The following is a 57,742-nucleotide window of genomic DNA, read 5'->3' as shown; positions in this document are numbered from 1 at the left end:
CTGTGACAAAATCATTTTAATCAAGACTATGAGATATGTAAGTTAAAGTTAGTTACATCTTCCAATGACTCTGCCTCTAAGCGAGACTCATGCTTCGTTTCAGTGAGTTTAGAGAGAAGATCTTTCTCTTTCAGAGATGGGCTGCTCTTTCATCAGGATGTCACTTATGATTTGGCCAAACTTATTGTCTCGGGAAACTGCTGACATTTGCAGTGTGATAGAGAAAGCTTCCTGAAAGTAGACCTTCAGCCTCTGCTCAAGGAAGATAGGGGGTGTGCAGATCAGCAGGGCTTAAATGGGGCTTGAGGTTTATCAACCCCAGTTGTCCTCACCATGAACTATTATCATTAGCAATTCTGGCAAGGTTTATTTACCAGCAATTAAATAAATATCCACAGGAAGCTGTGGTGCCCTTCTCATGGAAAGATTGCTTCTCTCAAGAACTCTTACAGAGTGGTGCATGCATTTTGTCATACGCCACAGGAAATTTTATCAGGAAAATCCTCTTGCGGGCCATGCGTGGAACCACAGACCACCAGTGGGACTTCACTAGATTTGCAATGCTGCAAAGCTTAAAGCATTTATTATCCTGGGGAATCAGGTCCAAGACACAGAGATAGAGAAGCAAAACGCCCTGTGTATGTTATAAATACCTTGTAAAACAACCTCAGAAAGGCGGGGTTGGAGTCGTGGTGGAGGTCCTCGGTGGCGATGTGGGCCAGGCAGTGGATCAGCAGCAGAATGAAGCTTCCTACAGATGCCAAACTCTGTCTCCCCACAAACAATCTGTTTTCAGAACTCTGAATGGAGAAAATTCCCAAATGCAGAGATGTGAACCCCAGGGAACATTTCCACCGCCTTGTTTTTTCCCTAGTTTTATATGATTTAAAATAATTTTTGGAATCATGAAGTCAGAGACTCCCAGAGCCTAATGGAAATTTACTGAAGGGAAGATGTGGATGATGAGGGAAAACTTAATGTTCTAGTTCAACTCTCCAAATAAATGATTTCCTCCACCATCTCACAATTTTTCTTCTGCCCTCATCTAATATCAAACAAACTATTAGAAATTTGGAGCAAATTTACTTATATCTCTCTGTGTTTGATCCATCTCCTCCAATCACTGTTTCCTTAAGTGGCTGGTTCTCTGACTTAAGTGTGAATAAGAATCATGAGGGAGTGATTCTATTCTTGGGGCCCAACCCAGAAGCTCTGATTCCATTGATCTTGGGTGGGACCTAGGTATTTCCATTTTTACCAAGCTCCCCAGTAGATGCATGTGGTCCAAGGACCACAGTTTGAGAATCACTGCCTTAAAGGGCTCTCAGGCTTTGTCTTTCTTGCCTTTATTGTAATCAAGTTATCAAATTTCCTGTCTTGCCTAATTGGTTTGAAACAGCGCCTTTATTCATTCTCTTAAGAGACAGCAGATTGGCAAGGAAAAGCCTTAGGTGATTTGGAGTCAGATAACCCTAACTGAGTCCTCTTGAGTCCTTTGAATCAGCTGTGGATGGCAGCACAGACAAGTGGTTTGATGTCATATACCCCTGGACCTGATCACCTCTTGCTGACTGTGTGGTCTTGGACAAGTTACTTCACCTCTCTCAATTTTCTCATCCATAAAATGAGGATAACAGGGCCACCTACCCCACAGGATTGGGGCTGCTGCAAGTTGCAAATGAGAATGTATGTGAGGTGCATGGCCTGGCACCTGGGACCCAGGCCTCAGTGAAGCCTGAAGTTGATTCCCCATCAGTAAAACGGGGATATATTCTTGCCTACTTCATAGAGTTGCTTTGGGGACCAAGTGAGTACCAATAACCTGTAAAGCATTATACAATACGAGTAATTTTTGGTCTCATTCAATTCCCTAACAACCTACTAGTCAGGAATAAACCATTTTTAGTCCCCTATATCGATTAGCAGTTCCTCCTCTCATAATCACTGTTTACTGGTGAACTCTCACCAGTGTTAAGGTCTTTATTCACTGGCTGAGAGTTACCAGCAAGGCACTTCCAATCTACGTATTTGAGGAACTGCCAGGGCAACACGATTCAGATCCCTTTCTGTAGAAAGATGCTGTTCGTGCAGGATTTCCTGAAGCTGGGCTCCTGAACCTTACGGGAAATACCAGTCTGGAACCATCTGCCTTGAGAGTGACAGAGATTCATTAACGGGCACAAGGCCATTATGATTCTCTGGGCACAAGCCAGGACATATTCATTTTACTGATTAGAGAAAGCTCTTACACGGCAAAATTTATTATTCCTCTGTTAAACGAATTATCTCCAATGGGGAATAAAATGTGTCAGGAGTTGAGAGAGAAAAATGTTTTACAACATTTGTTCTTTTTCTGCTTCTCTTTCTTAGATCCCAGAATTCTATAATCCATGTCTGGGAATGAAGTTGCAGCACCTGATAGAAGAAGGAAACTTGGAAGGCGTTGTCTGAGGTTTGTGTGGCAGGAAGATGAGAAGCAACCTGCAAGGTGATTTCTGGAGACTGAAAGGGATGAAATACAAAAACAAAAACAAGAAAACAAAAAAACATCCTTTTGCTAAGAAATTTTCAAGCAGCTCAACCACATAGCATCCACAAAATTAACGGAAAACAAATGCATTGGGACATAAATTTAAATTGTAATAGGGTGAGTAGATTCAGGAAAACGGAAAGAGTATTCTGGTAACTATGACAATCAATTTACTGCTTTTCTAAGTAGAGGTGGACTAGAGTAGTGGTCAGGCCTGAGGGCTCCCAAGCCATAATTCCTGGATGCATCTCTGGCTCTACCCTTTGGGCTGTGTGATCTTGGGTAAGTTTACTCAATCACTCTGTGTCTTGAATCCTCCATTTTAAAATGGGGACATATAATTGTATCTGCATGATAGGTTTTTTGTGGCAATTAAATGAGTTAATTCATGTAAATTCTTAGAATGTTTTCTGGCATTTAGAAAGTGCTTAATTTATTCTACTTATTATTAATATCTTTCAAAAAATTATGCTCAAGTTTGGTGAAATGACTTCCATTAGACCCTTAAAGGTGAGACTAGAGAAGTTCCCTGTTCCAGGAACTCAGTCCTAAGGAATATCCGTGGCTTCAAAACCTCCTGGGCTGCCATGGTTTACCACTCCCCAGAGGCTAGAAACCAGACTTACGTGCAGCTGGGGGCTGAGGAGGTGCAGGATGGAGAGGCCACACTGATACACCACAAACTTGCTGGGAGAAAGGTCTGCTGACTGCACAGTTATCAGCTCTTCTTTCTGTATTGTCAGAGGTTTTGGGAGATCCTGCCAAGAGCTTTTTGGGTCTGCAGAGATCAACAGAAACTGGTAATATTTTCACAAGTTTTCTGTAGTCACGGTATGTTAACAATAACAGCAACAAAAACATTCAACTTGGGTAAATGTTTATTTGCAACCATCCATCACCTGTCCATTCATCCATGTATCCATCCATCCATCCATCAGTCCACCCACCCACCCATCCACCCACCCATCCATCCATCCATTCTTCCATCCATCCATCCATCCATCCATCCATCCATCCATTCATCCATCCATTCATCCATCCATTCTCTTGGGCCTCAGCCTTTCTGCTTATCTTCATGGAAAAATGACCAAGTCTTAGTCCATAGGTGCAGAGCAGCCAGAAGGACAGAATGAGGGTCCAGAGAAGATGACAATTGATTTTTTTCTACTGTCTCATAGGATAATGCATTTAGAACAGCATCTGGAACACAGTGACCATGCATAAATACTAGCTATATTAAAAATCTTCCCTGCAAAATTGTCACTAATGGGCCTGACTCTAAGCATTTTCTATTGTATTTTTTTCCTTGAGAGGACAATGAAAAAGGTATAGGTAGCAGGGTATATGAAAGAATACTGAAGTAGCAGTCAGAAGTTTTGGTCTAGCCTCTGTATGAACCTGGGAAAGTCACTTAACTTCTTTATCTTAAAAAATAAGTTAATAATCATCTATAATCTCTCATAATTTCATCTATAAAAATGAGTTAAGAATCTTCCATTATCTTATAGAATTAGAGTAAGGGTTTCCAGATACAAATAGGACATTGTATATAAAATTTCTTTGAAAATTATAAAGCCAGTACAATTGTAAGACAAAGAAGGCTGAAATGGGGGGTGAAAACTGTTAAAGGATGGCGTCTCTCTCCCCATTCTCTTCTTTTTTTTTTTTTTTTTTTTTTTTTTTTTTTCATTTTTATTGAGATTGTTCAGATACCATACAATTATCCAAAGAAAAGATCCAAAGTGTACAATCACTTGCCCCTGGGTACCCTCATACAGCTGTGCATCCATCACACTTAATTTTTGTTCAATTTTTAGAAACTTTTCATTACTCCAGACAAGAAATAAAGTGAAAGATGAAAAAAGAAAAAAAGAAAAGGAAACTAATCCTCCCCTATCCCTAACCAACCCCCCTCAATTGTTGACTCCTAGTATTGATATAGTACGTTTGTTACTGTTTATGAAAAAATGTTGAAATACTACTAACTGTAGTATATAGTTTGTAATAGGTATATAGTTCTTTCCTATATGCCCCTCTATTATCAACTTCTAATTGTATTGTCATACATTTGTTCTGGTTCATGAAGTGATTTCTAGTATTTGTACAGTTGATCATGGACATTGCCCACCATAAAGAATCAGACAATACCACCAATGTCAAGTGTCTAACATGCCTCTCCTATCCTCCCCTCTTATCTGCATTCACCTTTGTATATCACCTTTGTTACATTAAAGGAAGCATAATACAATGATTCTATTAGTTACAGTCTCTAGTTTATGCTGATTGCATCCCTCCCCCAATGCCTCCCCATTTTTAACACCTTGCAGGGTTGACATTTGCTTGTTCTCCCTCGTAAAAGAACATATTTGTACATTTTATCACAATTGTTGAATACTCTAGATTTCACCAAGTTACACAGTCCCAGTCATTATCTTTCCTCCTTTCTTGTGGTGTCTCACGTGCTCCCCATCTTCCTCTCTCAACCGTATTCATAGTTACCTTTGTTCAGTGTACTTACATTGTTGTGCTACCATCTCCCAAAATTGTGTTCCAAACCACACACTCCTGTCTTCTATCACCCTGTAGTGCTCCCTTTAGTATTTCCTGTAGGGCAGGTATCTTGTTCACAAAGTCTCTCATTGTCTGTTTGTCAGAAAATATTTTGAGCTCTCCCTCATATTTGAAGGACAGCTTTGCTGGATACAGGATTCTTGGTTGGTGGTTTTTCTCTTTCAGTATCTTAAACATATCACACCACTTCCTTCTTGCCTCCATGGTTTCTACTGAGAGATCCGCACATAGTCTTATTAAGCTTCCTTTGTATGTAATGGATTGCTTTTCTCTTGCTGCTTTCAGGATTCTCTCTTTGTCTTTGACATTTGATAATCTGATTATTAAGTGTCTTGGCGTAGGCCTATTCATATCTCTTCTGTTTGGAGTACGCTGCGCTTCTTGGATCTGTAATTTTATGTCTTTCATAAGAGATGGGAAATTTTCATTAATTATTTCCTCTATTATTGCTTCTGCCCCCTTTCCCTTCTCTTCTCCTTCCGGGACACCAATGATACGTACATTATTGTACTTTGTTTCATCTTTGAGTTCCCGGAGACGTTGCTCATATTTTTTCATTCTTTTCTCCATCTGCTCCTTTGCGTGTAGGCTTTCAGGTGTTTTGTTCTCCAGTTCCTGAGTGTTTTCTTCTGCCTCTTGAGATCTGCTGTTGTATGTTTCCATTGTGTCTTTCATCTCTTGTGTTGTGCCTTTCATTTCCATAGATTCTACCAGTAGGTTTTTTGAACTTTTGATTTCTGCCGTATACATGTCCAGTGCTTCCTTTACAGCCTCTATCTCTTTTGCAATATCTTCTCTAAACTTTTTGAATTGATTTAGCATTAGTTGTTTAAATTCCTGTATCTCAGTTGAAGTGTACATTTGTACCTTTGAATGGGCCATAACTTTGTTTTCCTTAGTGTAGGTTGTAATTTTCTGTTGTCTAGGCATGGTTTCCTTGTTTATCGAAATCAGGTTTTCCCAGACCAGAACAGAGGGAAGAAATATTCAGTATCTGGTTTCCCTGCAGGTGTGTCTTAGAAAGTTGCTCCACCCTTTGATGCCTTGGGTCACTGTGCTTTTCTGCCCAGCAGGTGACGCCTGTTAGCCTATAATTCTTGACTGGTGTGGGGAGGTGTGGCGGTGTTCCCCCAGGCTCTGGGGTCTGGTTCTGAATGGAAAGGGCCCCACCCCTTTCCTTCTAGAGAAGACAGAGCCCCCAGGTGGAGGTCATTAGCATTTCAGTGGTCTCACTCTCTGCTTGTGCTGTCTCCGCCCTTCCCCGAGTCACAGCCCTGGAAACTGAAAATGACTGGGGCTTTCTCCACTGAGCCAAAAAAGAAACAGATAGTCCCCTTCAGACCCAGTCAAGGCGACCCTCCGGCTCTCCCAGGTCAGTCGTCACCCAAAGCCTCTGTCTGTTTTTTGGGGATGCGTACCTGTAGTGAGCAGTTCACACTCGCTACTTAAAACCCCAGTTGGAGCTCAGCTGAGCTGTATTCACTAGCTGGGAGAGAGCTTCTCTCTGGCACCACGAGGCTTTGCAGCTCGGGCTATGGGGGAGGGGGTCTCACGACTTGGATCTGCAGGTTTTACTTACAGATTTTATGCTGAGTTCTTGGGCATTCCTCCCAATTCAGGTTGGTGTATGATGAGTGGATGGTCTCGTTTGTCCCCCCGCAGTTATTCTGGATTATTTACTAGTTGTTTCTGGTTTTTTGTAGTTGTTCCAGGGGGACTGCTTAGCTTCCACTCCTCTCTATGCCGCCATCTTGCCCCTCCTCCCCCATTCTCTTCTTGGCTTCTCTCAAAAGGGAAGAGGACTTGATAACAAGACTGGTCAAGTTCCAGGGTCAGCAAAACTTTTTTTGTAAAGGGCCAGATAGTGAATATTTTGGCTTTTCCAGCCAAGAGAAAAATTGGGGTTCAAAGTTAATGTTTCCTAGCATCAAGGTAGAAACATGAACTTATTCTCCTACAAAGCCTTCTTTTCTTTGAAACACAGTTGTCATCCCTTCTGCAAACTCACCAGAATGTGTTCCCTACGTCTCTCTTTTGGCACTGCCCTCAAAGCATTGGATAGCTTTTCATATGGGGAAGTAGGGCAAGAGCACAGTCTCTGAGGTGAGACTGCCTGGGATTGAATTCCAGTTGAACCACTCATTAGCTCTTGTGATCTTTGACTATCTACTTGACCATCCAGAAATTCCAGTTTCCTCACCTAAAACATGAGTATTAGTACCCACTTCACTGGGTGGTTGTAAAGATTTAATGAGTTAATAGATGTAGCAATTTAGAACTGTACATGACATTGCATATAAATGTTATTCTTTTTTTGATTTTTTTCCCAATCAGATAAAACCATTCTTAGCTTGTGGCCCATATAAAACAGGTGGTAGGCTGGAGTTTGCCTGCAGGCCCATAGTTTGCTGACAGTTGGTGAAGTTCGAGGATGTTCATGGAGCTGTGCTCACTAGTGGACTGCATCATGCTCTTCTCTTCCACTTGGGAGGGTGGGTGAGTTGAAACAGACCTGGCTCTTCAGGGCAGGCCAGCCACACTCTCTCCTTGGCTTTCGCTCTGTGTAGACGTGGGATTGGTAAGGTGAGCTGGGGTCCCTTTCTCTCTCTGTCTCTTATCTCACAGTCTGCATCACACTCTTCCATTAACTCTGTGTAACATGTGGCTGACTGGTATGGAATTAAATTCCAGGATTTAGATTCAGTGTCTGGTAGGGTGGTGGCCTACACTGTATTTCTCACAGAGTTTTACCAGAGTTTCTGCTTTAGGGACTATTGGAAATTTGCCAAGTTACTACTACGATGGTACTTGGATTCCTATTTGCTATTTCTTATATGTAAAAATTCTTTGGGAACCTCAGGTTGGGAGATGGGGAGAAAAGTGTGGTTGGCAAGGCAGCTATTTTGACATTCCTAGTCCCTGAAACTTACACCATCAAATACCTTCAGTGTCCCATGATAATTCCAAATAGGGGTACCAGGAAAAGGAGGTTACCTGGTTGGTGATGCACGTCCCCTTGCAGCTCAGCTCCCTCCTTGTGGGCTTGGGACCAGATGTCTACTTTATTCAGGGCAGAGAAGAGTGGCAAGGTCCAGAGGCAGTCCGCTTTATCAGCCTCTGAAGAGAAGGGAAGAAAACAGCTGTTGGAGTTAGCAGCAGGACTGTGGGCAAAGTTCAATGAAGCCAGACGTAGCCTTTGGTTTGATAGGCAGCCTCTAAGATGCCCCCTATGATTCCCACGATGTGCAACCATGATCTTCTATAATCCCCTCTCCTTGGGTGTGGGCTAGACCTAGTGACTTGCTTCTAATTAATAGAATATAGCAAAAGTGATGGGATATCATTTCTCAAATGGGGACATGAGCAGACGGTGGCCTCTCCTTGCTCACCCTCTCTTGCTCCCTTGCTTGCTCTGAGGGAAGCCAGCCGCCATATCGTGAGATGCCCCGTGGAGAGGCCCATGTGGCAAGTGATTGACGTCTCTGGCCACAGCTAGTGAGGACCTGAGGCCTGCCAACAGCCTCGCTTGAAAGCAGATGCTCCCATAGTCAAGCCTTGAGGCGACACCTTGACTACAGCCTCCTAGTGAGACTCTGAGTCAGAGGCACCCAGCCAAGCAGCACCCAGATTCTCGACCCAAGAAACCGCGAGATAATAACTGTTTGTCATTTTAAGCCATGAAAGTCTGGGCTAATTTGTTATGCAGCATTAGATAACTAATACCTTGGGTTTCCCTATGTTCTTCCTAAAGACCCTAACCAAAGCCATGCTCCAATGGTGTTCTGAAGCCCTAATTGTAGTATCAGCCATCTGGACTTACTGAATCATGGCCAGGGTGGGCAGCAGAAGAACGTTGAACTGGCACCCATCCTCACCTGTTCCCAGCCTCTGATCCTCCGTCCCTAGGCCACGGCAGTGAGCTCGCTCCAGCACTGCAGTGAGGCTCTTTAGGAACGGGATCAACATGGGGCAGGCAGCAGCCCTGTCCCTGAGAGAAGTGGTGACTCTTCCGTAGAATCTGTCTCCGGGGTAATTCTCCAAACACACAGGGGTTCCTGAGGCGATAATCTAGGACGAAATCATCAGAACCTACACCTGTGTTTGCTTCCCACCTCTTCCAGGTGGCTGCTTTGGGAGTTTCTCTCTGAAGCCCCTATCAAACAGGAAAATACAGATCTTCTCACCCCAGTTCAGAGGTCAGTACCTGGCTGTGCAAGAGCCGGAGGCGGCTCAGCTCCCGCTGGTACTGCAGCCGACCAAAGGCACGGTCCAGGAAGCTCTGTCTCTCCCTCACCACCTCCCGAAACTCATCAGAGAGATGCTGAACCACCTAGAAAACACAGGCAACATAATGCCCAACTGAAAATGGAGCTTCTTTCTCTCTCCTCTGTGCCCCCTCCAAGCCCATCCCACTGCTTCTTGGGCCCACCTATCCCTATCAGTGCATTGCCCTGAGAGCCACGTCTGATGACATGGGAGGCTGTGCTCATCCCACTTGGGTCCTTTGCCAGCCCCTGAGACTTCCCTCCCTCTGGCGCTTCCATGTCTGTGGGCTCTGATTCCTGCTCTGCTGTAGCCACATCTCCTTCTCCTGGCCCCGCAGCCTGGCAGCTGCCTGCCTGAGCTTTTCTGCTGCCTGCCCTAGACTCTGCAGGAACTTCTGTATGCCCTCCAATACCTGTGCTTCCTGTTTCCACTCCTCTTTGTCTGCTGCAGAAGGGGAAGGAAAGGACCACGTGGCAGAGAGGAGAAGAATGGGCACAGTAGTTTATTGGAGCCAGAGGAATTGGCTTTCCTACCCTGAGAGAGCAGGCATAGCTCTGGAGTGTTCTGCATGCTCAGGGCTCTGGCTCTCCTCTGCGTCTCCTGAAGGCAGCAGGACTCCAGGGCTGTGCAGGCCTCCTCGGCGGCCCTCAGCTACACGGTTCAGGAAGCACAGGGACAGGCTGTGAAGGGAAGGCAGGTGCTCTGGGCTGGACCACCTCATGGCAGCCCCTCCGCCTCCCCATCCATACTGCTGAGATCTAGGGGTGGCCGAAATTAGGGCCTAGAGCTGGGCAGTCTGGGAACTGTGTCTGCCCTGAAATGGGCTCCATTCCTGTTGTCAGGGGGCAGACAAGGGCTCCAAATTTTCAATAAGAAACCTGTGCAGTCCTGGCAGTCAGGTGGGTGGGGGCTGTGGGGTGGAGCTGCCGGGTCTCACCTACTGTCCAGTGTCTTTGCCTGGAGTGAAGAGAAGCTCCTGGCCCAGATCCCCCAGGTGCTCGGCTAGTGGCTTCTCTTCCTGATCCTGGCGGTGCCAGTACTGCCCTTGGGCTCTCAGCTCCCGCTCCAGGAGGTCCACCTGCGGTGTCCAGCTTATTTAGGGCTTACTGGCCTTTTCTCCTCACAGCCCCATGGAGTCTGACTGTAGACCCCAAAGCTTCTCAAGATAAGTCCCCTCTGTATCCCTGGACATCCAAGACTAAGTCTGGGGAGGCAGTTGACTTGGTTGTGGATGGAAAAATAATAACTGTGTAAGTTTGAGTTCCCCAACCACTCCCATCCTCCTCCTTCTAACACCTAACTCTTCCAGAGTTATCTGTGCCTCCTCCTCCCACCCTTCCCTCGGGAGGCCAGGGGAGATGGGCAGGGGGCAGTGGGAAATTGTTCTCAGTCCCCCCTTACCCCCCATATTGTCCCTTTATGCCCTTCTGTGAAATGGTGGAGCTGGGACTAGAATTTAAATTTCTTGGCTTCTAACAGGAATCTTTTAGGACATATCCATCTTCGTTGCTGAAACTGTAACTAGACGAGAATGTATGACCCTAAATCATTTTCATTTTGGTGGAGATCTGCCAAGGGCTGAATGATTGCAACAGTCTCCTGGTCGGGCTTCCTGCTTGAATCTGGCCCTGCTCCCACCCATTCTCTGCACGGCTGCCAGAGAAACTTTCTAGAATGCTGATTTTATGGATGCATAAAAATGTCTGAAAGGAGACATGCCAACCTGTTAACGATGGCTGTGTTTGGTGGGATTGGGGGCAGAACTGGGGAGGGGTTGTTGGAGGAAGGGGAATGAGGAAGGGGGTCTTCACTTACATACTTTAAAAAATGTAGTACAATTATGAGTAATATATTTTCTTTTTTATTCCATATTTTCCAAATTTAAAAGTCTTTACAAATTCATGTCTGAGCATGTCACATGTCCACTTACAATCCTTCGGTGGCTCCACATGACTTTCATATGTCACATTTGTTGCCCTCAGCCAAGAAATCAGCTGTTCCTGATTCACTCCCTGCCTTCCTCATTGGCCTCACCTACTGCCGTTGCCCCACACCCTCCTCATCCTGGAACGTGCGTGGCCTCGCCCCTGCCTTGGCACCGGCTGTCCGCTGAGGCTGGGGTGGCTTTCTCCGACTCCTTCCTCAAGTTTCAGCTCAAGGGTTAACTCTTTGGGGAAGCCTTCCTTGAACTGTCCTCCATCTGATTTAGGTGCCCCTCTTCTGAGCTCCCTCAACCCCCTTGTGCATGGGATCTCGGTTGGAGCCTGCAGCCTGCCCTGAGCAGAGGAGCCCTGTCTTAGTTGTCTTTGTGTCTCAACACCTAACACAGAGTGTTCTCAGTGTGTAGTTGCGGCATGAATGAGTGATGATGAATGAATAGAACCAACTCCTCCCACATACCAGACCGGGGTCTCCAAGCCCCGGAGGCAAGGCCTCCAGCACCTGGACCACGGGCACCACCACCCTGGCAGCTGGGTCCGTTTGAGCATCAATGACGGGACCGGGCTCCCCAGCCAGGGGGTCTATGGCTTGAGCCCCCATGGCGATTGGGATGAGACCTGTGGGAGAGCAACCCCACCAGCAGCTTTGGTTACCAGAGATGGAGATGAGATGAAATGGGCATGGAGGGGCAGGAAATACAAGGGGAGGGGAGCCAGAAGGGGCCCCCAGACTCCCTTTTGTCCTCCAAGAGCTTCTGAGCTGGATTAGAGGGCCTCCTATGGCCCTGCACTCTTCAGGGGTGCATGTGAATTTCTCAAGCCCTGGGCTTTAACTGAGAAAGGAGCCAGCTTTCTCAGGGAGAAAGATGCTCTGTGGCCCTGGGTTCTGGAGTCTCTGAGCACCTATACTTTGGATCTCAGTAGCCTCAGCAGAAGCATCAGGTGGGACTGGGAATGACCCCCTCTTGGCTCAGGAGGACATGGACTGGGGCCACCCTTCGTGAGCTTTACAAGCTTCCTCTCCCGGGGCTGAGTCACATTCCTGGTCCCCAGCAAACTTCCAGAGGTCCCGAGGCCTGCCTACCTTTGCCGGCGGCATCTTCCATTGAGCCTGCCAGGGGTGTGGCATTATCCAAACTCCCATTGTGCTCCATGCCCAGGATGGGCACCGTGAGGCCTGAGCCTGCAGGGCCTGGGATCTCCATCCCGTACACGGCTGGGACCCACCACTCTGTCCCAGGATAGCACATCATTCTTAAAACAAGGGGGCGGGTGCAAAGAGGAGAAGTTGAGGGATAAAGTGACATGCTCAGAGCACTACATCCTCAACCAGAGAGGCATCCCTGCAAAGACTGCATATGTTTCCTTTGGGGCCCAACTTAGCATTTTAAATTCAGATGGGGACCCCTGATGGTCTGCTTTGGATGGGGCAAGTGAGGATTGACTGGCATCAGGCTCTTGGGGACAATTTCCAGGCCCCACTAAAAAGGGGGAAGAGAAAGAGGCTAACATTCTTGAGCACCTACCACACACCAGAGACTGAGCTAAGAGCTCCATATAAATTATCGTATTTGATCCTACAGCTAAACCTATGAAGTGCATGCTATTTTTATTCTCATGTTAAAGATGGTAAAACAGAGGCATGGAGAGGTTTAGTAACTTGCCCAAGGTCAAAGAATTAATACATGGTGTGGCAGGTTTTCAAACCCAAGTCAATTCTGACCCTAAACCCTGGTTCTTTTTTTTGTCACCCCTGAGGCAGAAGGAAGCTTCTGGAAAGATTTGAGTGAGATAAGTTCCAGAGAGATGCCACTCCCACTTCCTCTTCCTGCCCTTCCTTGTATAAGGGCTGTAGCAGGGAGGCGGAGGAGCGGGGTGGGCTCCTTTCCTGAGTTTATTAGTGGGAAGTTGAAGGCCATTGCTGGCGTAAAAGTGAGAGGGGAGTTAAGGACTAGGGAGCCCCAAGCTCTGGGCCTGGCTGTGCAGTATCCTGGGTGGGCAAGTCACCTAACTCCTTGAACTTCAGTTTCCCCACTGTAAAACGGGCATCCTGACACCTGAAATGGTGTTTGGGGCTCCTATGAAACAACAAGATAATGCGCACTATGAAGTGCATAAAGGGTAGGGCCCCATGGAATAGGTGAGAGATTAAAAGACACAGACAGGGAAGTCAAGCATTCATAGTGTTGGGACATGAAGCCATCAGGTTCCTTCTCTCCTCCCTTGGCCACACGTGTGCGTAGTCAATGAGCCTGAGCTTCCAGGCCGGGTGACATCGAAGCACCAGATCAACATACCTATCCTGCCACCGCTGGCTTGGCTGCTCTCTGTGCCTCCAGCTGTCTCTCCAGCCTCCTAGCCGGCTGCAGTGCGTGCTGCAGATTCAAGGCCAGTGCCTGTCTCATGTCCTTGAGGGCAGCCTCCAGAGGCCCCTGTATCCCCGGCCCTGCACTCTCTCGACACTGCTGGAGCACAGCGATCATATGTGTCTGGGCCCCCAGCACGTTGGCATCCAGCAGGGCCTGTGACCCCCCTGCATGGGGCAGCGTCCCGCCTTCATGTCGCTAAACTCCCTGGAGCCAGACTGTCTTCCCGCTGAGAGGCTCTACAAAGCTGTCACGGGGCAGCATGAGGGTTCCCGAGGCATCTCGCAGCCCTCCCAGGGCAAGCACCTCACCTAGAAGCAAGAAACCAAGAGGGTGAGGTGGGAAAGAGCAGGGATGCAGGCAGGTGAAAGACAGGGGAGAGCTAGGGCCTGAAAGTGGAAAGGAGGGACTGGCTGGGGGATTGGAAGTTAGGGAGGGAAGGAGAAAGGGGTCAGGGAGTGAGCATAGGGGTAGGAATGGTGGTGGCAGGAGAACGTTTCTTTATTTAAAAAGCATCCGTTTACTTTTTTTTTTTTTTAAACATATTTGTACCTTTATTATAATTTTTGAGCACCCTAGGTTTCCCTGAGTTACACATTCCCAGTCTTTATCATTCATCTTTTGTTCTGGTGTCCCACATGGTCCCAGCCTTCCTCTTTCAACCATATTCACAGTCATCTTTGTTCAGTGTACTTACATTGCTGTGCTACTATCTCCCAAAATTGTTTTCCAAACCTCTCACTCCTGTCTTTTCCTTTCTGTCTGCAGTGCTTCCTTTAGTGTTTCCTGTAGAGCAGGTATCTTGTTCACAACCTCTGTCATTGTCTGTTTGTCACAGAATATTTTAAGCTTTCCCTCGTATCTGAAGGATAGTTTTGCCGGATATAAGATTCTTGGTTGGTTGTTTTTCTCTTTCAGTATCTTAAATGTATATCACCCCATTTCCTTCTTGCCTCCATGGTTTCTACTGAGAAATTCACATATAGTCTTAACAAGCTTCCTTTGTATGTGATAAAGCATTTCTCTCTTGCTGCTTTCAGGATTCTCTCTTTATCTTTGATGTTGGATAATCTGATTATTAAGTGTCTTGGCATAGGCCTATTCAGATCTATTCTGTTTGGGGTTCGCCACACTTCTTGGATCCGTCATTTTATGTCTTTCGTAAGAGATGGGAAATTTTCATTGATTATTTCCTCTATTATTGCTTCTGCCCCTTTTCCCTTCTCTTCTCCTTCTGGGACACCAATGACACATAAATTCTTGCTTTTCATTTTGTCTTTAAGTTCCCGGAGACATTGCTCGTATTGTTCCATTCTTTTCTCTATCTGTTCTTTTGTGTGTAGGCTTTCAGGTGCCTTGTTCTTCAGTTCCTGAGTGTTTTCTTCTGCCTCTTGAAATCTGCTGTTGTATGTTTCCAGTGTGTCTTTCATCTCTTGTGTTGTGCCCTTCATTTCTATAGATTCTGCCAGTTGGTTTTTTGAACTTTCAATTTCTACCTTATGTACATCCTGTGTTTTCATTATATGGTTCAGCTCTTTCACCATATCTTACCTAAACTTTTTGAATTGACTTATTATTAGTTGTTTCAATTCCTGCATTTCAGTTGAAGTGTAAGTTTTTTCCTTTGACTGGGCCATAACTTCATTTTTCTTAGTGTAGATTGTAGTTTTCTGTTGTCTAGGCATGGTTTCCTTAATTAACCCAATCAGGCCTCCCCAGACCAGAATGGGCTCAGGTCCCAGAAGGAAGGAATATTCAGTATCTGGTTTCCCTGAGGGTGTGTCTTAGAAAATTAGTACACCCTGTGAGGCCTCAGGTCACTGTGCTTTTCTGCCCAGCAGGTGGTGCCTGTTAACCTATAATTCTTGACTATGTAAGGAGGTGTGGCTCTTTTTCCCCAAGTTCTGAATAAAAAAGGCAGGTAGTAGAGCTGGGCCCCACCCCTTTCCTCTTAGAGAAGATAGATGCCCTAGGGGGAGGTCATTAGCATTTCAGTGGTCTCTCTCTGCCTGTGCTGTCTCCACCTGTGTCTGGGTCACAGAACTGGGAACTGAAAATGGCTGGGGTATTCTCCACTGAGTCAAAAAAGGAACAGAGCTAGTCTGAGGTGACCCTCCGGCTCTCCAAGGTCAGTTGTCACCCAAAGCCTCTGTCTACTTGTTGGGGATTTGTACCTCATAGTGAGCAGTTCACACTCACTAATTAAAACCCCAGTTGGAGCTCAGCTGAGCTGTATTCGCTCGCTGGGAGAAAGCTTCTCTCTGGCACCATGAGGCTTTGCATCTCGGGCTATGGGGGAGGGGGTCTCGTGACTTGGACCTGCAGGTTTTACTTACAGATTTTATGCTGTGATCTCAGGCGTTCCTCCCAACTCAGGTTAGTGTATGATGAGTGGACAGTCACGTTTGTCCCCCCGCAGTTATTCTGGATTATTTACTAGTTGTTTCTGTTTTTTTTTAGTTGTTCCAGGGGGACTACTTAGCTTCCACTCCTCTCTATGACGCCATCTTAGATCCTCCCATCCGTTTACTTTTGCTGGAGAACCACCTCGTTTCCCTTCCCCCAGGGGCACTACGATGGAGATGGGGAGGGGGTGAGGGAAGCTGGGAAGGAGCAGGGAGGTTGGGGGAAAGAGGCACAGCAAGGATGAAGGATGGAAAGATGGGGGCAGGGATGGAGTTTGCAGTCTGGACCAACACATGGAGGGTCTGGGGGCTGAGAGGAGGATGGGGATCCCAGGCTGGGAGGGGAGCAGAGGGAGAAGGACAGGCCTGAGGCTGCCGGGAGACCTGCCTGTGTTTTCATCCAGTCTGACTCCCAGAATCGGCCAGATGCCTCCTGTGGTGGGATCCTCCAGGGGCTCCCCCAACTCCATGGGGGCCAAGATCTTGGTGAGAGGATTGCAGTATGTGAGTGAGCCACTGCCTATTTTGGGGGTGCAGCATCACAGCCAGCACAGGCACCTTGATCCCAGTGATGGGGTCTGTCATGAGAGCCCCCAGCGGAGATGTCTTCCTTGGCTGCAGGACGGGCAGGCGTGGGGCCAGAGGGGAACCTGGGGCAGGACAGGCTGGGTAGGGCACATAGGGGAGGACGGCACCTTCTGATGTTTGCACGCCACCTGGACAGGGAGATGGGGGTGTTGGTGCCCTCTGATGGGCCAGCCATCCTCCCTAGCACTGCAGAAGGGGGCAGAGTGGGGCCTTAGCACCTGCTTCCTTCCACCGAGCCGCTCTCTGCAACCACTGCACATCCGCATCCCGCAAGAAGGTTGAAGTGAGCGGGGAGAGAAGGCGTTTCCTATTCTGCTGGTTCCCAAGCCCTCTTGTACAAGGAGACAGCACTGCTTCCTGTGCTGTGCTCCCGGGAGGTGATTTCAAAGGTCCCCAGGAGCCCAGTCCTCAGCTCTGAGGCCCAACACAGGCTGGGTCTAGCTCGTGGGTCTGGGTCTCACTGGCGTGGGAGCTCATAGTGGGCACCAGGGCAGCTCTGAGCACATCCTATCCCAGGTTTCCACCCTTGGGCGGCACCCGCCCCGTGTCTGGGTGGACGAAGTAGCCAGGGGGTATGGACCCTGCGTGGCCACTGGCTGGAAGCATCGCGCAGCTGGGGCCAGGGACCATCAGCTTGGTGACGGGATTCACACTGATGAGCTCGGTGACCCCAGGAGGGCCAGCAGAGGCTGCAGGAAAGCAAATGGCCCTGCTCAGCCCTGGGCCTCGGGTGAATGGGATGGATTAGTTTCCCTTGGTGCTGCCTGGAAGGAGTTGGCAGGAACTCTGCCCCAACCCCGGACAGATGTAGGGCTCCCTGAGGGCAGAGATCTTGTCTTTTGCTGAGTTCAGGGAAAGGCTCCATGTTTGGGACTTGACATTGTGATATTGACCTATTGCAGGTGGGAAGAGACTGGAAGGACCTTGGGAAATGGTAGTGACAGCCTATAGGGTGTCAAGATAGGACTGGGGTCTCCCAGAACCCAGCATGCTTGCAGGGTTCTTGAGGGGTCCTTCTTTCACTGTTTCTCTCCAGGCAAGGCCCCAAACCTAGCCATCTCTGGTCATCTGTCAGGATTTTACTTTCAGGAAGCGCTACCTTACATGTAAAGCTATAATTTGCAGTGGTTTTGTTTGCTTTCCCAGTTCTTCCTATTTCTACTGCTTCCTCTGCTCTAAGCCAGACGTTTGCCCAGGGCACTGCACAGGGGAAGCCCCTCCTAACTGTGGGGGCTTCTACCTTGTTTTGCCCTCACCCTTTCCTCCTCCTTTTCATGCTGTTCTGGGGGTAGAACTTGAGCTTCTGCAGGGCCTGTACCTTGAACACAGGACCAGATTTCCTGGGGCCCCCGCTGAGGCTGGGCTGGGCTCACCTGGCTGCAGCAGCTCCGCCCCTGTGCCGGTGCCCAGGATGCCCCAGGCCTTCAGGCGGTGGCCCTCCTGCATCAAGGCCTGGGACAGGTGGCCCAGCACGACGTCCAGTTGGGGGACTGCCCTGTGGAGGGGAGGGGAGGGTTCACCAGGGTGGAGAGGAAATTAGGTGTGGGAAGGGGACACCTGGTACGGCCCCTTCTGGGACCCCAAGGAGCCACACTAGCCTCTCCACCCCTGGTCCGTGTCTCCCTCAGCCTGACCGGGCTTCACCAGGGACATACCCTTCTGGGTCCTGCCCAGCCTGGGAGGACTTCCCTGGCCTGGAGCCCATCTGTGCCTTCAGCAGCTGCTGAGCCTCCTTAAGCATGGAGTAGAAAGAGGCCCAGTGCTCCTGCCTGGTGCCAAGGTCTTGGCGAAGTAGCTTCAGCTGGTGACTGAGGCTTGCTGCATACTGGCCTGCCAGGTGTCCCCTGCACCTGGCTTCTTCCTCTGCAGCCCTAGCAGCTGCCTCAGCGGCCTGGGGTGGGAGACAAGCATGTCTGCTCACCTGCAAGGGCTGTGGCCTCTGAGGCAACCAGCACCCCTGGAATCCAGACCCTTCTGGGCAGGCATAAGAGCAGAGGCAAGGGGGGTGAAATGTTCCCAGGGATGAGGGTGTAGATGGTGGGGGGTCGCTGCAAACCCTGGGGCAGGAAGGAGTCAGGGATTCAGTGAGGGGAGAGTCACAGTTGGGCACTGGTGTGAACAAAGCCGACCTGCTGCTGCCCATTCTGGTCCGTGGAGCCTGGGACCCCGTGCTTAGCACCCCACAGCTGCCAGAGAGCACGGGCTTCACTCAGAAGTTTGAGGTAGAGGACCTTGAGCTGTGGGAGAGGGTGGGTTTAGCTTGTGAACTCGATTCCCAGACCCACCCAGCCTCTTTTCAATGCTGTGATTGCAGCACCCCCTGCTGCCAATAGCTGAAGAGATGCCGGACAGCAAAATCCCTTAGGACACCTGGAAGGAAGGGTAAAGACCAGCAGATTCAGGTCCCAGCACAGACACTTATCCTGGGGAGCCCCTGGCCCACTTTTGATACTTGGACTTCCAGTGTGTTCTTTTTGCTCCTAATCCTGTTACCTTCTTGCATGAGTTTTTTCCCCAGTTAGGCTATCGAGGATCAGGAATGGGAATCTAAGAAGAGCTTGGGTAGTCTCTGCAGCTTCCCGACCACTGATCTGCAGCCCTAGGTTTCATAAGATCAGTTCTAAATTTAATGTGCCACCTTCCATCTTCCCTGCCTGTATCCTCTCCTTTTTTTCCTGACTCTTTATTGATAGACTGAGGATATCTTCAGGCTCCATGTCCCATAACCAGCTCTTCCAGAGAGAAATCCATTTCTAGCACCACTTGCTTTCCCAGCCTTGGGTGGAAGCATTGCCTGGAGTTGCCCATTACCTCCTCCTTGGTCTGACTGAGTTTGGTTGTCACCGACAGAGACTGCCTGAGCAGGATCCCAAAGAAGGCTTCTGTGTCAAACCACTCCAGGTCTACCTGCTCTTCCGTGTCCCAGCTCCCACCTGTGAGGGAGTGGGAGGCGGGATTATCCTTCTGAAATGCAAATAGGAGCTTCCTTGCAGATCTTCAGTGCCTCCCAGTGGTCTAGACATAGTCTGGCCCCTTAAAAGCATGGCCTTTGGACTAGCAGCAATAATGTCAGTGAGGAACTTAGACATGCAGGGTCTCAGACCCCACCCTACAACTACTGAATCAGAATCTGCATTGTAACAAGATCCCCAGGTAATTCATATGCACATTAAAGTTTGAGAAGCACAAACTAATTTCAGTGCTGAGGATTTGAGAAGCATGCTTTGAGGAGCAAGGATAGACAACCTGCCTTAGCCTGATATGAAATGCCTGCTGCCACTTGCTCCTCTCGGTAGCACTGGTCATTTCTTAACTTGGACACTTCATGCATGGTTATATTACTTTTCTTCTGGAAAGTTTGTCTTTTGATGTCTCTGTCCCCCTCAATACTGTGTACTCCTGGGACCTGACAGTGTCTAGCACACAGTAGCCTCTCAATAAATGTTTATTGAATGAATGAATGGATGGATGGAGAGTAATTGAACAATGGGTAATCTTGGGAGATGAATTAAGGAAGCAGGAGCTGGCCAGTTGGGTTTGTGGGCACCCCTGGGATTCTAGCCCAGACCTGTCACTCACCACGACCTCCCTCCACCCTGGGGTTACCAGAATCCTGGTGGGATCGGCCTCTCCTCACTGCTGTCATCCCAGTTCTTGGGGAAGTGTAGACATCGAGGTTGTATCCTTGCTGATGTCTCCTGCAGGTGGGGCCGGGAGGGGCCTTCCGGGCCCAACTCAGGCTGTGACACTGCATCTATGAGGTATATAATGGGGGAGTGGGAAGGAAAGGGGAACTGAAGTCTCTGGAAGGAGGCAGCTTCCTGCTCAGCTGTGCTTTGGAAGCATCCTCATCCTCTCTCGCTTGGACCATCCCACAAGCCTATCTCTGTAGATGTACAGAGACGGGTTCATCTCTGTCCTCCACTCTGTTGCTAGAGGGATTTGTAAAAATAAGTCTCCCAGGTTTCCCACCTTGCTCAAAATTCTGAACTGATCCCAACTGCCTGTAGGATAAAGTCTTCTTAGCAGGGCCTGTTTGGTCTGCCTCCCCTTTGGCCTCACTCCTCCCTGGGCCGCATCCTCACCCCCTAAGCTCCAGGGGCAGAACCATGTTTGGTTCCCTGAGCTGATGAATGCCGTTTCATGCTTCTGTGCCTTTGCTCAAAACACGCCCTCTGCCTGGAATGCTTACTCCACCCCAGCCCTCCCCACCAACACATTCTACCCCAACACCCCCTTGTTTGTCCAGGCTCACTTCCTTACACTTCTCATATTCCAAGCCTGATTCAAGGGTCATCTCTTCTAGAAAGTCTTTCCTGACCCCCGGGGCAAACAGGCACCGTCCTCCTTTGTGTCACCAGGGCACCCTGGACACGGACTCATCATAGCTCCCTAACACTCGGGGACATTTGTCTGTTTTCTTGTCTCTTTTCTCCCCATTAGACTTTGAGCACTTGAGGCCTGAGGCTGCACCTTCATCACCTTGCAACTTGGCAACTATTCTAGTGCCTGCTGCCTACGGTTACTGGGAGGGAAGGCCCATTTACAGGGGATTGGAGAGCCAGTCCTGCCTAGCTCTCACGTTGTCACTTCTCCAGTTTCACTCACCAACAGAAGCAGGCAGAGCCCCAGGAGCAGCACAATTGCCCCTAGGATTCCTGGCCAGGCGGAGCTCTTCGCGGGCCCGAGGATCTTTGTGATGCCAGTTTGGATGAGATACCTGGGAATTGTGGAGGCAAAGAGCCCTTCCCCAAAGCACTGGCCCCCATGGGGGAGGGTGCAGATGTACTGGGTGGAAAGAGGTCAGCTCAGCCTTTGCCCCACTGTCCGCCAGACTGCCAGGGGTCTCAGTGGGGGCCCAGGCCTGTCTACACTAACTGAACAGTGCACGTCTTTGTGCAAACCTGGGGAGAGCAGAATCTAGATTTTTCCTGGAAAACTAATTCACATCAGGGTGACTTTATCTGTGTTGGGGAGAAATCTGTGCGTTTTGGGTCTAGGTCGGTACAACCGCTTAGAAGTTGTGCTAACAGGTTGAGATAAAATTCCTAAGTGCTACGTAGACGGTGTCCCTGGATCGACAAGGGCATAACATGCAGGTGCCACAGAAAAAAATCAGGTGTAGATGGGCCCGGGGTGTGCCCCTTCAGGATGAGGGAGGGGTGGGGCGGGGGATGTAGAGTGGAGGCTCGGAGACATCACCAGAGGCTTTGATTACACACAATCTTCCCTCCTGACTGATCATGGGTTGGGCTGCTATGGAGTGAACACTTGGGATCCCTAGAATCATCTCTTGGGATTGTTAGAGCCTGAAACATTGATGGGGGCACCCAGGGCATCTCTTTCCTGGAGATCTGTCTGGGGTGGTTATGAGACATATTTTTTAAAGAGGGGGAATAATGAGATCGTGTCTTAAACAAGGCAAACTATCATAGACAAACCATCTTCCGAAGCCAGTTGCTGCTCAGACGGAAGACATAGACCCCAGACCTCTGGAACTGCTGCAGAAAGAGGTAGGGGCTTTGGTGATGGAGTGGGGACCCCTCGTCCAGGGTCCAGAAGCGACCCCAGTCAAAATCCCCCGGTGTGTTATGGAAGTGAGCCCTGTGGATAGAGCAAGAAGGGAGTATGTCATCTTTTGGGAATGCACAGCAGCATTTCCTCTCCGGGTCTAGATGGCGGTGGGGCTGTGTCCTCCCGACACTCACAGATCATACTCTTGGCAGTGCTCGTGGGTCACCAGGAAGGCCAGGGTGTCAGTGGTTTGGAGAGAGACTGTGGGGTTTCGGATGCCTGGCTCGGGGGGCCACGGATCCCCGAGGAGTGTGGAGTTGAGTCTCCGCTGCCAAGGAGAAGGCAGGCACCTTCCTCTTGGCTTTCCCGGGGAAGATTCAGGATCTGAGGAAGAGCGGCCACGTCTCAGAGAGATTGGGGACCGGGGCCTGGAGGGATGAAGGAGGCACGGGAAAGGCAGCTGGCAGCAGGGTCTTACTTCCTCATTGGCGGTGATGCCCACCTGGACCCTGGCCCGGCAGCCGGGGACTCCTGAGGGGCAGGCCGAGCGAGTGCAGCAGTTCACCACCGGGGCTGGTCAGGCCCAGGAAGCAAGCCCTGGAATGAGGCAAGGATGCCACTGAACCCGCAGGCGTGGAGAGGAGAACTCCCCACTGCACGGATACGGTCAGAAGCCACCCAGCCCCGATTTGAACATGGCAGGCAATTAACCTTGTGAGGAATGGAGGGGTCAGGAGTCACATGTCCTTCTTGGGGAGTTCCCCTGGGGGGAGGTAATGCCCCATTGCCCCAGCACCTGCTCGCAATTGCAGAGCCTATGCCACGGCCAGGACATGGCACACACATGTGGTCCCGAGCTGTGGCCTCCCTGTGCCCCCTCCCTGCCCTCTTACCGTCTGTCTTGACCACACAGAGGGGCACAGGCTTGTGCATTTGGTCTAAGTTGCAGGGATGGCCCGTGGCTTGTGGTGAGGAAGGCCTGTCTGGAAGGTAAAACACCTGGAAACAGGGAGGTCCAGTGTCAGATCTCCCCTTATGACACTGCGAGAAAGGTGTCCACCGAGCAGGGAGGTGGGTGAGCATAGGGCCTTTCTCAAGTGCCCATGATGGAATGGGGATGAGATGTTGGGAATAACCCTAAGAACTCTGTGGGGTAGGGGCAACCTGGGGTCCTGACTCTTGGTGCTGCCCCATGCTCATGTGGCGTGGTCTCACGGAGAGGTCCCCTCCTGTTTAATGAATACAGTCCCCTCAGCTCCTTTAACAAGTTTGACAGGATGAAATCAAATTGACAATGGGGCCTTTTCTCTGGTTCTGGAAGCTTTGATGAACCAGAGATTGTGTCAATGATGTGGGCCAATGAGTGGTGGCTCCCAACCTTGCACACGTGCATGGGATACGTGCTCCCCAGTGCAGGCAGAGGCCTGGGTGCTGGGTACCTGTGGCCTCCAGTGCTAGGAGCTCAGGGCACTGACCTGGCTCCCGTTGCCTTCAGTGATGGAAATTTGCACGATACCCTCACGGCAGCTGAGCCGCAGGACGTATCTCTGTCCCTCTGAGCACAGGGGCCCACACATGCCACTGGAGCGTTGTCCCCAGCACAGGCAGAGCCCCAGGCCTGGGTCATAGCCACGGGCATCTCCTGGTGTGGCACACACCTGCACACAAACTTGAACTTCTCGGGTAGGCCTCCCTGGAGGAAGATCCCCCCAAATCTCCCTAACTCCAATAGGAGCAGCCCCAGAGTACAGAGCACAAGCCTCCATATTTCCAGGAAGGAACTGGTGTATTGAGACAGCAGCAAAGATGCATGTGAACTGGAGGGTGGGGGAAAGGGGGGCGACGGGCACAACACATGGGGGGGTCTCCTACCTCATGGGCACAGTGGTCATTCCACTGGCTCTTGGTCAAACACAGCCCCTCCTGGATCCAGGCAGCCCCGTCCTTGCAGCTCTTGTGTTCCCGCTGGACACAGCCCCTGGGGCCTCCACCATCCTGGTGACCTGGGAGGCAGGGGCACTGACCATCACTGGGCTGGGGGTGGGGGGGGAAGGCAGCGTCAGGGTGGCTGGTTAATACTTGGCTGTGGCGAACCACACACAAGCCTTTGGCTGTGACCCTGCCTGAGATGGACCCCGAGAAGGCAAAAGGATGAAGATAAGGGCAGGGGAGGGGGAGGGAGGGATGGACAGGGCTGGGGAAGGGTCAGATCAAAGGGCAGTTATCGGCATGTATTGGTTCGAATCCAGCTGGCACTATCAATGAAGTCAAAAAGACTTGGGAATTTTTGGAAAGGAAGAATGCCACATATGCATTTATTGGCTTATAGGGAAAGTTTGAGGTGGAAGGGCTCAGGCCAGGAGGTATTTCAGGAATGGTTATGGTGGAGAACAGGGCAAAGTCTGCCCTTTCCTCCAAGTAGGGTCATCAGATTTAGCAAACGAAACAAAACAAACCAAACCAAAAACAAAACAAAAACAAAAAGCAAAAAACAGGATGACCAGTTAAATGTAAATTTCAGATAAAAATCAAATAATTTTTTACTATAGATAGGCAGGCCCGATGCAATTTTTGAGACATGCTTATACCGAAACATTATTCATTATTTATCTGAAATTCAGATTCATCTGGGTGCCCTGTATTTTATCTGGCAACCCTAACTCCAAGTCACTTGGAAACCTGAGCTAACCCGGTTCAGGTTACACCTGAACTGAACTTGAGGGGACACCAAAACAGTGCTGGAAATGCAGCCAGTCTGTGGGTGCACCACCGGGGGACATACCTGGAACACTCGCCTGGGCCCCTGGCAGACACACGTGTCCCGGCCCCCCTCCGGCTGGGTGGCCACGGAACCGCAGGGGAAGCAGGCACCTTGGCCAGGCCAGCGGTTGAAGAACCCTGGAGGGCAGGGGTGGCAGAAGGTGGCGTTGTGGGGACCAGCTCCAGACAGGAAGGTTCCAGGGGGGCAGGGAGCAGGAGGTGAGCCAGGGCAGAGCCCAACTGTGGGCGACAGCCGAGCAGTAAGGCTGGGGCCCCCTGACTGCTCACTTCCCCCACAGGGGGTTTCTGACCCCTAGCCTCACCCAGGTATCTCATGCAGCTAGCATCTCCCCTCAGGGCTGCCTTATCTTCCCCCTCATTTCTACCCCCAACCTCTTTGGAGCAAATCCAGCACCAGCTCCTACCCTCTGGGCATCCAGGTGGGTCCAGCTCTTCTCCTTCTGCACAGGGTGTCTTGTCCCCACAGTCCGGAGGAGCCTCCCTGCTCAGGCAGCTGGTACTCTGGAGGACAAAGCAGAAGACAGCTACAAAGGCTCATGTCCCTGGGATTCCCCCATAGGGGAGAAACTTCACCTTCTGAGCAGTGGGGACAGCAGCAAGGAGAGAAGACATGGAGGTGGGGGGAGACACAGAGAGAGACACCTCTGGGGATGCAGGTAGAGAGAGAGAGAGGAGCAAGAGGCAAAGGCACAGTGCAGAACCACATGAGGAGAGGACAAGGTGGCTCAACGGGAGAGGCACAGAGACCCGGGGCCCAAGGCATCTGTGTGCAGACACAAATGCCCAGGGAGGACAGCCGCTGCCCCTTGCGGGAGCTCCAGGAAGCATTTGCTGAATATTTCATGAAAATGAAATCTGAGATATGGATCATTGGGCAGCTTGGCCTGGACGTCTTCAGTATTCCTGCCCTGTTTTTCCTCTCTCCATACTTCCTTACCTTCCTAAAATCAGCCAGTGGTATGTGTGCCTGTGTGTGTGTGTGTGTGTGTGTGTGTGTGTGTGTGTGTGTGTGTGTGTGTGTGTGTGTGTGTGCGCGCGCGCGCGCGCACCTGTGTATAGAGCTGAGCTCAGCGAGGGAAGAGGATATTCCAGCTCCTTCCTTTTGTGAAGCAAGACCAGCCAACCTCCTTTAAGTATTCTCCATATGCAAAATCCTGGAGAGATGCAAGGGGAATAAAACACAAAGCTTCTGCCTTTGGCACTGAATACAGCGTAGTCTCATAGATACATCTGATTTGGGGCACTAGAAAGGACCTAAGAGATCATTTAGTTCTATCCTCCCAATTTACAGATGAGGAGACTGAGGCCCAGAGAGACTGGAAATTTTTAGCAAACTTACACATCCAGTTAAGTGCTCTTAAAGAACATGCATACACAAAATTAAAACTCTGAAGGATTGTTGGATGCTGTTGGTGGAACTGGGGCTGGAAGGAGAATTACTGAAGTCCAGAAGTAAGGACTCCTTGTAGAGATGTATTTGAGGCGGAAGAAATCAAGATCCCTGAAGTGTATTTTCTGAAACATAGCTTATATCAGTGCTATCCAATAGAAATATAACGAGAGCCATATATATAATTTTAAATTTTCTAGCAGCCACATTATGAAAGCAAAAAGAAACAGGTGAAATTATTTTTAATAATATATTTTATGTAACCCAATTTATCTAAAATATTATTTCAACATGTAACCAATATGAAAAATTAATAATGTAATACTTTACATCCTTTTTTTTTGTACTAAGTCTTTGCAAAAAACGGTGTTCATTTTACACATGCCACACATCTTAATTTGGACTGGCCACATTTCAAGTGCTCAGTGGTCACAGGTGGCTAGTGGTTATTATATTGGAAAGCACAGGTTTACATCTTCCTGAAAGGCCCCTTTTATGCAAGGTCCCCCCCAGGCCTCCGAGTACCCCCCTGCCCTATCCTCTGTCACCTGCTTTGTTCTCATCTGAGGATTCAATCATCCTATCCTCATTTTTCCAGAAGGTGGCGCTGTGAGCTTGCAGGACATGGTGAGCTGAGGGTAGGGAGGGGAATGGAGATAGAAGAGGAAATGTTGCAGGTGTGTGTGTGTGTGTGTGTGTGTGTGTGTGTGTATAAATTAGTATTATCTTAATTATTTTGACGACAATTAAGATTAATATTTGTATAATGTTTTACTGCAATTTTCCTAAAATTTTAATGTCCCTACCAATCACCCTGGGATCTTATCAAAAGGGAGATTCTGATTCAGTGAATTAGGTCTGGGGTGAGGCCCGACATTCTGCATTCCTAACAAACTCCTTGGACCAGGCTTTAGTTTCCAAGGTTTTGCACGTAACTGTCACACTCCTACCCTTTCTAATGCATACAACAACCTGGAAAGAAATGGAGGCTCTGAGGTGAAGTCACTTGCTTAAGATCCCGCAGTTAACAGAACGTGAGGTCGGGACTAAATCTAGGTATTCCGACTCCCTATTCTGACTATAAAATCCCCAGGGGGGCAGATGCATGCTCACCTCATCTACCAGCCTTCCTCTGTAGAAGACAGGTGAGCTCCCCCCTGGTCTGAGCTTTGGGAAGGAAGTTCTTTAACCTGGTCTCTCATCTTGCATCGACTACAATCACAGCCCATAGATCTCCACATTCCCCTCCTCCCTGCTGTGAGAGTCGATCTCAGCAGTTTCTTTCTCCTGGATGAGTGGGATACTGAGGTTCTACTTGGCTTGCAGGAGGGTCCTGGGGAGTCGAAAGACCAGATCACTCCGGTGGATGTAGGGAACCAGAGCTGGAAGGGACCCAGGGGTTATGTCCTTCAACTCTCTTATTTTGCAGATGAGGAAACTGAGGCCCAGAGATAGGAAATGATGTGTCCTGGGTCAATACTAGGTTAGTCCTCTGGATAGGATTTCTAGGAATAACAAACTGGAAAGTTAACAATAACAATAAGTTGATGTTGCTCTGTAAATCAAAGTTTAAATTTAAAAACCTGGCTCTGATTGTTCTCTGCTCTGAGATGTCTGGTCCCAGAGTCTTAAGCCACTGGGAATATTCTGGGCCTGGAACGTGGCAAAGTATTTAATGAGAATCTTTCCTGGGCCTGGTCCTATGGGAACACGAAAGAAGCACAAGATACGTATGGACTGTGCCCTCAGATGGTGAAATATACAATGAGCAATGAAAGGTGAGTGCTGAGTTGTAGACAGAAGATTATCCATGCTGAAGGGGTTCACAAAAGGCAACGCTCCCTGGACTGCCTCGGCGTGACAAGTGACAGCAGCAGGGGAGTCACATGACGAAAAGCACGGCGTGGTGCCAGCTGGTCTACCACCCTGCGTTACTTCACTCACAGATCTCATCAGTGGTCAGAACCGGAGAAGGGAGCTTAAGAATTGGTGCCAACCCCTCATTTTAAAGATGAAGAAACTGAGGCTGGGAAGCTAATGGATTGTCACCAGGCCACATAACTGGGTGATGGCAGCTGGAGGGCAGCCAGCCAAGACCCCATCAGAGTTTTTTCACGTGACTATTGCCGTAGACTTTCCTTTGAGTTCCTTGTTTCTACTCATTGCCACTGCTTCTCCTTTCCCCTTCACCATTTATTTATAACAGCATGGACTCATGAATATTTATTTTATATTTTGATTTTAATCTAATAAATACTACTTTATTTACTTTGATGTTCAAATTGTTCCAGCTTTGGCCATTGGGGGCTCTTTTAGTTCGCTCCTGGGCATTTTTGACATACCTCCATCCATGTGTTTTTTCTTTCTTTTTTAAAACACTTCTTTACTTTCTTGCGCAATGAGACACTCCAGGCTCATCTTGTATATTTCCTGCCGCAGATTCAGCCATTTCTCCAAGGAGCCCTGGTTCCTTTTCTTGGAAAATGCTATAAGATCTGGGTGCTAGGTGAGTTCTGTCCTCTCATTTTTCAATCCAGTTTTCCTTTCCCTTTTTGTTGACTCTCCTTTCCCCTTCCCATTGACAGGGGGGTTTCCCAAGGATTAGCTCACATTGAGTCCTGACTCAGTGCTAGCACTTCGTGAGTGCTCAGAAGTGAATAAGGCACAGTCACTGAGTGTGCAGTCAGGTGTGAGAGACAGATGGACACCAACAGCTAAACAGAAGGCATAAATAAGTGCAGACAAGGATGGAAAAGCCATCCCCAGGGATTCCTAAGGAACCAGTGACTAATTCGCACTGTGGGATCAGGCAGTCTCTGAGCTGTGAGCTGCAGGAAGGAATGTTCTACATTCTCTATAGCCTATTCCCAGACTCCTACAAAATCTCCCTTAACTGTGACACCCAACAAGCTGTCCCTCTCTGGAGGCAGCAGCGGCTGATGTGGAGGCTTGCTTCCCTCTGGCCTCTTCCCCTCAATGCTTCTCCCCTTCCTGGGTGGAAGTGAACAGACCCTCTTCTCTCCCCACCTCTCCAGAGCCCTGAAAATACATAGAGCACAGGGAACTTCAACAGTATTGGTAACATTTTACCCCTTAAGTTAGGTGACAGTGTGTGGGTATTTGTGAAGCCTATTCATCTCTCCTTTTTGTGTGGATTAAATAGTTCATAACAAAATTCAGAGCATATCTGTGAAGAAAATGAAAAAGACCCGCCTGTGGTCCTGGCCTGTGTGACCCTGCACCCCTTTTCCTGGAGCAGGTGCTGCCCTGCCAGGCGCCTGCCCCTCCCAGCCTGGAGCCTGGAAAAGTGCAGGAGCCAGGAGGAAAAGTTTGGGCCAGGAGGGTCTGCTGGAGCCTGTCTGACCAGGCATTGCTTAGGTGTTGGTGTGATTTGACACCTAAGTGGTCTGACAGATAGAATCCTGTGTGGGCCCCCCTCAGCCTTTGTGCTGATTTGGATGTATTATGTCCCCTAAACACCATTATCTTTGATGCAGTCTTATGTGGGCAGGAAACATATCGGTGTTGATTGGGTTGGAGACTTTTGATTGGATGTTTCCATGGAGATGCTAGCACTCAACTGTGGGTGAGATCTTTCATTGGATAATTTCCCTGGAGGTGTGGCCCCGCCCCCTCAGCCTGGGCCTTGATTAGTTTACTGGAGCACTATATAAGCTCAGACAGAAGGAGCGAGCTTGCTACAGCCAAGAGGGACACTTTGAAGAATGCACAGGAGCTGAGAGAGTTGCTGCAGATGAGAGACAGTTGAAGATGGCCGTTGAAGGCAGACTCTTGCTCTGGAGAAGCTAAGAGAGGACAAACGCCCCAAGAGCAACTGAGAGTGACATTTTGAAGAGGAGCTGTGGCCTAGAGAGGAATATCCTGGGAGAAAGCCATTTTGAAACCAGAACTTGGAGCAGATGCCAGTCACGTGCCTTCCCAGCTAAACAGAGGTTTTCTGGACACCACTGGCCATCCTCCAGTGAAGGTACCCAATTGTTGATGGACACTTTATGGCCTGAAGACTATAACTTTGTAACCAAATAACCCCCCTTTTATAAAAGCCAATCCATCTCTGGTGTTTTGCATTCTGGCAGCATTAGCAAACCGGAACACCCTCTCTCTCTCTCCTCATCCCCAAGACCCACCTCTGACTCCCAGAGCTCCCATGACCATTGACATAGTGACAACCCTTCCCTGCAGCAGGGGCCTGCTCTTGAAGCCGTTCTGCAAGGGCTGAAATGGTCCTTGAAGTGCAGGCCATTAACCCCCCTATCGTGTGGTAGCATCTCTGCCTCTGCACTGACCTGCCTCCAGCCTCCTTATCTCCCATCTAAAGCTATCTGTGAGCAAAAACCTGAAAAGGGCAGCTCTAGGTTTGGCAGCATCCTAGAGAAACCAAAGGTCCTGCCAGCAGCCACAGCAGGCCAGAGGCAGGCCAAGCAATGTGTCACCTGGGGATGCTTCACTAGGCCAGGGGGAGGATGTTTGTTTGAGTCCCTGCTGGGAAGAATGAAAGTGAAGCCGGCACCTAGTATGTGCAGGCTGGTAACTGTCATGTTCTGTTTGCAAGGCTAGGCTATCTAGCCTTTGGACCCAGGAACCTCTGCTGTTCACTGGTTAAAGGGGGTGGGGGCTCCTGAGAAGATTTTTTGGGGCTTGTGTGGTAGATTAAAGATGTCTGCAACCTCCTCCTCTTGAATCTACAGGCCCAATAGGATGTGGCAGAAGTGACATTCTGGGATTTCTCAGCCTAGGTTGTATGAAGCCCTGTAGCTTCTGCCCCGTTCTATTGGAACATTCTCTCTGGGAGCCTTGATCTGCTATCTAGGAAGTCTGAGTACCCTGAGACTGCTGTGCTGGAGAGGCCACATGTAGGCCCTTTGGTCAATGGTCCCTACTGAGCCAAGCCTTCCAGCCACACCTGCCGAGGCATAAGATGTGAAAGCGAAGCCATCTGAGACCTTCTAGACTATTGGGCAGCTGAGTAATACGAGTAACCCCCATCGACACCTCAGAGATCAGAAGACTTCTCCAGCTGAGTCCCAAACTAATTTTTGACCTACAACACTGAGATATAATAAAATGATTGTTGTTTTATGCTGCTAAATTTTGGGGTTGTTTGTTACACAGCAATAGATGATCGAATCAGCCAGGGCATGCCCCCATCCAGGCCATCTGTCCTGTTATCAACTTCCAAATCCTGCATTAATTCAAGAGACAGGGAACATGGTTCATTCTCAAAATGACTTGCAGGGGGGCCAAGACTAAAAGTAAGGAGCATCTTCTAGAAATGGTGCCCTCCAGGTTCTCTGCTTGGGATAACCCTGAGTTTGGGGGTGAGGATCAACTCAGGTCATGGGTTGAAGCAAAGAGAAAAAACTAATGACAGAGTGACATCCAGATGGTGGGGAAAAGGGAGCACTACTTGAGGGGTTAGGTGAGTCTAGTGGTTATAGAGGGGGCGGAACACTGTCTAGAAGAGGGAGAGGAGCTGACTTTGGGAGGAGAGTGGGATAAGAGTTACCTGAGGAGAACTGGGGACTGTGGGGGTACAGGCAGCTGAGAGCTGGTGCCTGGCAGAGGGCTTCGAGCAGCCCCTGGGCTGGCACCTGTCCCGCCCCCTGGCTCCGCCCATGCGTTGCTTGGTTCTCTTTAAAGAGCGCTGCCGGACGCCCGGGTGAGCTCACACCAACACGGTGCAGGTGCAGGCCCGGCCCGTAAACCACAACACCCGGGCCCGTGCAGCCACAATGAGCAGGGCAGAGCCTCCAGAGGGGGATAAAGGGCGATTATTTGTTTAGCATCATTAGCAAGAGTCCCAGAACCCGCCAAAAGCAAAGCAGAAACTTTTGTATTAAGGAGATTAAACCTTAAACTCAGCTGAGAAGGCTCTGCCGTATTGAGTGGCTCTGTTGCCCCTGGCATTGTATGTGATTATATGCAAATCACTGGGGCCTCCCTGGGGCCCTGACCACAGAGGCTTAGCACAGGCCCCAGTGGGTGTGCGGGACAGGGGCTGTGTGTGCTGGTCAGGAACCCCCTCCCACCCCCAGGGCCCCAAGCAAGGGGTGCAGGGAGTTGGGATTTTTGAAAGAATGTTTAACATGTCCACCAGGGGTTTCAGATGGCTGGATAGGAGTGGAGGTGCATAAGTGCCACCAGGCTGGGTTACCTGGAAATTCAAGGCAATATCCAGTTAGGGTGGGGAGGTTCTTATATCAAGGCACCTCCTGGCCATATCACCTGTAGCCTTCCTTCTCTAGAATTCTCTTTTGAAACTTAGTGTTATGTGTGTGTGGTTGCCACGGAGATGGGAACATGTTTTAGTTTTGCTGTTTCCTTTTTCCTCAACAGCCTTAGTGGCCAATCAGAAGAAGGATTTGGGGGGGATTATTCTGGATTTACTGATCCAGGAAATGTTTAGGGTCTGCTCTGTGAAAGGTACAGTGCTTGGTGCTGGTGGGGAGTGGTGGTAGTAAATGAGAATGAAAATGGGTGAAATGTCTCTGTCCTTCAGGGGTTTACAGATAAGATGTGAACCCAGATAACTACAGCACCTGCTGGGATGTGAGAAGTGCTGGGGAAACACCCTAGGAGAGTGGTCAGCTTCTGACAGGAGTCAGGGAGGTCTTCCCAGAGGAGGTAGCATCGGAGCCAGGCCTCGAAGATCAAGACAAGGGTAGGCAGGTGGAGGGAGTGCAATGGATGAGGGATTCATGCAGAAAGTGTGGGGTGCAGGCTGGCAATGAGCATGGGCCCACACTGCGTCTCCTGGGTCTGGGGAGGGTGCTGGAGCAGATGGAGGCCTGGAGTTCTCCTTTTGTGCTAGAATCTGGCCTGCACAAAGTGGAGCCAACAGTCTAACCACGAGCATGGTCTAGGGGTCCGGGCCCTATAATGCCAGTGGGGTAGCACCAGAGACGTTGTGTCCTGCCTGCTGATGATTCTGTGGGTGCCCTGACATCCTCCCATGCCTTTTCCCCAGAGCACCATCTTCAGCTGCTTCTAGGCCCTTGACAACAGAAGGATGTCTCCAAGGCCCCACGTCCAGGTGGGCATGGAATGTTGCCCAGCAGGGATCAGGGGGTAATGGCCACCAGTCACCCCTCCCAGAGTGTGAGGCCGTGGGCCTGACTGGGGTCCTGTGCATCTGAGCAGGGCAGGTGGGTGGAGTGATATTGGCCCTCGGCTTACAGGGCGTGCTGCCCATGGAGATCACCAACGCTACGACCAGGACTGAAATGAAAACCCAGGAAGGCTGGGAAGCTGAGCCATCAATCCAAGAGAGACTGGGCAGAGTGGTAGAAACAGGTAAGAGACATAGGATGAAAACTGGGGAGTCTAGACTGGAGGTGAATGTTCAGACTGGAGAGAAGAGCCTGGAGAGGTTTCCTGAGCTGCTGGATGGTGGTGGGGGGTTGGAGGGGAGGCCACAGGCACTTGCCACTGGGGCTGTCACCTCACTCAGAGGCGCCCCGTCTCAGACTCCCTGTGGCAGCCAGTTCACTGGTATCAGCCCAGCAGTTTCCAGAGGACAAGTCACTAGTCCCCAAAGTTAGCATAGCCCTTGGGCCCAGACGGAAACATTGATATCTGAGCATGAGAAAGATGGGCTTGAAAAACAGAGGAACTCCAACTCTTTCCAGACCTGCTCCATTTCCCAGCAGGGTGGCTCCTCAGGGGCATTCAAAGGCTGATGGTCACTGTGGGCTCTTCTGCTGGATGTCTCTCTGAGCACGGGATCTCTTGGTGTAAGGGATGTAAACCAAAAAAAAAAAAAAGCTCTTTGGAGCTCTGGGTCCCTTGCCCATCAAGAGGAGCAGATGTCTTGTGTGAGGGTGAGGTGGGGGGTGTTGGGGGCTCCAGCACGGTGGAAACCAGGCAGAAAGAATCCCAGATGATGGGGAGTTGAAAGGAATTTCACAAAGATATTGTCTGGGACCCGTGTTGGATAAAAGATGCCGCCAGACGGGGCTGTTCACCTGCAAGGCTTTTGTTCTGCCCCGCAGCGTCTGCTTTCTGCATAGCCCTTGGGGTGGGGTGGTGGTGGGGAGGGCACGCTGTCTGCCATCTGCAGGAGAAATACAACAAACACCCACACGCGAGCCAACGGAAACTCTCGGCAAAACAAACAGCGAGCAGAGGGCACCCTGCCCGGAGTGTGTGGCCGGGAGGGGCAGCGAGAGGGGAGAGGCCACCTGCCGTAGGCGAGGCTCCTCTGTGCCCGGGGCCTGGGCTGGCTGTCGGGGGAGCAGGGGTCCGGTGAGGGCCCTGCTGACATCCGCCCATCCCCCTCCAGTGCCAGGTGGGCATCTTCCATTCACTCAGCAGCTGGGAGGGAAAAGCCAGGGCTTGCCAAGCTAGAGTGGGTTATAACCAATTCCATTTATCACCGATATCAATGACCGGGCTGCTGATCGAGTGTGAGATTTAGCGGTAGGTGGCTGGGGTTCAAGACCTGCCTTTGCCAATTCATTCAATATATTATTCAACCTCTCTGAGCCTCTCTCTTCCATACCTGTAAAATGGGGAGAAGTCAGTGCCCAGCTTAGGGGATTGTTATGAGGATGGAATGATAATATCTGGGTGCTTTTTTTTTTTTTATGACCCAAAACACCTTGTAGGTCTTGTCAGCCCTTAAATTATTTGTCCCTGGTTTTGTGTGGTACCAGTAAGGTATTCCTATTAATTACAGTTCCTAGTATGCAATAGACAGATTTATCCCACATGCCCTTCTGTTTTCAGCTCTCTGTGCTAGTGTCATGCCTTAGAAATATATCATGCAAGCACCTATCTAGAGTTGTAGTGCTGATCTGTGGGATATATGCCTTTAAACAACCCCTTTCAATCCTATTCACATTCAGTGCAGCTCTGATACTTGTAATCCCATTAACAAACAATTGTCACCCCTATCTATTCCTTTACATTTGAATTCACCATCATTAACATATCTGAACATATTAGAGTATCATTCCCCCTCACTAGCTTCTGTCTATCACTAGGTCCCCAACATTCTACAATCTTCTGAACTGTAAAGTACCATATGGATGTTGGTGGCTGTTAAACTTTAACTTCTGTTGCTGATAATTGGGGTCCCAGCTAGCTGTCTGGGTGCTGGCTCCTGGCTTGTGACATGCAGAACACACACACATCAGTTGAGGGAGGCCCTTGGCCTGTGCAGATGGAGTTTGGGAAGCCCCTCAGCTTATGAGGTTTACGGGGAAGAAAGCCTGGACTTACATTTTGGGTTCTGGGTTCTGGGTTCTGGGTCAGTGGGGAAAGTGGGAACCCAGACGGCATGGGAGGGGTGGAGTACAGAGTTCCATCTGATGGCTTGGTGGTGTTAAGTGTTGGGATCCGGCCTAGGTCTGGGGGTGGAGGGCTGGGCTATAGATCTCCCCATCTGCCCCTCACCGATTCCCCTTCACCATCATCCACACCTCGGTGCTGTGAGTGGTAGCCAGCAGAGTGTCCACAAACCTTTTGAGAAGGGGCAGGCAGCTTGTTTGCTCTTCCCAGGGCTAGGCCTGGTGGGCTGGACCCAGAAGTATTATGTTACTCAGCCAAAGAATTCCTTTCCTCACCTACCTCCATTTATAAATGGGAAACAAAACCCTGAGCTGTATCTGCTCTACTGGCCCCAAGCCAGGGCCTCAAGTGTCATTCTGTGAAGCTGTTTCCTCCCCAGGGCAGGGCACAGCCTTCTGGGGAAACAAGAGCCCTCCATCCCCTTCCCACCCATGGTGGTGGTGGTGGTATTCTCTAGTCCCCACCCACCCCCAAGGGGCCCTGGATTCTCTGACAGCACCTTGAGTGTTTTCCTCATCTCAGATCTGAGCCCTTGAGAGCAGAGCAGGGGTTGCAGCGTCCCTTGGCTCAGGGGAGACTGGGGCTGGTTTCTGGGTTTCTGCCTCAGCCCTGGGTGGGCAGGGCTGGTGCCCTCCAGCAAAGAGAACCACCAAGAAGGCTTTTGCCATTGACTGTGGCCTGGTGCCCTGGTCTCTGTTTGCTCTGAGAACCTGAGATGGGTTTTGGATCCCTTGTGCTGCTTGTGCTGCTACCCTTCAGTGTTCTGGTCAGAACCGGGCAGCCCTGGGTCAGCCTTCCTGAGGTGGATCTCACCGGAGAGCCCAGGACCAGCTGAGGTCTGAACTTTAGAATCCTGTCAGGTGAGATCCTCTTATTCTGCAGCCATGGCTGGAATGGCTGATGGAATGAGAGTCAGGCAGGGAGAGAGCAGGTAAGGGGAGGTTGATAAAGATATTGTCCAAGGCTTGGGTTGGGAAGAAGCTCAGAGATCCCCGCTGACCTCACTCCTTCCTGGATGGGTGTTCCTTTCCTACCTGGAGGCAGAGGGGACACTAGGAAACTTGGACTTGACTCTGACAATGCTACTAATTCACCATGGTCAAGCCATTTTATGTCCCTAGGCCTGATCTCTTCATTTGTAAAATAAGGAAATAGGACTGGATGGTCTTTAAGGTCTTGATAATTGGTGGTGTACATTTTGTCACTATTTTATATTCATGGTCTATTATGAATGCTTAATAGACGTTGGTTTATAAATGAATTCTGGGCTCTATCTCCTTCCTGCTTCATCCCCAGGACAGGGTCTGCCTTGCTTTGCCCAGCTGAGATGACAAGGATTTCTAGAAGTACATCTCATTCAATCCCTTTCCTAAACTTGCCTCGCTTTCACTACACTTGCATCATCTGTTCCCTCATAGGACAGCCTGTTTCATTGTTGCTCAGCCCCAGTGGTTATCCTGCATCCTGCTTCTTTCCCTCCATCTGTCCTCTTGTCTAGACTGTGAGTTTCTTGACAGGAGGGGCCGTATCTTGTGCCAATCAACAAACACTTGCTTATTAAATATCAAACATTTGGTATTATGAAAACTTTGAACATTTGACCTTAGGTGGGAGGCCATGTTCCCTAACTAGGTTTTGGGGGTTCTCCCTTCCCTCTTATTTTGGAGTCAGAAAGCTCTGGGTTCGAATTCCAGCTCCACCGTTTACTAGCTCTGAGCCTCTAGGAAAGTTATTTAAATTCTCTGAGTCTTGATTTCCTCATCTATAAAGCAGCGATAGCAGCAACTATAGGCTGGTTATGTGGATTCATGAGACACTGCCAATACAGTGCTTGGTGCTGTGCCTGCTGCGTATCAGTTATTGCTAAGTTATTACTATTTTTAGGTTGACCTGGGGTTCCAGGTCAGCCACAAAGCAGCATGTGGCCCTTGCCCACCACCTCCCCACCCCTCAGTTCACCTCTCAGTACGTTATTGAACATACAGGCTTCTTTTACTTTCAGTGACAAGGTACAAGGATGAGTACTGCCTTCAGATAAGGGCATTGATTTCTGCTTCTGGATACTGACCCTCTGTCACTGACACAGGCACTATGTGGGCACGGAAGGGGAGAGGGAACTAATACACACGTGAGGCACCGTGCTGAGCTCTTTCTTCACACATGGCGCCTGCCCTCGCAGTGCCTGGACTGGTTGGAAGAAAAGGCAGTAAGTGTGAAATAGTTAGGAACCAATATTTGCTTCACATGATGAAGTGTTCCATCATGACATCCAGACTCAGCTGACAGGCCCTTCCACATATGGGGGTTAAGAGATGAGGTTCTGGAATCACAGGGACCAAGATCTTAATCTTGGTTCTGCTACTTAGTGGCTGTGTGACCTTGAGCAAGTTACGCACCCTCTCTAGACCCGTTTTCTCAATGTGGGTTCTTTTGCAAGGGTTAAATGAGACCATGCACTGTACAGTGTTTAGCACTGTGCCCAAATCATGGTGAAAGTCAAACACCATTATTATTACGTGCTTTCCATGTTAGGAGAAAAGAGCGCTCACTAAGGCCTGTGATGATCAGAAAGTTTAGGATTTAGATAAATGAAGAGATGGGGGAAAGCTTTCTAGATGAAAACACACACACACAAAACAAACCAAGCCAACAACAAAGAGCCACAAAGACTGAGGAATGTTTAAGGACAGTGGGATATATATCAGGCTTTGAATGGAGGCCATAAGATATGAGACCTTAGGCGATCTGCTGAGGGAGGACTGAAGGTGGGAGGCTGCATTTGTATTCTCTGCTATGCCTAGGCTAGCACAGTCCTTTGCTCAGCAAATGTTTACTAACTGTACTGAAATTCTTGGCCTGAATGTATGGGCCTGCATCTCTTACAGCTAAAGAGTTTCCCAGGTCGAATATTTTCTTGAACTTTTCCATTTACTTGCCTAAAAGTACCTGGTTCAAAGCTCCCACGGTGTCCCTTTATCCCAGTCGCTCCAGATTTGTTTAGCAAGTTCGTGCCTGGATATCTTATCTGAATTGTTTGTAATTGAGAAGATATGAAGGGCCTTTCTTTCCAGACGGAAGTGTTTGCCTCATTTTTCGGAGTCAGCCTGACTTCACCAGTTTCTGCTGACCTTGAGTAAGTTACTTAACCTCCAATGCTCCATTTCCTCTTCTGTAAAAATTGGGTAGTGGGCTGGCTCCAAGTTCACTTTGCTCGCAGTAATGGCGAGACTCAGAGCATCTCTGTTCCTGGGAGTGTGATGTTAAGCTCTGTCAGTAGAGGGCGCCTACCTCAAAATTAGGTTCTGAGGATGGGGCAGATTGGTGAACAGGCCTTGAAACCTAGTGAGTGAGGTGTGTGTGTTAGCAGGGATGGTCATTTTGAGTATAAAGCCCCTGCTTGATTTTTTAGTGATCTATCAGCACACCTAGTCTTCCTTGAGCTGTTGAGATGCCTGCACCATCTTCCTGGCAGGCTGTCAGCAGGGAGCTCTTCTCTCCTGCTGGTGGGCACTCGGAGCCTCCTTGCTGAGTGAACCCCTGCACACTCCCTTCCCGTGAATCCCTCCAGACAGCTGATGGACAGGGGAAGGACTAACTCATCCTGGGCCAGAATGGCTGGATATCACACAAAGGGACAAGATGCCACTGCAGTGAAATTTCTAGAAGGTAGATTAGAGGTTACCAGGGGCCAGGGGTAGGGGTGAATGGGGGCAATTTTTGCTTAAAAGGCACAGAGTTTCTGTTTGGGGTGATGAAAAAGTTTTGGAAAGAGATGATGGTGATGGTTGCACAACAATGAATGTAATTAATGTCACTGAATTGCACACTTAAAATGGTTAAAATGGCAATTTTTATGTTATATATACCTTGCCATGATAAAATTGAAAAAAATAAAAAATAAAAAAAAGGAGAGAATGGCTGGAGAGCAGGGAGGAGTCAAAAGAAAACATTTATACTGGATTTTGTTTTCCAGGGCTCTGGGCGTCAGGACACTTCTAATTTGGGTAGTAGCCAACACTGTTCCCCCCAGGCCCTCTGCCAGTGTGTTCTCCCTGGAGTGGGACTATGGAGGCTGGGCCCAGTTCCTTCTGGTAGAGAAGGGCGTATGGAGGGAGGACCTCTGGCTGGAGGCTCTGCAAACTTCTGCAGGTTAAGGGGCTGCAGAGGCTCATGGGGAGGGGATGCAAGAAGCAGCAGGAGCAGTGTGCCCATATTTGAAGAAATTCTGGGTTGGGGACTGGTTTGGGAGAGATTTTTCTTTGGGGTGTGATCAAAGATGAGGATGGAGGGAGGGAAATTGTAGGGCTGTAAACAAGGGCCTCATTTTCTTCATCGTCATCTTCTTCGTTTTAATAGCCCTGGTCATATCACCTAGCCTAGAAGATCAGTATTTCCATTTTGAACCATGTCAGTCACACAGACCGTGGATCTTTTAGGACAGCCCTAACTCAAATTTTCTGCCCTGTTATCCCCATACCTAACTTGCATTTGTCAGATCATTTTTGTCCTGACTCTTGATTAGGAAAGTATGGCCATTAGTTAAATCCCTCAGCCTACAGCTTTATTGCATGATGGGGCTGCTTGTTGGGGGCTTGGCAGAGAGCAGGAGGGGAAGATGCTACTGCCCCGAGCTGCCTCCCTGCAGAGCTGCTGGTGTTCTCAGCCCCCCACTGGGGGTGGTGAGCACCAAAAACACATCCTTGTGACGCCACTGCTCTGTCACTCTGCTGCCATTTTTCATTGAGCCAATTCAGGAAAGCCAAGGGAGCTAACACCTGTGCAAAAACTTAGAGAGACCAGCTGCTCATTTTCAGGGCTCGTGAGGTAGCCGTGGTTTATGGGTGGCATTGGTTTTGGGATCCCTGAGCTGCCAGGGTAGCCCCTCCGTGGACTCCCCATGGACCTCCCCTCAGACACAATTACCAAACATGCTTTTCATCTCTATTAATCTGCTCCTCTTCTCACGTTTCTCAGGTCACAGCTGCATTGTTATCTGATGGGCTTGCGGCCAGCCCCATGAAGCCTGACAGTTACAAAGGTTGGATTAGCTGCAAGAGAATATTTATTAGAAAAAAAATCCCTTTTAATTCTTCTGTCGTTTTATGAGGAGTTGGCCACATATTGCCTTGGTGAGATAAGAGCAGCCCTTTGAGAACTGTGAGCAGTGGGCAGATATCTGGGTTACTGGAACTTGAGGTGTGTGGTAATGATTATCATTGCCTGCTGTGGACCATCTCTCTTATAGCCTCTCCTGGAGGGCTCTAGTCCAGTTCACAGATGTCTAAATGTGGCTGCTTTCTCCAGAAAGATGAGCATTTTTTAATGAGTGGGTCTCACTTTTCCTCTGGTCTCCAGGGCTGGAGCTCAACAGAGAATTGACCACTTGATTATTAATTCAGTTCAGGAATTGAATTCAGTTGAGTAGCTCTCCTGTGCTGGGGTTTGTTTAATGACAATATGGGAGAAAAGAGATGTCCCAATTGAAAATGGAGGCTGGTGGTGAAGTTTTCATACTCTTTTATGAAGAAACTCTGTCACTGCGGAATTTCTAGGTCTCAAAGGAAAATCAGCTCCTTTGTGGGAGTTGATTTTCATTCTGTTTTTGAGCTTTGGTGGTTGGATTGTAAATCTAAGGTATTTGTATTTGGCTGCTGTGAACCTGAGAGAAAAGTGCTGATCCCACCATTGGGGCCTTCTGTGGAGTCCCAGAGGACTTGCTCCGTTGGAGCACACGCACTTTGGGTAAACTCAGAGATGTCAACTTTCCCACCCAGCCCCGGGGGCTGGCCCCGTCAGACCCGCCTGAGCCTGCCGTGTCTGGTGCAGGGTGAGGGACGGAGGCAGAGAAGAGGCTCTGGGTGCTGACAAAGAGGGAGACTTTTGATCTGGTCTTTCTGATGCCAGTGAGGGGTCATCACCTGAAATCTGGGCCAGTCTGGGCTCTGGGGGTAGTGAGAAAACCAATCAGCTGGAATCTCTGGACCAGGAGTTGGAGGGTTTCTGGAACATGGAGAGAAGATCCCCGTCAGAGGAGAAACTGAGAAAAAACCAGAGCTACAAGGGACAGTGGGAATGAAAACCCCTAGTTCACCAGAATCCAAACCCCATTTGATAACCCACCAATTTTGCCACATGCATTTTTACAGCACACTCTATTACATGGTCTCCTGGGGGAGAAGCTATGGATCTTGGGAGAGAAAGTGTCTTTCCAAAGAGCTTTGGAGACTCTGGGAGAGAACCATAGTGCTGGGGTCTTGAGATGTTGCTGCTCAGGGTGGTTCTGCCCTTCTTTACCATGTTTGCATTTACCTTCCCTTCCCACTGGCACTCTCTCAGTGATTTCTTGTCTATTCTCCTCTCTGGATGGATGGATCCCCCTTGTCTCCTTGGTGGGCAAGACACCGGACATGCCCCATATTATCTCGTCACCTGCTTTTCATCCCATGTATTCTTCTTGGAGCCCTGGAGTTTTGATAATGGCACCAGCATTCTTCAGGCCACCCCAGGCTCCAGAGCCCAGGTCAGTTTTGATGCTTTCCTTGCCCTTACCTCCATCTAGTTCCCAAAATGAGTATAGTCTACCTGGACGGTATCTCTTCCATTCATAACTGTAAATTCCTTCCTCCTTCCTGCCCTGGTTTTCATCATCATCTATTATCTGGTTTACTGCAATAGCTTCCTAACTGGCTATTCTATTTTTTTCTTTCTCTTTTTCCTTCCCTTTCCTTCTGTTTTCTTTCCTTTCCTTTTCTCCCCCTTCTTAAATTTGCCTTATACTCTAGGACCAGATTACTCTAACAAAAGGCTCTGATCATAACCTTGCAGTATTAAAAACTGTTATTAACTACAAATTGTCAAACTAAAAATCACCTGTGCCGGTTTGAATGTATTATGTCCTCCAAAACTCCATTATCTTTGATGTAATCTTGTGTGGGCAGAATTCTTTGAGTGTTTCCATGGAGATGCACCCCACCCAACTGTGGGTGATGACTCTGATTGGATAATTTCCATGGAGGTGTTACCTCACCCATTCAGGGTGGGTCTAAATTAAATCACTGGAGCCATATAAATGAGCTGACAAACAGAAGGAACTCAGTGCAGCTAAGAGTGACATTTTGAAGAAGAGCTAAAGCCAAGAGAGACACTTTGAAGAATGTACAAAAGCCGAGAGAGAGCTGACATTGTGAAGACGGCCACTGAAAGCAGACTGTTGCTCCGGAGAAGATAAGAGAGGGCAAACACCCCAAGAGCAACATTTTTGAGGAACTGCAGCCTAGAGAGGAACGTCCTGGGAGAAAGCTATTTTGAAACCAGAACTTTGGAGCAGACAACAGCCACATGCCTTCCCAGCTAACAGAAGTTTTCCGGACACCATTGGCCATCCTCCAGTGAAGGTACCTGATTGCTAATGTGTTACCTTGGACACTTAATGGGCTTAAGACTGTAACTGTGTGACCAAATAAACCCCCTTTTATAAAAGCCAATCTATCTCTGGTGTTTTGTATTCAGGCAGCATTAGCAAACTAGAACATCATCCAAACTACTTAGAAGGGCAGCGTTGGGGGTTCTCTGGTTAACCTTTCTGGCTTATCCTTGGAGGGACTGTAAGCTCCATGAAGTCAGGGACCTTGTCTGCTTTGTTCACTGATATGATTAGCTTAGAGCCTGCATATAGCACACAGGGCTTGGCACCCAGCTGGCTTCAGTAATGCTTGGGAACGACTTCCTGCTGGCTACCAGGAATCCATGCTGCTTCCTAAAAATACCCTGCATTTTCCCACCTCCGTGACTTTGCACATGTTCTCCCTGGAATGCATGCTCCACTCTCTCTGTCCTACCACCCAGTTTTCAAGGCTCAGCCCAAATGTTTCCCCCCACATGGGGCCCTCTGTGATTCCCCCCGAGGGACATGATTGCCCCTCTCTGCATTGCCATGGCAGTCTGTACCCTTGTACAGCAGTCGGCACAGTTCACCTTTATTTGGGAGCATCTAACATCTTGCTCTGCTAAGGCTTGAGCTTCTTGAGGGCAGGGATCTTTTTTATTCCTCTTTTATAGCCCCTAACATGGTGTCTTCCTCTAGAAGGTACTTAGCACATTTTATTGAATTAATAAATGAAAGTCTCAGTGATGAGAAAATCTTTTATCTGCAGGCTTGGTTTATTAATAACCACCCAATCTTAGAGCTTTCATAATGAGGCCAATTAGCTTTCATTTCTGCTGCTGCTGATGGATTGATTAATCAACTCTAATAAATTTGAACAAATTATCATTTGTTTTCTTACAGCAACACTTACATCGAGGTGAATCGCGTGCCAAGTTGTGGAGGCCTATACCTGGGTGTTAGGTTGTGTAAACTTGGGCTGTGGCTTGGAGCTGGCCTGAAGTTTAACCCATGAGGGACTCTAGCATTTCTCTAGCTAACTGCTCTCCTGGACCCTTCTGAAGAATGAGTACCGTGGTAACAGGACAGGAGAAGCTGATCAAGCCCGAGAGCCTGTGTTAGTTCCCTTCACCCGTTTTGTCCCCCTGGTTGGTGGTTCTAAGGCTGTGAGGATCTGGGGAGGGTTTTTATGGTGAACTCTGCACTTGGGGAGATGGAGGGCCATCTCTCTCTGCTTCCTTTCCTGGCTGGCCTGAGAGCAGCAGGGCCCCAAGGGAGCTCTGGCCTCAAGGGCTTCCTGATTCCCAGTGTCCCTCCTCCTTGGGGTGCTCAGCTCACAGCCCCTCACGGAAGTGACATCATGTGGGAGGAGCTGAGCTTGCATCCTGGCACACCACCCCATCTCTCCATGCCTCAGTTTCCTCATCTGACATTGACATCTGCTCTATGGTGGTGGGGAGTTGTTGAGAATCAAATAAGATAACGAATGTGAGTTACAGTAATTTAAGAACAAAGCGTGTTATGTTGTTTATTGTCATTGTCATCAACAGGTCCCTTGGAAGTTGTGGGGTTGTATTTAGCTTTTTGGGGTGGAAGGGATGGGCAAAGTTTTGTCTAAGAATTCCTTTGGGGAGGGATGGGCAGGCTCTCTGGGTGGCCATCAGCATGGGTGTGTAACTGACTTGCCTGGCACGTGTGATCCTTTGAGCTTCGTGCTGTGGGGACCCTGGAACACATCCCATCAGTCTGCCCCAGTGCTGGGTTAAGGACCTGTCCTGGGTGTCATTTCAAGTTCTGCTTGATATTCGGTGCTGTCTGGAGAACCCTGGCACTGATATAAAGGCCTTTGCTTCTCAAGATCTTCCAGATAAAGCTGCCCTTTCTGGGGGGCAGTGGATTGAGGGGGAGGGGGAAGGCATTTTCCGAACTCAGGTTTCATGGAAGGGTGGTTAAGAGAGAGAGCTCAGGCCATAAACCTCCATGGCTGTCACCACCGTGAGCTGTCAGGAGGGGGAGCTCTGTCACTGTGCTGCCCCCGTTGCAGCAACTGGGGTGAGGGTCTCTCTAGGGGCCTGAGGAGGGGCTCTGTTCTGCAGGAGGAGCCCTGAGGTGCAAGCTGAATAATAGCCAGGTCACCAGCTGCAGCCCCAGCTGGAAAAGAAGTGGATATGCCCTGGGGCTGCAAAAGTGCTCAGGTTAAGCAAACAAAGAAATGCTCCAACCTCTTGACTTAGGGGGCCTAAGTTAGACAGAGGAAGGCAATCACTAAGACTGAAACTGCTACAGTATCCACTTATTAGACCATAGGGTCAGAATTGCCCTCCCCTTCCACTCTCACTCCCGCCCTGTGCTGCCTGCGGGGACTTGACCAAGCCTGGAGCTCCTGGGTACTTCCTGCGTGGGTGCCTTGCAGCCAGGCTCACTGAGCAGCTCTTGGGGAGGTGCCCTCACCTGGCTCCTGCCTGTCTGCTGCACCCAAATGCAAGCCTCTAAATAGGAGCGTTTCCAAGTGGTAACAGGTCCTTCCTGACCCAGGCGACTGGCCTCTCGTGCGTCTGACCCCATGACTGTCAGGGAAGAGATGAGGCTGTGATAAGAGGAAACATCGTTCTGTTCCAGGCTGTTTTCCGCAGCCGTGTGAGCATTCAGGGTGACAGATGCAGAATGCCAGGGCTCTAAAGGGAGGGGGATGCAACGTCAGTGTCCGTCTCCTGCATCAGCTCTTAGGCTCAGGTGGCACTTGGCTTTTCCCTGTCTCAGGAGGCTGCAGTCACTTCTCTCCTCCATTTCTGTTCCATGCTAGATGAGGCCCAGGGAAGCCCAAGGACACAGGTTTAAGCCTTGGGTATATGTGATATGAGATTTGTGTGGCCTGAGTCTAGACTTTAGAGCAGGAGGGGGCTAGGGAGGTCCAGGGGCCCAGCCTCAGCTATTTCTCATGAGCATGTGGGGAAGAAGTCCAGCAGGAGTGGGTTGGCGTGGCCTTGTCTGGAACCACTCTGCCCTTGCTGGTCACTTTTGAGCTGAATCTTTGTTCTTTGGGTATTAAGATTGATATTGAGGTGCCAGGGAGGATGGGTGGATCGGGGTAAGGGCAGGGATTTGTTGAGCTCTTTCCTAAAGGCCTCTGAGACCAGAGGACTTTCCCTGCCTCCTTTCTCCTTGGTGTTAGAGAAGAGATGGTCTTGCTTGGAGCAGCTGAGGAGACACCTAATGGCCTGAGGAATTAGAGCCCCTCCTGGTGAATGGAGAAGGGACCCTCTTCTTGTCTGTGATGGAATTTGCAGAAAACCAGGGAATTTTAGAAATGGAGGGAGGCCGACTCTCCCTTTCAGCAGCTTCTGTGTTCTTTTTAACTCCCATGAAAAGTCCTGGTGGCCTGCTAAACCTCCCTCCCTTTTGTAGGCTTTAGCTTATCGTATTGTTGGGGAAGCCAGCTTCCCTTTCTCCTTTTTGCAAGCTGGGTGGCCTATACCTTTAGTGGTGCAGACACCATTCAACATGTGGCCCCAGGAGGGAAGGCCATGAGCCCACAGGGACATCTGCCCTTCTGCAGACACAAGTGCAATCTGAAAATTAATCTTTTCAAATGAATTGGCTAGCTCTGCTTGCTAGGGGCAAAGTAAACCTCTCAGATTGCCCAGTTTAGAGTTTTCAGATCATAATGGCCTCAGACACAAGACCCAATATCCCCATGTGCATCTAGGCAACAATAGGCAAGAGGGGAAGGTTGAGGGCTTGGGCAGCATATCTGATGATGTCATCTCTTCCTACCCCCAACCCTTCCATGGCTCTCTACTGTCTCAGATGATGACCAAAGTCTTTTAGAGAGTCTGCAAGGCTTTGCGTGATATGACCTCTGTTGTGGGTTCAATTATTTCCCTCCAAAAGAAGTCCAAACTCCCAGTACCTGAGTAGGCGAACTTCTTTGGAAATAGGGTCTTTGCAGATGAAATCAATTTAAGATGAGCTCATGCTGGATTAGGACGGGCCCTAAATGACTGGCATCTTTTTAAGGAGAGAGAGATTTAGACACAGAAATACACAGGGAAGAAGGCTCTGTGAAAATGGAGGCAGAGACTGGAGTGATGTGTCTACAAGCCAACGAATGCCAAGGGTTGTCGGCAACCACTGGAAGTTAGGAAAGAGGCATGGAGCAGGATCTTCCTCAGAGTCTCCAGAAGGAGCCAAGTAGGCCAACTCCTTGATTTTAGACTTTGTCTCCAGAACTGTGAGAGAATAAATTTCTATTGTTTTAGGCCACCCAGTTTGTGCTTTCTTACCACAGCCCTGGAAAACCACTACACCTTCCTTAAGAGACATGCTTCCCAGAACCATCTCATGCCATCCTTGGCTCTCCAGCCACTTGGATCCTCTTTTAGTTCCTTTTCTATCATGTTCTTTCCAATCTCAAGGCCTTTGCATAAATTGCTCCTTCTTTCTGGAATGTTTTCCCTCTCCCCATGTCATCCTTTTATCTAGATAATTCCCACTCACCCTTCAGGGCCCATACTAGGTGTCTTTTAAGGCTCCCAAGGGCACCTTCCAGACTTGGTCCCATCCTACACCCTCGAAGTTGCTTGCCCTATGTAATACTTGTCACAATTACAAATACTTTGGGTTATGGAACTGATGATTTTCTCTTTTCTCTGCTAGAATGGAAGCTTCATATATGGGGACATGTTGCTCACTACCTAATATTGTGCCCAGAACAAATTAAGCACTTGGGAAATAGTTGTTGAATGAGTGAACAAATGGGGACACCAGGTTGCCAGCAGAACCCCTCCCACCTTCGAGTAGACAGACTACCATCCTGGGGTGTGTGGATGCTGTTCTTTGTTCTTACCCACTGAAGGGGAACCCATAGGTGGGCTAAGTGGTCTTATATGCAGTTCCTGTGACTTCTGAGGCTTAACTCTTGCAAGATGATCACCAATCTCATCTCCTCCTGTTTTAGCTCTCCCCAAAGAGTCTCTGCTAAAGCAGAGCACATTCCCTACCATGCCCATTGCCTTAGCCATCTAGTCTTTTGTAAAAAATATGTCTTTCTCCAGGTAAAGCTCAGGATCCCACCTTGTATAGGCAAGTGGTCTCCTGAGTTCCAGCTCCAGATCTAGGCCTCTCAGCTTGGTCTACCCTGCCATAGATGCAATTTCAGGATGAGATTGAGGAGTAGTCATCTGGGGTGCTTGGGGGTAGCTCTGGAGTGTTATAGGTTGAATTAGTCCCCCCAAAAGATAAATATGTTGAAGTCCTAATTCCCATACCACAGAACGTGACATTATTTTTGAAAATAGGGTCATTGCAGATGTATCTAGTTAAGATGAGGTCATAGTGGATTAGGGTGGGCCCTTAATCCAATTTGACTGCTGTCCTTATAAGAAAAGGAAAAGGGACACAGAGACAGAGGCCCACAGGGGAGAGGGGGGCCATGCGGAGAAGCAGGCAGAGACTGGAGTTAGGCAGCTACAAATCAGAGAACACCAAGGATTGCCAGCCACTACCAGAAACTAGGAATGGACAGAGAAGCTTTTCTCCTTTAGAGCCTTCACATGGAGCACGGCCCTGCCAACATCTCCAGAACTGTGAAAGAATAAATTTCTGTTGTTTTAAGCCACGAGTTTATGGTCCTTTGTTATAGGAGCCCCAGGAAACTAATATATGGAGCAAGCTTTAAAATCCCCTGGAGGAACCAGCAACTGCTTTCTGCAAGTCCTCCAGGACCTTACAACTTGAAACCTGGCTCAGGGGCTGCTCAGGAGCCTGCATGTGAACTTCCCTTCTTCTAGAGAGCTGGACTGCAGCTTGATGGCTGAGCACTGAGCCTCTCTAGGTCACTGCAGTTATCTGTATTGGGTATGCTCCATCCCCAGGCCCTCCCCTACCTGTCTGTCGTTCGGCTCCTCTGTGCTGAGGCAGCAGCAGCCCCCCTGCAGTCTTGGCATCGTACAGCCAAGTTAAGCCATGTCTGGTTACTCTGAGTTGGTTCATCTAGAAGCTCACATCCTGTACTCCTTTCCAATACAATACTTAACCAAATGGCACCTACTAGTAAAGAACAACCTGGGACCTGAGGCTGCCTAGGACTCATGACCCAGCACAAACCAACAGCAAGAGCCGCATGGAGGGGGAGGCCATTCCACTGCCAGGTCACTCTCTCTCTGCTCCAACTTGGTTCCTGTCCAGGGAACCTTGGCTCTGGCTGGCAGTCAGTAATCCACTGCTGGTGCTTGTTGGTGGCTTGGCTCTCCTCCATCCAGCCAGGGCATTTGGACCTTTTCTCTATGTTCTGCTTATGAGCTTGGGAATTGAGCCAGTAGGCCTTGGGAATTGCCTCCATCAATGTCATGCCCCATCCTAGTCCCAAGGGAGACATGTTTCTTTATTTCCTCCCCATTGACACCCTCTCTTGCCTTTGGCTGAAATGCAGAAACCTCAGTAGGTACCAATCCTGCCAGGAAGGGGAAGGGATGAGGAGGTGCTTACAGGATGTGGGATGGCAAGATAGGTTTGGTCACTAGTGCTGTATAAAGCTCTGAATCTCCAGGATCAGCCAAGAAGTGAGGCAGTCCCAGGCTTAGTTCTTGGATCCTGGACTGATAGTGGCCTTTATCAGAACTATCTGGTACTTCCCTGAACACCAGTGTTCATCTCTTCTAGCCATAGCAGAGAGGGTTTGCAGAAGGGCCAAGAGAGCGGTAGGTTAAATGATCCCATTTTGACCAGCTTCTTCTTGAGATCTCAAGATGAGGGTGTCTTTCTGGTCTCCCCAATTATTGCAGCTTCAGGCAGCAGCGATCCTTGTCTTATTTTGGTGGTTTGTCAAAGTGGCCAATAAATAGTTTATTTCTACTCTTATCTTAAGATGTTTTTTTCCCTTTAGAAAACCCTGCGATATGAGCTACAGAATCTCAATGTCACCCTGCGTGGCTAGTCCTGCGCTCCTGACACAGAAGAAGAAATATCTGAAGATCATTCCACTACATTGTGGTAGGTGCCTTAATAGAGGACAGCAGATGGATATGGGGGCAGAAAGGAGAACAAACTCAGCCTGCCTGAGGAGGTCACGTGAGGCTCTGTGGAGAAGATGCGAGAGTTCAAAGTCTAGAAATTATTTGAAGGCAGGGACTTAGTCTTGCTCACTTTCATTCACCCGTGGGGCCTAGCACGGTGCTTGGCATATAGTAAGCGCTCATCCAGCTTGTTGGGTGAATGACTCTCCTGAAGCCCTTCCAGCTTTACGAGTCCATAATTCTATGACCTCAGAGCAGCACAGCAGTCAGACGGTTGAAGCTGCTACTGGCAGACAACATGAAGATCAACAGATATGGAGTTCTGTAGTATGCAAAGTCATTTGTGAGCAATTAAACGAGAAGCACGGGAGGAGGGCGTAATGAGCTTCCCCTTTCAGCGCTTCTGGGAGAATCCTCAGGCAAAGCAACAGGAACCCAGCCAGTGCACCTGCCCTGCGTAGAGGATCAGAGGCGACGTCTCTCTCTCTCCACAAAGCAAAGGTTGGTCAAGCTCCTCACAGCTGTTTCCCTCAGAGAGGAAAGCCCCTAAGTTCCCAGGCAGTGTAAACTGGCCGTGTGTTTATGCAATACGCCCCATGGCCCAACAACATAAAAACACTTCAGTTGCATGAACTGGCATCCCAGCCAGTGCAGCAGGGATTCACGACGCTTGGGCGCAGGAGAATGATTAAATGTCAAATCGGCGCGACTCTCCTCTGGAGAACACCCAAACTGATCTAAAACTGATGTTCAAAAAATAATAAACATGCAAGCCTTTTGGAAACAAATTGTGCCCAGACATCTTTTAGAATTGAACGTTCGATCCCCAAACAAAGGGATGAGGGAGGGGCTGCAAGCCACGCAGCACCCAAAGAATTTGGGGGAGCTCATGCTCCCATCTGAAGACTCCAAGAATGTGGCTTAGAACCCTCCCAAAGTCAGCTGTACACTTTCTGCCTGGCTTCTGCAGAGATGGAGCCTATGTAGCCCATTTGTGAGAGGCGGGGGACTGCGGAGGGCTGCCTGCTCCCTGCACAGACGGTGTGCTGCAGCTGGACGAGCTGTTCTGTTTCACGCTGAGCTGAGCTCACCTGGGCGATGACATTGTGACAAGAATACCAGGCCGAGTCCAGATCAGCAAAGAGAAGACAGGAAGCGGAAGAGAAAGAGAAGAAGATGTGGCCATGCGAAACGGTGACTGGCCGAAAAACCTAGTCAGAACTGCCGGTTGGCATCATTTTTAATCCTTCAGTCAGAGCCGATAAAACTTTGACAAGGGCAAGTTTTGTGGGTCATCTCTCAGGCTATGAAAAGCTGGTTCCGACCTGGGGACATAAGACAGAAGCGTGGGGGTCAGCAAACTCTTTTTGGAATCTTAGCTGCCCCTGCCCCGCCCCTGGCTTCACTGGGGCCCGAGTCCTCTCATGGTTAAATTGACACATGGCAAACTGGGTGCACCCAGCCACCCTTATGGTTTATGGGGACTCTGTGAAGAGCTGGCAGACTGGCTTCTTAAAAATTCTGCTCTAAGAGGATTCGCTGCAGGCCCAGTGTGGCTCCTGATCTGGAGGCTAACAACGAAAATGAGAGTGGTAATAAAAATATTGAGGATGACTTATTTATTGAGCCATTTGATCCACTCAGGCACTGGGCTAGGCATACTCCTTAACTTAGTTAATCCTATCAAAAAGCATTGTTATCCTCTTTCTACAATCGAGAAAATGAGATTTAGAGAAGTCAGTTTGCTTCTCCAGGTCATAAAGTAAGTGTGGGAGCCAGCATTCAAATTTGAGGACTCTCCCCCAAAGCCTGTTCTCTTTGTGGTCACACTCCCCTGCCTTGGGGAGATACCCTTCTGCAGCTTCTGGGGGTTCTAGGACGTGCTGGGAGGAAGCATGGATATTGTTCTGGATCTACCTGAGGTACCCTAAACTATCCTATTCCCATGTATGACTATTGGCCTCTCAGATCTCTTCCTTTCCTGCCCTAACCCTCAGGGAGCACAGCCCCTGGGATTTGGGGTGTTTACAATGTAGGGATCCCAAGAGAGGGGATGCTTTACCTAGAATTGAATGAAACAATCTGAACAAGAAGAAGCAAAGAGGGACTCAGGTCACTATACCCAGGGGTCAGGAAAGGAACTGATGAAGACTCTGTAGACTCAGTCTGTGCAACCCCCCACCCTCCAAACCCCAGCCTATACCATCAGCAATACCCCACAGCTTTCCCTTCCCACGCTCTCCAAGCCTTTCTCCCCTAGCAGATAAAGATATCCTAGGTTGCCCAGAACAAAAAAAATCTTCCAGAACTGAACAAGTGTATCCCACTTGTATCCCAATGGCTCCTCTCTATCCCCTCAGCCGCCAACCCCTCCCCCATCCCAGGGCTGCCATGTCCTCCCCGTACAGCTCCAGGAGCGGGTTGACTCCCATTCTGGAGGTTTTCTCTTACTAGTTTAATGCAGATGTGTCTTGGGAGCCTTTGGAGTGGCCATCCCTAGGTCACATGCGGACAAGTGCCATTTTCCCCTCACCCCCATCGCCTGCTATTTTTCAAATCAGAAGAAACATTAGTAATTACAACCTCTCTCTTTCTCTCCTCAGGCTGACATCTGGGACCTAAACGCAGGAGGGCATGATTGTTTCAACTAAGAGAAGAAATCTCTACTTCTTTTACTCTCTATCCTTGCAAAGCCTATACATAGTGCTGTCTTTTATACTCAATCTCTGACTTCTCGGTAAATGTTTGCATCAAAGTGAGTGGTATCACTGGCTGCCAGTTTATAGAATAAGGGAGTCTGAAAAGGGATGAATGAGGAGAAGACTTGGAGGGAAAAGGAATGCCCAAAGTCAAGTCTCCTTCCTCTGGGGCTGGGGGAGTGTGCTGGTCAGGTTTTATTGCGTGGGGCTAGTTCCAGATGGTGGCGGCAAGCCCAGTTCCCACTTGTGCTCATTAACCTGGGTTCCGGAGGTGTTTAATACATGTCTTAGGGTATCTTGCAACTGGAATCCCGTTTCAGAATGAGGTAGCAGGGTTTACGCCTATAGCTGTTGATTCTTTTTAGCTGTTTCTTTCCCTCAAGTGATAAGTGACCTTTTTTGTCTGTTTTTCCAGGACAGTCTGCTCCCCTCTTCCCAAGCTCCCTAAAGACCGGCCGAGTTGGTTCTCCCTTGGGTACTCATCTCTCCCCACCCTACCCACCTCAAGCAACCTCAGGCACAGAGCCTCCATCTCCGCTGTGAAGTATTTAGCCGGCAGCCCATGCAAATCAGTTTTGCCTGCAGGTCTTCTGGGAAGAAAGGCAGGCTCTGAGGCACGGCTCTTGCCCTGCGTTCTGGGAAGCTGCATTTTTTCACTGCTGCTTTCAAGTGACCCGGATCTCATTGCAGATATTCAGATGGGGCGCGAGGCCGAGGAGGCGCCTGAGAAATGGGAACTTGGCTTGCTTGTTGCCTTTCGTAGTCGGTGGGAGAGAACCACAAGCCAGTCCAGATCTTATCTCCCCAGGATGGGGCAGGAGAACAACACAGCAAAACAGCCGCCCGCCCGTAAAGTACGCCACCTCGTGTCTTCACGCCACACACCCACATGCGGTGAAGGTGCTGTTTCCCATGCAGTTGAAAGCAGAGGGCGAAGCAGCAGCAGGGATTCCCTGACTGAGGCCCGATGGAGAGGCTCGACCCGGTGAGGGAGCAGTGGACACACCCGGCTCTCAGGACTCCTCTCCTCCACCCCAACTAAATCCCTGGAGCAGCTTAGACCTGGCAGCGGCTGGGCTGCTCTCATCGTCTAGAAGAGGCAACCCAGCAACACACCTTATTAAGCACCTAGTGTGCATCCCAGACTTATGCTCTGGGGGATACAATTAAGTAAAAGACAGCCCTTGCCCACGTGGAAAGTAATAAAAATCGAGTGGAGGAGACCAGCCACAAATAAAGGAAAAGTTAAATAATGTATCACACACAAACACATAGATAAATCGTACACAAGAGCGGTTACGAGTGGTACATGACTAATTGGCAAATGAAAGACACGTTCACTCTCGGTTTGCTCCCACACTGACATTTCACTGAACCAACGGAACAGAAGGATAACACACCACTGCACCTAGCTGAGCTGGGGAGGGTGAGCTGGGGGCGGGAAGGCGAGGGGTTCTCAGAGTAGGGCACCATGAAGAAGTCATGGCTGGGGCTACCTCTACATGTCCCCCATGTGGTATCAGAAGGGCTTGTTTCTTGAGGTGGATCTAGGACCAGCTTTGTTGTGCTGGCAGAAGGCTCCAGTGCCATCTTCCTACAAGACGTCAATCATCCCTGCCCTTCTCTGCCGTCTTGCCTTTCATCCCTGCTACGGAAGACTTCCTCCATTGGTCACTGCATCATGCCTGCCCTGACACCGGGTCCCAGCTTCTTGCCTTCAGAATGGGCGCCAGCAGCAGCTTCTCTGCTATTGCCTTGGCCAGGCCACTGCTTTCTCAGGGCCTTAGAAGGGATTCCCACTGAATTGCCAAAGGGACAGTTGGCAATTGGTCAATTGCTAAATGCACTGAACTTGAAGCTGGATTGGTCTGGCAACAAATCCTGGCTCTGCCACTGACTAGGTATGCGACTGACTGTAGCCTTGATTTCCTCCTTTGTGAAGTGGGTACAAAAAGGATATCTTCATTACATGATTGTCAAGAGGCTCGAAGAAGAGTGAGAATGTGAAGGCATCTGTCCTGGCACCTGGTGTGTCTGTCAGGCATCTACTGCTGGGTGGAAATCCACCAAACTCCATGCTAAAGCAGTGCTTCGTTGTTCACATGCATTTCCATCACCAGAGGTTCTGGCTAAAAGTGCACAGTCTGATTCAGATGAGCTGAGTGGGGCCTAGCAAGTTCCCAGGTGAAGCTGGGAGCACACTTTGTGTAGTGAGGAGCTAAAGGGCTTTATGATCCAAATGTTGCCTTTCTGTGATTCACTAGTGTGCTGACCCTACCCTGCATCCACAGCGTCCACTGGTTCTTGCCATCTCTGTGTTTGGAACCTCTTGCCTTATCTCTTTAGTCTCTACTTTGCTCTGGCGCTGTTGCTGGCCATTTTTGGCACTTTGATCTACTTTCCTCTTTAGACTCTGACTCCACACTTCTTTTCTCTGTTTGACTATGTCTGCCTAAAGTGGCACTGCTCACACTGTCTACCACTCTTTAATTTAGTTTCTGGCATAGCGTCACGGTACTCTGTTGCAATTTGCCCTGAGGGCCCCTGTGGCTAAAACCCATCCTATTTTCCTTTTTTTCCTGGGCTTCCAGGAAGCTTATAGTTAAGTTTTCTGCTGAGTTATAACAGTGTTCTCTTTTCCAAATTTTCTGATACAATTAGTTTCTTCCCACTTGCCACCCTTCTTTTATGATGTGGTTTGTAAATATTTTATTTTTCATTTTATTGTAGATGTTGCCATTGCTAGCTGAATGATCTCAAGCAATTCGCTTGATCTCTCTGGGATTGTTTTCTTCCCTATAAAGTGGGGATAATAATAGTACCCACTTCATCAGATTCTTGGGAGGATTAAAGAAACTAGTATCTGTAAGGTCCTTAGAATATTGACTGGTACATGGTAAGCAACACGAGTGCTACTTATTGTTTTATAAACTGCCTCAAATCCTTTTGGAAAGTGAGATCATCATAATCAGAAAACACATGTCAACATTAAAGTGGTGTTTACTATGAAGTTATTGTGTTACACTGGAATACTTGAGTTATGGATCACCTTTTAAGGTAGAAAGAAATTTAGAACAAGTGAAGTCAAATGCAGTGGATAGTAAACTTTAGGGAACTTGGTTTTATATTCTAAAATCAGGGAGTTTCAAGATGAGTTGAAATGAAATAGAGTTTTTCTGTGCCTTTAAACCTGAGAGACCCCTGATGTGCCATTCAAGCTTCACACCATAAATTGAGCTTTGAGCATTGCAGCCAGGGCAGAAACAATTTTCTTACAACTGCTCACTTCTCTTCTGCCTTTGCTCTAGCTTTTCGGTTCTTTCTAGCTCTGGACTTGGGCTGTGTCTCTCATTGCTGGCTCATGCTCATGTATTAAACCTGATGACAGGATTTGGCTACACTGATTTGACTCTTGCTGTCCTCTCTGGTTTATGTTTCTATCTGCTTTAGGAAACCATCCCATTGGATTGAGTCTGCTCCCAGGACTTTACTAGATGGCCTTCTGGGGTCCTTGCCATGCCTGCCCCATACCCTCATGATGCCCTCATTCATTCATTCATTCAATGAAATTCATGTCTATTCTGTGCGAAACACTTATGTAAGTCCTAGGGAATACAGAAATCAACAAAGCAAAGTTCTGGCTCTCATGGAGCTTACATTTTATTTGGGGGAGATAAGAGTATAACAAATCAATACATATGATATACTCTCCACTCTTAATACTCAAAGGGTGGTCCATGGGCCAGCAGCATTGGCATCACCTGGGAGTGTCTTAGAAATACAGGGTCTTGGGCCCCCACTCCAGTCCTACAGAATCAGAATCTTCATGTTAACAAGACCTCCAGGTATTTGTGTGCACTTTAAAATTTGAGACACACTGCTTATACAAAGTAGTGGGTCAGTGCTATGAAGAAAAATAAAGCTGGGGTGGGATGGGGTATGGCGTGTGTGTTCGTGCGCAATTTTATATGGGACAGTTAGAAAAAATTGCTTTGTGAAACTGCTTTTTCTATACCACACAGCATCTCTTATGCTAAAACCTTCAAAAGAGAGAAAATAATCACAATCCAAACTGAATCTCGCCTTAGGAAGAGGAAACTAAAGTGGGAGAGTTTGCATGCACATTTCTTACATGTCTACTCAGCTCCTTTTCCAGCACCCTTCATCAGCTGAAGGTCTGATTTTTCTTTTCCCTCTTCCACTACCTCTTCCATCACTCTCAGAGATGTTGAATGCCACCTTCAATTTTCTGTAGCCACAACTGATAAACATCTGCATGAACAACCATCCCACCATTTCCTCCTCCTGATATGGCATTACCCTGCTCCAATTCCCACTCGTTCCTCAAAACTCCACTAGAAGGTGAATGCGTCTCACCCTTGCCTTGGCTAGTTGGGTGCTCTGCTTCTCTCTTGCATAGTACCTTGTGTCTCTCCTATCACAGCACGGGATCCCATTGTCTTATGGTATTTGCTCATTTGAAAGCCCCTCTCACTAGAATGTGGGGATTCTATTTATCTCTATATTTACTTAGTGTCTGGGCACATTATTTCCTCAATAAATGTTTTTTGGATAAATGAATGCATGCATGATACTTACCTGAGTTGCTCTGAAGATGATTTTCGTTAGCATCTATCATCTCTTGTGGGTCTGAATTTCCTGATGAGGAAAGAGTCTCCAGGTTGTTCAGGCTCTCCCTTTGCACTTCCCACCCTCATACAGAAATAAATGAAAGCAGAGGTGCTCTGTTTTGGCTCCTTAGCCCCAGCTGTGCACCCTGCCCCCATTTGCCCAAAATCTTCTCTTGGATGGTAGAGGTGAGGATGTTGGTGTCAGGGATGGTTACTGAGGGAGGTAGCTCTGGGCTGGCCAATAGCAATAAGCCTCCTGTTTCATCCCAGCCCAGAGCAGACTTACCTTCTGCTGGAACCTTCCCTCATTTCCCTCCAGGGCTATTAAGTCAAGCTTTTAGGATCTGAGCAG

General features: G+C 49.0%; 1 long non-coding RNA gene across 2 annotated transcripts; it reads left to right on the top strand.

Annotated features, from left to right (window-relative positions):
• Positions 1-36,212: 36,212 nt before the first annotated feature.
• On the top strand, positions 36,213-57,467 carry LOC119538692. Of its 2 annotated transcripts, none has more exons than XR_005217623.1 (4): positions 36,213-36,523; positions 49,931-50,037; positions 52,664-52,815; positions 53,175-57,467. It is a non-coding gene; the product is annotated as an uncharacterized LOC119538692 (long non-coding RNA). The 2 variants fall into 2 exon arrangements; XR_005217624.1 differs by lacking the exon at positions 36,213-36,523 and adding an exon at positions 43,040-43,057.
• The last annotated feature ends 275 nt before the right edge of the window (positions 57,468-57,742 follow it).

This window comes from Choloepus didactylus, chromosome 6 (assembly GCF_015220235.1).
Source record: "Choloepus didactylus isolate mChoDid1 chromosome 6, mChoDid1.pri, whole genome shotgun sequence".
NCBI classification, from domain to species: domain Eukaryota; kingdom Metazoa; phylum Chordata; class Mammalia; order Pilosa; family Megalonychidae; genus Choloepus; species Choloepus didactylus.
This window is presented reverse-complemented; position numbering and strand designations above follow the sequence as displayed.